Source organism: Neltuma alba, unplaced genomic scaffold, assembly GCF_004799145.2.
Source record: "Neltuma alba isolate B1F8T4 unplaced genomic scaffold, ASM479914v2 tig00011390_pilon, whole genome shotgun sequence".
Lineage (NCBI taxonomy): Eukaryota > Viridiplantae > Streptophyta > Magnoliopsida > Fabales > Fabaceae > Neltuma > Neltuma alba.
Window position 1 is genome coordinate 1 of NW_021636082.1, and position 72,089 is coordinate 72,089.

Below are 72,089 nucleotides of genomic sequence, written 5' to 3' on the forward strand. Positions count from 1 at the left end.
AAAAAGGCTTTTCACGGCGGTTAAAAGTGGCTTTTCACGGCGGTTTTGAAGGCGAAGTTGATAAAGGCGACGTTGAAAGGTAAAGAAAACACGGCGGTTCAAACCGCCGTGGAAATCGATTTTCCACGGGGTTTTCTATATAACCGCCGTGGAAAATTGATTTTCCACGGCGGTTATATAAAAAACCGCCGTGGAATATTCTTTTAACGGCGGTTATATATATAACCGCCGTTATTAAAATAATTTTTTTTAATAAAATTCTGCTTGATTTTCATTTTTACCACCCTGCAGTTTACAGTTCCAAATAAATGTAGGCAGTGCAGATCACGCAGAACAAGATCAATTAGCTAGTTGATATATACAGCATTGAAATTTCTTTTACACAATTCGAAAATAGGGAAACCGGCCAAATAATAGAACTAGGTGGTTAATTAAGACCAAGGAACACGTATTGGCTAGGTCCAACAATTCTGAAATAGAAGTAACTACTTCTCTGTACAATGGAAATCATGAACATGTACATATAAGAGGGAACCGAGAGAAAACATCTAACAATGAATTTTTTGAGAAATAACCTATCTATTTGAAAGCTAAATTTCAATTTTTTCTACCAATGTTGTTGACAAAGTGTCCCTCATCAAGTTGATGTCATCCATGAGATATGGCGCAGTATTTTGAAATATCTGTTAATAAAAAATAACATAGTAAACTTAGTCAAAAATGTGAAATGAATTGAAGAACGTCATGCAACGTAACTCATCTTTACCTCGTCTAATTTCTCAGTCGTTCCTGTCTCAATTATGTCATTCATGTAGCGGATGACATAATATCCACACTCAACATGTCCTTGTTGACAACGGTACTAAAAAAATAAGATATAAATTTGAATATTAGACATTATTGATTATAAACATTAACTTTAATTCATCCAAAAATGTTTAAAAGTTAGTTCAAAACAACATATACCTTTGGAAGAATCCATGTTGGTGCTTGTCTATTTTGTTTAATCGCCACAACATTAAAAGTATGAAAAGCCCTATCAACTTATAAGAGAAAATGATATTAGAGCATGCTTGTATAAACTTCACAAGTAATAAATATATAAATAAAAACTAACGTGTCGATGACATCTTTGGTTTCTTCGGATGGACTTCCACAGAGTGAATCGAACCAGTAAACTTTGTTGTCAAAAGGGGCACAAACAATTAGAGTCCAATGATAACTGCAAAAGGCAAACCATGTTAATTATAACCCGACACATACAACTTGTATATCTCAAATACAATAATACACTTACCCTTCCACGTAAGGTGCAAAATATATTAGCTTTCTGGTCTGAGTCATTGTGGTCATAATGTAGATTGACCTTGCTTCCACAGTATTAAATTCTTTCTGCACCCTTTGAGGACACATAAAGCCATATGTTCCTTCAAGTCCTCCGTTTCGACAGATTTGATTAAAGTGCCTGTTGTTCAAGTAAAAAACATTAGGACATGCATGAAGTATAATATGTAATAAGAAAATGATATTGTAACTTACAAAATAGCGAGCTGCATGAAAGCTATATCAAGCTCCTCAAAGTTGAGGAACTGAACGAGGTCCCTCTTGTCAATGGTGAAGTCGTATGTTATATCTGAACCCACAACCCCCAACGGCATCTTGAAAGTCACAGGCTTATCCATGTTTGGCACCATGGAATGAAGAACCTCCAAACTGGAATACATAAGCGCAACATCACAGGAAGAGGCAAGAGTACAGGATCAGATGATGCGCTCGTTGTGGCCTTCTTTGCTGCCGCCTTCTTCACCATTGGCTTTGCAATAAGTCTCTTTGGCCACAAAATGAAATGTCCTTTAGCTTGGGCCAAGAGTCGAACCTCATCAGTAGGATTGGGCACTGGTGTACCCCCTGACCACGAACAATCCTCTCCACTGTCACCCTTGCTTGATTGCTCGGAATTTTGTTGCCGTGAATCGTTGTGCCCATGAATGCTCGACCACTAGCAACATGAACAGGTGAATTTTCATAATCCACATAGAGAGAACACGGCATCCCATTGTCTTCGACAGGGTCAGGGCTAGGGTCAGGGTCAGACACTGTCAGTGGCTGTGTCTGATTATTACTGCCCTTCCGCTTTTTATCACAGGTGAACCCTGAAACATAATATGAAATTAGTTAAGAAACATAAATAAGTTTAAATGGATCAAATGAATCTTTAGAAGATTTAAAAAGATGTGTGATTATTACCTGGGAAGGTTCAGATACTCGGGGCATCTGGAATCCACTCGTACCCATCATCATCAGAGTCTGTTGAAACTTGGCATCGAATTCGTCACGTATCTTTTGCATCTCTGCCATGTGTTGTTGACTTAGTTCAGCTCGAACTCTCTCTGTTTCTTCCTGTAGTCGTTGGTCGAGCTTCTCTTTAGATACCATGTTAGCAGAGGATGATCTAGTGCTTCTTCGTGAAGCAGAGCCAAAAAATTCTTTAATACCAATCCCTTTAGGGGTCCCTCGGACTCTTCCGGGATGGTCAGCCTTTCCAATAGCAGTGGCCAAGATATCCATCCGTCCTTGAGGGATGAATGTACCTTGAAATAATTGCTCCTCAAGTGTATCCTATATCATTAAAACAACAAATTCAATTTAAGATAATTGAAAAAAACAATTAATGAAGCATAATTCTTAAATATTACTTACAATCCTCTCAGCAACAGCAGCAGACTGTGGAGTAATGTATTGACCCTTTTTAATCCTCGCCGCCTTCCATTTTTCTTGGCGAGAAGGACGCTCAATAGATGGCATGTAGCCAGTAGGATCTGAAGCAGCAGCCATCTGTGCATTCTTCAATCGTTCCTCCATCATACTTCTTTCCAACCCACCATACCCTGCACGAGACATGGTATGTGGGTATACATTCTGCTCAGATATTTGTTTGTTCTTCTGACTCAATGCCTATGACAATGAAACCAAATCGACAAAATTAGTTTAGTTAAATAAAATATGACCTGATTAAAAATTAAGTTTGAAGAAACCAAACCTGAAATGCAGGGTCTTCACGTTGCTTCACAAAATTCTCCCATGCCTCTTCACTAATAAATGAATATCGTTCCTTAGGATGCTCACCCTTTCTTTTTCCATTAATATAATGTGTTGTAAGCATGGACCTAAAATCCCTCCACCGTTCAGCAATTTGCTTCAACAGACGGTCTCTCATTTGTTTAGTGGCAGGAATATCAAATGTCAGCTGCATGCAATACAATAATAGCATAGAGTTATAAAGTAAATAAGCAACTATAATTGAAAAAGTAGAGAAAACAATGCACAATATACCAATATATCCTCCCAAAGGTTTTTCTTCAAATCTTTGTCCACCTTCTTCCAGTTAGGAATGTCAATGCTAATCTTACTGCGTGCGAGATAACCCACATAACTAGTAAATTGAGCCCCATCCTTTCCTATAGGCTTCAGATCATCATCAAACTCCACTGTAATCCTCATAGGCTGTGTGCTCTCATCACGTAAAGCTAAATGCCTCATATGGGTTGGCCCTCTACCCTTTCTCCGGCTAGTAAAAGAGTTGTCCTCACCAGAACCCTGTTGACTGGATCCGTCCATTTCCTGTTTAAAGAACAATGAATTAATAAATGTAAGAATAAAAAATATCAAGTTAATATAAAACATTATATTATTAAGTATATTTAGCAAAAAAATTATCAAAAAATTCATTTGAGGCTTACAACGATTATCCTCCCAAATTCCTTCACAATGATCATCTCTAACAGCATAGTCATCATCTACCAAATCTAATTCAACTGCTTTAGGTCGAGTAGCTGTGAAAGGCGGGGTTTCATCAAGATTAAGCTCTAAGTCACCATCATCTCCACCAACTCCTTGCCTTTTACCTTGAAGCACGATAGACAATTTCTTTTTTGCTAGATCGGGAACGAAGAACACTTGTTTTGCTTGACTTGCCAAAATAAATGGCTCGTCTCCATATCCAAACCTCTCAAGATCGACCGAAACAAATCCAAATTCTTCATCCACTTGCACAGCATTACTATTAACCCACTTACATTTGAAGACGGGAACTTTAAACTTGGTATAACTAACCTCCCATATCTCTTCTATTATTCCATAATAGGACATTGCCGCCAACATTGGGTTTCTGTCTTTAGAACTAGCAAAATGCATGGCTTCCGCTACTACCATCACCCACTATTCTGCATAGTACTCTTATCGTCTTGGGTTTTTGTGTAAAAAGAATAACCATTTATATCATATCCACCCCAACACAAAACCTCAAAGAAGGCCCTGCAGCTAGCCTCTGTATTGTCTCAGAAGGATTGCCATCTTTTAACACTTCTCGCTTGAACCACTCTGCAAATGACTTATTATGTTCATTAGCTAGTTGCATATCACTCTTTCTTGGATTCAAGTTCCTCAGCATATTCTTGTGAGCATTTAAGTAAGGCAAAACTTTATCCGTGTTGTTTAAAATGTATAGATGTGCCTGCATTACAACTTCTCTTGACATAGACCTCACTATGACACCCCGTGTTCCCTTGCTTCTTCTCCCCTGATCATGTCGAGATTGAGGAAGACCAACTGCCTTTACCCTATCAAGATATGCGTTACAAAACTCAACTGCCTCCTCAGCTACATATCTCTCAACAATTGATGCCTCAGGCCGATAAGGATTCTTAGAGTACCCTTTTAGGATTTTCATGTATCTCTCAAAAGGGTACATCCATCTTAAACACACAGGGCCACAAAGTCTTATCTCTCGTACAAGATGAGCTATCAAGTGGACCATAATATCAAAAAATGATGGAGGAAAATGCATTTCCAATTGAGAGAGGATCACATAACCTTCATTTTCTAATTCATCCAACTCAGCAGGATCAATGACTTTGCTGCAAATGGCACTAAAAAATATAAAGTCTTGTAATAGTATTTCTCACATCGGTTTTCATAATGCCTCGAATAGCAAGTGGAAGTAATTGTTGCATCAACACATGACAATCATGAGACTTCATTCCCGTTATCTTCAAATCTTGCATTGAAACAAGTTTGCTTAAATTAGAAGAATAACCTTGTGGCACCTTAATACTATTGACAAAACCACAGAAACTTCTTTTCTCTTCTTTTGATAATGTGTGCGCAGCTGGATGTAAATAAGCCCTCTTACCATCTCTTTCTTGTGGGTGAAGGACATTTCTTATTCCAATTTCGACTAAGTCTCGTCTTGTATTGATTCCATCTTTAGTCTTTCCACTTATATGCAAAAGTGTACCAACAAGGCTCTCACATACATTCTTCTCCACATGCATCACATCAAGACTATGCCTCACATCAAGACTTTGCCAATATGAAGATAAAAAAGACAGATCTTTTTTCCATATATTTCTCTCACCGGCAGTCTTCTTCTTCTTCTTCTTACCGAAGACACATTAATTCCCTCCACCCACTGATAAACTTCTTCTCCAGTTAATGGTCTTGGAGCCATTTCATATTCTTGTGAGCCATTAAATGCCTTTTTCAATCTACGGTAAGGGTGATACCGACTAAGAAACCTTCTGTGACCAAGGTATACTGTCTTCCTGCCATGTTTAAGTTGCATATAGTGGGTGCCTTCTTGCATATCGGGCATGCTTTATGCCCTTAACACTGTATCCTGACAAATTTCCATATGCTGGAAAGTCATTTATCGTGGTGAAGATCATGGCACGTAAATTGAAGGTCTCTTGTTTATATACATCAAACACATCAACACCTTCCTCCCATAATTTCTTCAGATCATCAATCAAAGGTGCCAAATACACATCGATATCGTTTCCCGGTTGTTTTGGCCCCGAGATCATCAAAGATAGCATGATATACTTTCTTTTCATACATAACCAAGGAGGCAAATTGTAAATTACGAGGAGCACTGGCCAAGCACTGTGTGTGCTACTAAGATTACCATATGGGTTAATTCCATCCGTACAAAGCCCTAACCGAAGGTTTCTTGGCTCGCCACCAAATTGAGGAAATTTTTGATCTATTGTTTTCCATTGAGGAGAATCTGCTGGGTGACGAAGCTTTCCATCACATATTTTCTCATCAAATGCCATCTCAAGTTCTTTGCATCTGTGGCATTAGCAAATAGACGCTTAAATCGTGGTATTATTGGAAGATACCACAGAACCTTTGAAGGAGAACCTTTGGTCATCTTATTAGAATCACCATCATCTTTCTTCATTTTGTATCTTGAAGTCCCACATTTAGGGCACTTATTCAACCCTTCATAATCATTTCTGAATAATATGCAGTCATTAGGACACGCATGTATCTTCTCATATTCCAAACCCATCGGACACAAAATCTTTTTTGCCTCATACATTCGTTTCGGAAGTGAATTCCCTTTGGGAAGAATATCACTCAGCAATTCAAGCAATTCCGTAAAACTAGCATCGGTCCAACCATTTTTGCCTTCAAATTCATCAGTTTCAATACGGTTGTCAATCTTGTGTAATCATCTTTGCACCCCGGGTATAAAGGTGTCTCTGCATCACTACACAAAGTTTCAAAGGTGGAAGAAAACTGTGTAGAGGATTCAGACCTTATATCACGAAACATATCCGAAATTCTATCACCAAAGTCTTCATTCACAACCTTCTCATTTGCAGACAGTGTAGTCTTTCTAATTTCTCCATGCCATATCCAATTTGTATACCTCAAATTTATCCCATCACAGATAAGATGCTCTTTTATCTCAGAAATACTCCGTCGACTATTGTTTAAACATTTGACACAAGGACAATAGTACAATCTATCTCCTTTACTAGGGGCATTTCTCTGAGCAAACTCAAGAAACTTTTCAACCCCATCCTCATATTCCTTGCTAATTCTCTTAGCTTTCATCCAACTACGATCCATTGTTCTACAGATTATTTAAACAATACTTTACTATCAATCAAAATTCATAACGAAGGAAAAAACATAAAATAACTAACAGATTATTTATCACTAAATTCTTATATTTATTACAAAAAAAATTATCAAAAATTCGAAATAAATATCAAAAAATTATAAAAAATTTAAAAACTTCACACTAATCAACTCCAAACATTTAAACATATTTCTAATACAGTATATAAAAAGGAATTAAGGTTTTCTCACATCTAATGCCTACCAATTAACACCAATCAACGGTTCAACCACATAAAAAATGCAAAATGAACAATACAAGCCAACCACAATGTAAAACTAACAACCCCATTTCATATATAATAGATTTTCATGGCTAAAACATTCAACAAACCAAGAAAAATTGAAAAGAATGAAAGAAGAGGATACTCACAGAGCAGAGAAGCTTTAAACGCGAAGTGAGGCGGCGGCGGACGGTGGTGGACAGCGGCAACGCACCGGTTTCCGGTTAGATAGTGGGGGGTAGGACCGGTTTTCAGTGGTGGACCACGGCTGAGCAAGAACAGACAGAAATGGGAGGCGGTCGACCACGGCGGACTGCGGCGCACGACGACAAGGCTCCAAGAGCTCAATGGAGGAGTTTAAACGGTGGGATAGTGGCGGGAATGGCCGGTAATGGCAGTTTTACGGTGGTGGGGCAGAGGGGGACCACGGCGCACTGAAGAAATGAGAAAGAAAGTGACCGAAGTCGAAGCGGAGAAAGGTTAAAGAGACACACTTTCCACGGAGGTTTTCTTAGAAACCGCCGTGGAAAGTCATACCCGCTTCAAATTATTTACAAAAATGCCACCGCGTTTTTTTCCACGTCGTTTTTCTGCTGAACCGCCGTTAGTTTGCAACGTTAAAAGTCTTTTTTCTAGTAGTGCCATCTTTGAATAAAATATTTGGTCAAACAAATAAGCTCATTAGACGTGGAACCTTGTTTTCATTTATTTTTATCTTTATGGCTATACAAAGCTTCAAAAAACTTTGTTCGTTGAGCTGTCCATTTTATCTTTTCAAGTTTCGCATTTACATGCAAAGTAGAGAGCAACGTTTAGAGATAAAAAGATAAAGGATTTGAGGTAGTTTAGGAATATTGAAGATAAATATGGATATAATAGTCACAACATAGCAAAATATTATCATTTCCCTTTAAATCTTGCAATTTTTGGGGAGAGGTTGAGAAGGGGAGGGAAAGAAAATTTTTAGAAAATTTTTCCTCCCCTCCTAAAATTTTTATGTTGTCAAACAAGAGAAAATTATTAAAATCTTTCTTCCTCCTTCCCCTTCCATCCAAATCCTTCATACCAAATGCAGCCTTATACCTCTTAGTCCCATATTTCTTAGTTCAAAATGGTAATTCCTCCACAAATTGGGCTTAAATTTGGCCCAAATCCATTCTTCACTTGAGGTAGTGAATTTACCTTCTTAGTACTCCTCTCTATCGGTATTTAATTGCCAATTAAATTTCAAATTAATCTCAACACGTTACAAGGATTTTCTATATTAATCAACTTCCTTAACTCATAAAATAATTAGCCTCAAACTTGAAGCTGCAAAATTAATCTTTAACTATTTTTTTAAATTTTCAGAAAAATAGGCCCTTATTTTGCAAAAATTAGTTTTAAAATTATTTAGGTCACTTTTGGATTTGGGCAATTTAACATCTTAATAATTTTATAAATACTCAAAATAATATTACATAATATTTTCCCTAATTTTCTTAGGCATTAAATAATTTTAATAATTATTTTTTCTTAACATCTTACCCGAATTAAGCTTTTTGATCATTAAAAAAATGTATGAGGCGCTCTAATTCTTAACATAATTTCTTTGAACCTCATAAGTACTTATTGACCTATTTTTTCAAAGTCTTAAAATTATTGTCGGAGATAGGAGAGGAAGCAACAAAGTCTACATTATATTCAATATCATCCTAGTGCAAAATTTGGTTGAATGTTCTGTTGAGATCATGAAAGTATGTTGCGAGCCTCTGCATGGAGCAGTCCTTGCATGTTACTGCCGTAGATTCATTTTAGAAAGTTGAGGACGGGTGCACGGAGAAGAGGGAGGAGTTTACATGCGAAAGAAAAGTTGGTGTAAGGAGTTTAAATAGAGTGGAAGTGGAGCTTTTGAACCATCACCACATTGAATGTTAGAGACATGTAGTTGCACAGCAACTAATGGTGGGATTGCTCCTAGTCCTTGGGTTCAGCTAGCAAAGGGGTCAAACTCTCTCACAACATGGAGGGGGCTCGATCTTGGAGTTAGTCGGGGCACTGGGAGAGGCATATTCGAAGTCAAAATCTCAACTCGTAACATGTGGGGATTTCCATGAAGCTCTCCTCATCCCAGTTTAAGCTATGATGCTGGGTAGGGTAGGGTCAACGATTAGTTTCCCTGCCCTTAAATCGTGGGTGAGCCTGACTCTTTTTTTAAAATTTTATTGACCGAAGAAAAAACTAATGGTGGGATTAAAAAAGTTCATTGTATGTGGGCTTTATTTGGAAAAGACGCAATGAAAAAGTTTATGAGAAAATCAAATCTAGTACTCTTGGACATCTAGCAAAGGCTAAAATCATTCTATCTAACTTTGGGGCAGCTAAGATATAAATGAATCAAGTCAAAATCCTATGTATTACATTGATGAATGATGACTGCACCTAGATGCGATGGACAGGTAGGTGTTTATCAATATTGACAGAGCTTATTCTCACAAGGATGGCATTGAGGATGTGGAGCCATGATCAAACACTATATAGAGAAAATTCGATTGAAGTTTTCATGCTTAATATGCAAAATGGAGATCCTTTAATAATGAAACTTTGGGTGTACCTTATTGGTCTTAAAAGGGCATGGGATGGGAATCATAGACGAGTCCACTTGAATAATGATTCTTTAGATGCAATTAAGCTTACCAAGGATGAAAATAACCTACTTCATGATAACTGGAATTTAATCCTAAAAGTCATGCAATGCTCAATGTGATTGGTTTGTTGATCTTCAAAATGTTGAAAGATAGAAGAACTCTGAAGCTGATATGCTGGCCAAGCCTTGTTTAGCAATGACCCCTGGATTTTCACTTGGTTCCTTTAGACATTTTTTGTCTGTTTGTTTCTTTCGTATAATGTAGAATAGTATTTACAACTTTTCGTGTTATTTTTTTAAAAAAAGCACCCGCCTAGATCACCCCTTAGCCCTAATCTATTTTGATTATTAATTATTAATATTTTTGTCAGGATATTAACTATTCATAATTAATATTAATTGTTATTAAATAGAACCCTTCGTGCATTGAAAAGAGGGGTTTGGATTTTTTTTTCCTTAAATGATGAAGAAAACATAGATGTTACATAGAAAAAAAAAATTTTTAAAAAGAGGCAAAAAAATTTATCTGCCCAGAAGGAACAGTGACAAGATTTATACTTTAGACATTAGCTGATTAGTCAGTTTTATTTTAAATTTGTTCGAATTAAGTAATTTGTTTAATTAATCATGCCACTACGAGGCCCATTATTTGATGCAGTAACAAAACAAAGGCAACCAAAAACATAAGCCGAATGGAGTTAAAAGGATCGGATATGATAATGGGAAAATTACGCACAGGTCCCACAGAAGATATTTTATTCATCTAAGATCTTACTAAATGTCAAAATTACTGACAGATCCTAAAGGACCTTAGAGTAATATATTCTATTTGTAAAATGATATTACTGCCCCTCACATTCCAAATTCACATTTGCTCTATCATTGTGATTTACAACCTCAGCAGCGATTATTAACAACCCAATGAGAAGATATTAACAACCTAAGCAGTATCCGTTAACAACTTACTTCATAGGATCACATAACCTCCACATAAGATTAAATTATAACCAAATAGTATAATACAACAACTTTAACACTAAAATGGGAAGCTTTTCGAAGCCATTAAGAACTTTAACTAAATCTACTAGGATTATAGCAAAATTTTAATGCCGAGATCCATTGACAGCTTCAACGGTAAGTATTAATAACCCAAGGACAGCTGTTGACAATCTAGACAGTGTCTGTTAACAACTGACTTTATAGGATAATATAATCTCTAACAACTATATAAGATTAACTTTAACACTATTTAGTTATAATTTAGTTAGTTATAGTTAGAGGTTATATTATCTTATAAAATCAGTTGTTAACAGACACTACTGAGGTTATTAACAGTTTTCCTTAGGTTATTAATACTCACCGTTGAGGTTGTCAATAGATCTCGGTATTAAAATTTTGCTATAATCATATTGGGTATAGTTAAAATTCTTAATGATTTCAAAAAGCTTCCCATTTTAGTGTTAAAGTTGTTGTATTATACTATTTGGTTATAATTTACTCTTATGTGGAGGTTATGTGATCCTATAAAGTAAGTTGTTAACGGATACTGTTTAGGATGTCAACAACTTCTCATTGGGTTGTTAATAGTTGCTGCTGAGGTTGTAAATCGCAATAATAGAGCAAATGTGAATTTGGAATGTGAGGGACAGTAATGTTATTTTACAAATCGAATATATTACTCTAAGGTCTCTTGGGACCTGTCTATAATTTTGATATTTTGTGGGATTTTGTGGGACCTTAGATGAATAAAATCTCTTCTGTGGGATTCTGTGGGATCTGTACGTAATTTTTCCTATGATAATAGGTTTGAAATCCAATCAGCGATTGTGAGACAACCCAAAACACGCGTCCCTCCCTACTGCCTCCGTCCCCGCTCCATGCACAATTTTCTTGCGGGCTCGAAACATGTGGGAGTCGTCCTGCACATATATTCGAATATAGAGTCCGTAAAATGAGTTAGGATCCACGGGCCAACCCACCAACCCATCATTAGGAAGCGCGTTAGGGTTTTACTAACTCATCAAGGTGCTGGCTACTTCAACCCGCATCTTGTAACCCGTAAGTGCCACAAGTGACCAACCCGCCTCACCTGCCAAACTTTTCCCCCCCTTAATTTTGTTGTTAAATATAAATATGTAATACTCTTTCAGTCTTTAATATAAAATTTATTTTTTGGTGTAAAATAAGTTGTATATTTATGATTGAAAAAGTATATTAATAGATTTATATTTATAACAGAACATAGCAAGGACCTTATTCATGTTCTTTCTTTATATATATGTGTGTCAAAAAAAAAAAAACACTAGTAACAATAGGCAATAACAAGTCAAGTAATAAAGTCTGAAAAATAAGAACAAGCATTAAGCCTATCCACATTCTTTCCTTTTAATACTTTACATGCACCCAACTCCTAGTTACTTCCATTCACCGATGTATGTATCTGATGAACATTCATATTCGGGTTTTGAGCTTTACTGGGGATCGAATAATTATTATTGCTATTATTTTACTGTTTATATCAATATGGCATTAAGTTGATTGACATTCTCTAAACAACAAGATTAAAGTCGGTGATTCAAATGTTGGCCTTTGTTAATAACCAAAATCCTTTAACAAGATTAGACTTTGAAGAATTTGATGATTTTATCACTTAATTAATGTTGAATGTTAATTATGTTTTTAGTATTTTGTATTGTAATAATATTAACTCTTTCAAGTGTGGTTAAACATGATTTAAGCTTGTGATTACATTTGAAATTTTAGATAAATATAAATGACAATCAGATTTTTTTAGAAAAATCAGATAAATATAAATAATAAATTTATTTTTTAAAAATAAAAGACAGGCAAGCAGGCCAACCCACTATGACAGGTTATGGTTAGCATTTTTTCAGCTCACTAAGATATGGGTGACTTCAACCCGTACTATATAACCTTCAGGTTGTGACTCGCCACCCGCATATCTACCTATGCAGTTTTCTTGATTGCTTTGACATCAGGTAAATTTGTTTAATTCTTTATTGTATCCGCAAAAATGTCATGTCTTTCTATAGAGAAGGGGGGCTGCCTTCTTATACTTCTACATCTAAGATCCAACTTGTATCGCCGGTGTCGTCTAATATAAGTAATGGATAAGGTAATAGACAGATACTAAGAATTATTGTTACGTCCGAAAGAGAAAGATTGCTCCTTGCCATTTTCTCCTCATTAATTGTAGTATCAGTTGGACAATAATTACTCTGAAGAGTGTATTTCCTCCATTCAAAATTATAAAGAACTTTTAGCTAATTTACATCCCAATAAGTTAGTTTTGACCTTTAAAATTACACATTCTTTCTATGCTTACCCTTATTTAATAGCAAAAGAAACTGACATAACAAGGAAATTAAATTTCCACGTTGATACTGCATCAACGCGTTGATTGAAAGTTACTTGATACATGTCTCGTTTAAAACTAACATTAAAAGTCCTTCATGACCGATGTTAAACATGTTTTCTACAGTAGTAAAAATAATTAAGCTGTAGGCTTTTTACAAAAAACGCTCACCACAAAAAAAATCACTACTGACGGAAATAGCAACAACTAAATATTTCCGTTGCTAATTTTTGACAGAAATTTTGTCGCTAAATTTAGTAATAGATTAGCAAGAATTTTTGGATTACCCACAAAATTTCATTACGTTGGTAAGTTTTTTGCGATAGAATTTTTTCATTACAAATTTTGTGGCTAAATTTTGTTATAAAATTTTCAGTGACAGAACTGTTCTATTGCCAAATTGTCTGCCACAGAATTTTTCATCACTAAGCCTGTTCTGTCATAATTCCATTGCTAATCCTACAAAAATTTATATAACATAACTAATAATATAATGAATTGAATATATTTTTAATTGAAAAATAAATTAATATATCTGTGAAGTTGCTATTAATAAAGATATCATCATTATTCATCTCATCATCAGATACTTATTGCGATAGGAAGATGATTTCTTAGAAAACTTGTTTTATGTTTCAATAGAATCGACTTCTCTTGATCATTATAATAATTTAAAAAAATAATATAAGAATATTAATAACTTTTTTATGTAAATTAATATAAGAAAGAAATAAATGTATCACACAGGATGAGTCGGTTAGGGATTACGTTGACCAGAATGGGAATTGGAACATGGGAAAGCTAAGTCACTGGTTTCCTTATGATGTTGTTGAGCGAATAACGCGTGCGCACCCACCAAAAGAAGAGAGAGGAGAGGATATATATTTTTGGAAACCGTCTACTGACGGCCAATTTTCTGTTAAGTCTGCCTATAATTTCATTACTACAAGTACACGAAGAGAGGGAGAAAATGTATGGAGACTCAAATGGAAGTGGCAGGGATCAGAGAAGAAAGATAAAGACTTTCCTTTGGCTACTTGCGCATGGAAGATTTCATACGGCCTGGTTAAGAACCCACAGAGGTTTGTTGGAAGTAGCTGCTTGCCCTTTCAATTGCCAAGAGGACGAGGATCTCATGCATGTGATCAGAGACTGCAAGAAGGCACTAGAACGATGGAGAGATGCTGTCAACCCCAACAAATGGGACCTGTTTCGAAGCCTACAGGGAGCTGACTGGATCAAGTGGAACCTCCAACATGAGGCAGGGAGGAACTAAACCAAGAAGATCCCGTGGATCCTTCTGTTCGGTTACATATGTTGGGATATATGGGTCACACGCTATGAAAAGTTGTTCAACCTAGATCAGGATCCAAAAAATCAGATGGCCAAGGACAGTTTATCTAGAGCATGCATGGACAGAGACCTGGTGCAGAAGTACAAATGGAAACATGGTGAGGTACCTATTTCAGGAATTTTAAGAACTCGGCAAGATGCTGGTTTCCACCTGGAGTCAGACGGGTCAGTTTTGAAGGACAATAGTAGCGGCTGTGGAGGAATGCTACGCTTGCAAGAAGGAGCCTGGATTTTTGGATACAGCTGTAAATTAATCTCTGTACCCCCAGCAGTTGTGGAAATCTTTGGTATCTTCTATGGCTTGCAGATGTGTTGGGACAGAGGAATCAGGGATATAGTAGTCCATTCAGATTGCCTTGAAGCCATTAATCTTTTGATTAGAGGCTACGACTTGGATCACCCTTTTAGAGACCTTATCGAAGAAACCCGCCTATTACTTCATAGGGACTGGCAAGTTTATCTGAGTTACACTCCTATAAGTAATTTGACCTTGGTCGATTTTTTAGCAAAGTCTTCCCATACAATGGAAGGCTCTTTCCGTATTCTTGACCAACCTCCTATTGTCAACAGTGGAATAGTTCACGAGTAGGACATCAAGGCTGTTGCTTTGGCGTGACCTTGTTATTTGTATTTAGTTCTGATTAAAAAAAAAAAAAAGATGTAACATATGATAAAAATTCAAAATGGACAAATGGATTTATATGAATACTTGCATTTATGATTATAGACCAAACTAATATTGAAGTGAATTTTATATTTGAATAGTGAAACAATGAAGTTTGATTATGATATAATTAATAACTCATGATATAGATTAGATTGACTTTGGTCTTTAATGCAAAAACAAATTGTTTGTATAAAGATTTTTTAATAAAGAAATTATGTGGGATATACACATATATAGGAAAAGGATACTTATTATAACTATTCAAATCATTTAATTTTTTTATATAGACCAATTAATTAGATTTTACTATAGTAATTTGTTTTTTTAATAATTAGATTTTTTACTAATTATAAATAGTTTTCCTCATACGTACAAAAAGTAAATAGATAATATGATATAATTCAACATCATGCATATATTTAATGAAATTATTTGCCTAACCAATGTTAACTAAAAATAAAAATTAATTTTAAAATAAACTATATTCATGAAAAAAATATTTATAATTTAAAATTCAAAATTTGTTTGATTTATTTTGTATACTTTGTCTCACGTCGTACGGCCGGAGCAGCAAAATAGAAATTCTCGTGCATAAGAAGAAAAGTTTTCTCGTTATTTGTGGAGGGGACGCGGAAGATCTGGGTTCGACTCCCATAGCCCCGATACGGCAAAAAAGACTGATTCAACGAGAGAGGTCATGCGATTTAAAACTTGTCGTCTTAATCACATTTTTTTAGTAGCTACACTTGTAGCGCTTTGTCATTATTTAAGTATAACGAGATGCACGTTACTAAAGCCTTTTTATGTGATAGCGAGCACCTTAATCCAAGTTCAACGCTCCAAAATTTCGAATAGCCACAAGCAACCATAACAACAACATCCAAGTACACTAACCAAAAACAAGCTCTATCTCATTAAGTCTAGAGGTGTTTTCTCATGCTTTTCTTTTCTTCTTGAACTTTCTCTCTCCAGATTCAAACTTTCCAACCATGATCCACTACCAAAATTACTTAGGAAAAATGACATTTAAAGACCTTAAAAATTATGAAATTTTAATTGTGTTCTCAAAATCACATGATGTCACATCTTGCAAAAATTAACCCTGGTAATGGATATGAAAAATTAAGTCAAAGGCCAATATGAAAAGTAGACTTGCTGACAAAGCCAGGCATTAAGTAAAATCCAGATAGAATCTGGGTTGATATTTTTGGAATTATTGATCTAGGAAGGGCAAAATGAAAAAATTAGAAACAAATTCCAAAATATTCCTGAAAAATGGTAAAAAGATAAATTAGAGAATTTGGAACCTCAATGGAAGCCCTAAATGTGAAAATGATATACAAAAAGTTATTTATAGAATTTCCTGAAAACAGAGGTTTTTGGGAAAAAATAGTGAAAAGTGAGTGAAAATAATTATTATAATTATTTAGAGGTCTCAATAAGTCTGAAAAAATATGAAATAATTATCTTAATATTTATTAAAATTTATAAAATTAGTTTTAGGCCTTGAAAATACAGGAATTAATTTTAGAGAATTTAGTCCCAAAAGTCTTACCGATAAAGCCTTATTGGGGAAAAATTCAAAATAAAAAGTTAGAGGTGGAGAAAAATTCTAGAATTTTTCAGATTGCATTCTTATATTAAAAGAGGATTTTTCATGGTGAAAAATGTAATTTTGGAGGTCTAAAAAAATTATGAAAAGTTACAAGTGAATAGGAACTGACAAGCTTAAATATTAGTTAGAATTAATATTTTATTATTGGGCTAAATTCTTGAGACTTTCCAGATCAAAATTGGACCCTCACATTGGCCCAAGAAATGCCCAAAAATTTACGCAAACCTAGCCCAATAATTAAAATGGATTTAAGTGCAATTTTCAAATGAAAATCAACAAAATATTCTTGGAATATAGACACATGGCATGGCAGCTACATGGCCATTTTTGCTGGCCAAATTTTGGCCATTGATGAGGGGAGGAGCTCAGAATTTTTGCTTTATAAATACCCCCTAATTACACTAAAATAGCCAAAAATTGACAAAAGAGGGGAGGTGCTGTCAAACTGATTTCTTAAGCTTAAAGGTGAGTTTTGGATAGTGTAATTGAAGGAGGAAACACCAAGCTTTGGTCAAGAATTCATCAAGGTATGTTTGAGCTTTGTTTTGGTTAAGATTCAAGCTTGTTTTGGTTGGAAAATTAAGTTGTAAATTAAGGTTAAATTGCTGCCCAATTTTGGTCAATAGAAGTATGTGTTAGGAAAGGATAGAAGCCTTGAACATAAGCTTGAATTTACATTTTTAAGTGATGTTTGGGTTAAATTTTAGAAGTGAGGTTCTATAGCATATATTTCTGCCACTATGGTTTCTTGGGGTAGAAATTTGTTTTGCTGTGATTTGATGATTTTAATGAGTTTAAAAGGTGTTTTTATATGGAAAAACACGTAAAGTGTTTAATTAAAATCATTGGAATCAAAAATAAAAATTTTGGAACATAATACCCCCTATTCCGCCAAGTTAAATTGAAAAAGAAAGAGTGTGATTTTGTAAAATTTGATTTGATATTTGGATTCTATATAAAAAATTATGCAAGAGTAAGCTAAGAGATTGATGGAATCAAGGGAGGAATAATTATGTCAAAAATCAAAGAAAAGGAGAAATTAAGAAGGTTTAAGGTTAAGTGTTTGTGTTTGAGCTTCAATGATTGTTAATATGGTTTGTAATTACACTTGAATTGATATGTTTTTTGAAGAAGAATCAAGGAGAGCATACACCCCTTGAGAAGGCCGAATTGGTTCAAGTGTAAGAGGTAGCATTGAATCTAATTTGATTGTTTTCTTGCTTACTCAATGTTTGTGTTGCTTGCTTTGCCTTATTATGAAATGATTGGATTTTTACTATGGTATGGAATGCCCTTTGATGTTTGATATGCTTTGGCCAAATGCATATTGATATGAAATATCAATATGTACTAATTTCCTTGATGGAATAATGTGCTATTCATGGAATTGGAATTGATTATTATGCATTGTGACATGTCACATTTTGTAAAGCATGATTAACATGATAATTCCTTTATATTCCAATATTCACCAACAAGAGGTTAGATCAAGCGAGGAGAAAGAAAAGGGATTCACTTGGAGGATGATGGAGTTTATTGTCATTGAAATGATGTTTTGTAATTATATACATTGTTATGTATAACTGTGAACTATGTTGGAATGTTGTATCAATGATTAAGGATGCTCTACCTATGAGCAATTGACCAAGGAATCATGTTTAAGTATATGCTATATGATTGGAAATGTTATATGAAAGGAAAGGAAAAGAGAAACCAAGAATCTCATGGAGAAGGGATAAAAGTTGATTTTTTAAGGGTCGAGTTTGACCAGCATGATTTTGAGCAATTGGTTGAATCTTGAGCTGAAATTTGGCATGCTTATAGATCTCACTTTTAGCTTTAAAAAAGGTGCTAATTCACTAAATTTGGCATTTTATACAAAAAGTTATGCCTTTCCAAAATTGAGCATAAATCTTGAAAAATTAAAAAAAGACCAAATGAACAGTACCACTTTGAACGAAATCTAGTATTGATGCATGAGTTCTAGATATCAATGAGTATTTTTCTATTATAACATGTCAAGAGCTTTCCAGAGAACTTTAAACCATCTCATTTTGATTTTTTTAGAATTAATTATGAATTTTTAAAATTTAGCCTTTTTAAGGATTGCAATGAATAGCAACCCAAATTTAAGAAAATTTAATGTTCAAATTTTTCTAAGCCAAGGCCATGATAAATGATTCCAAATAGTTTCAATTGATATAAAATGAAGTATAAAAGTAAGGTGTGACACATGATCTCTATGAGAGACCACAACATAGATTGAAATTATGAAATTAAAGAAAAATTACCAAATATTCTCATTCGTAAACAATTTTTGGGACAACACTTTATCTAGGAATAAGAACTCTTAATTATAAAATAACAAGTCTCGAGTCAAGAATTTTAAAAATATTTTTTAATGTTAGGAATGACATTATTTCCAAAATTGACCTAGAAATAACAAGTCCTGATTATATAATAACAAGTCTCGGGTTGAGATTTTACCCCTTTATTACAAAATTGGTATTTTGGTAATTTTGCTTGAATTTTATAATTCCAATTTAGATTTGTTCTCTCAAAATGATTATGTCATTTCTAGAACCCAAGCGAAAATTTTGCAATTTTTTGGGTCTTTAAATATCATTTCCCCGAATACTTAACCAAAAAAGAAAACACACGGAAATAATGCTTGCATGAGAAAATGTTATAAGCAAGCATAAACTAAGTAAGCATGTCACACACTTGCATCTATCTTGCATGCATAAATGGTAATGTTTGCTACTAAAATTCTTTCAAATCTTACTCTCCCTTAACTAACCATAATAGATGATAATGGTTAAGCAAAGGATCCATGAAGTGGAAGCAAGGAAAGAGGAAAAGAATTGAGAAATTTTATTGGATTACATTGTATAATTTGTATGTTAATGTATGATATGAACATGCTATTAATGTCATGTGATGATAAATAATGATGATGTCATGTATGATTGACTATAATAATATATGGGATAGTTTGTGGATTAATGGAATAGTATTATGCAAGGAAATAATTAATTATGAATTATTAATACAAGTTATGGGGATAAAGCATCCCTAAAGTAGCCATGAATTAGTGACAAAGTTGAGGTGAGGCAAACGATTGATTCTTCCGATGAAATTTGTTATGGTTAAAGTATCTGATCTTTAAAAAAAGTGGTAGATAACTTAAAATGGATGTGTGCTAAGAGTTTTGCTTGATCAAAGTTGGAGCAGAGAAACTGGAAAGTACAGTTTTTACCAAATGAATAGTAAACTTCAACGAATAAGCTATATAATTAGTAAGGATTAAGTCCAGTTTTATATTTTTTTCCTGTAGAGAATTAAAATAGTTTCAAATGAAATTTTGAATAACCTCAATATGATTTTTCTATAATTAGTTATGATTTTTCAAAGTTAGACAAAAAATATGAAATTTAACCAGTGAACAGTAACCCAAGAAACAAATGTTAAATTTTCAATCTACAGGCTTGTTTCATGAATTGCTTGGACTGTAACGCTTCCAAATGCATACTCTGAGGGGTTAAAAAAAGAATGTGACACTTCACTTTTGCTTTTTCTCAGTTTTGTTACTTTATGTTGAAATGGTTATCCCTTCACGTGAAATTGACATGCTATAAACGATCATTTTCTTGCATGAAACCTTTCCAACATTTCGTTAACAGTCTCCTGCATTACTATACTCAACTTTACATGCCAACATCATCATTCATTATTAAATAACATCAATAGGCATGTTCTTGATTACATCAATATAAGGCATTACATAACATAACATAATATATTACTTCAACTCTCCTTATTAGTCTTCTTGCTTTACTTCATGGATTCTTCCTTCATGATCCTTTATCTATTATGGTTGGTTAAGAGAGGTTGAGATTCTAAAGAATCTCAGTATACTACCTAAACATACATGGCATAACTTGTTATTTATAAAATGCTTGCAAACTCAACATTTTCATAACATAAATCAAATAGGCTTATGGTATGCTTCAAATATTATTACATATATAATACATGAGTTCATAAAATCATATAAACTTAACAAACATGCCATCCATGCAAGCAGATACCAAGCATATAAGGGTAGGATAAAGTTTGCTTCCTCAAAACTTTAGCTCCTCTTGCTTCCTTTGCTTTCCATCTTCATTGTCCAAGCTTAAAATCAACAAGATCCAACTCCTTTCTCATGAACAAGCCCTGGTTGAAACATTATAAGGTTTAGGGAAAATTTTATTTTTAATTATAATGCTTCCAAACTTACTTTCTAACTTATACATTGCACAATTGTTCATTCTAAACACATTAGAAACATTAAGATCATCAAAACCAAACTCTAACGCAAACCCTTGCTATGGCCAAAAATTACATAATGTCAAGGGAAAGTTGGATTTTTTCCAATTTCATCACAAAACCACTTAATTTTTACTCTTTTTTTTTTAATCATTAATCTAACTTCAATCAATCCTTTTTATAACTTAATCAATATTGAATAGCACCTTACCTTCCAAAACTCATAAAAAACCATAATCAAGGTTTGCAATACATAGAGCATCATAAACTACATTAAAATCTATAGTCTTACCTTATCTTAAAGCTTGGTTTGGCCTAGGACTTCATGCTTTTCCTCTTCTTTTCTCTCTCTTTTTCTTCTAGGGCAAAAATTTCACCTCCTCTCATTTATGTTAGGCGAAATCTTCGTGCAATTTGGGGGAGGGTAGGGTATTTATAATGATCTCCATTTTATTTTGCCCCTGGAATTAGAAGGATTTACAATGCCATATGTCATTTTTTCCAAACCTCTATGTAAGTCTAAATACTTTATTTTGCCCTCAAAGTTGACAAAAATTACCATTGCCATGTGTCATCATCTCTAAGCTTCCATGTGGTCTTGGAATTCAAGAAAATTCCTTTCCAATTAGCCCTTTAACAAATTCTAAAATTCCAATACTATCCCCTCATGAAAGATGGCCCCAAAATAGGAAAAAAAATTTGTCCAAAAATAACCCTAGGTTATTCCTCCATCAATTTTCTAATGTTATACTATATCGGATAATTTTTCAAGTCTTGACTTACCCAATAACACTAACATATGTTCTATTACCCTTATCTTGTAGTTATTCTCCGTTTCTCATCATAAATTGCTTTATGATGGCTTCAAATGGCACATTCATGAGGAAGCAGATGAGTTCATATTGAATTTGACTTCCTCAATTATAAAGTAATAATTTAATCTCATCAAATTGTTTTTGATGTTTCCTTGCCCTATCTACCTCATATATTCTCTTTACTCATAGGAAAATTCTCTAATTTTTCTCAGGCCAAAACTCCTCCAGCAAGTATTTCTTTTTGAATTTCCCAAACAATGCCTCTAATTAGCATAATTAGGCTTTAAATATTTTTAAAGCCAACCTTCTCATCATTTGGAAATCAAACCCATTTTATAAACTCATATAATTCTTCAAGTAATTAATCCCCATTTTTTTCTAATTATTTGAGCCATCTTTGTATTTTAAATAATTAGGCTTGTTTAGATAACTCATAATTAACCATATTTCTAAAAATCCCTTCAAACTCATTCTTAGAGTATTTTTATTATTTTTAACTTCAAATTGACCTTTATATCTCATTTTCTATTTTAGAAATTTTTTCTGAAATTTCAAGCTTATTTTTTGTATTCACCCTTTCAGTCTAAAACTTTTCAAAATTATAATTTGGTTTTTATAAGGGTTTAACTTCAAGAATCATCTCGTTGAGATCTCTACCATAATCTTTGGCCCATTATCATAATCATTCCTCATACTTGGCCTCCAAGACTTTATTGGAGTATCTATTTTCCTCTATCTCTTGATCATAGAAAACTTTCGTTTTCCAATTTGGTCTCTAATAATCTTTCTATTCTTCTAGAAAGTTCTAAGACTCTCTGTCAAAAAAGGTTTGGTAGCTTGTCTATTTTAGGCTACTTTTTGTACTTCAAGGCTCAAAATATGAGGTTGCAATGACGACTTTAATTATTGTTGTTGAAAGTTAAGCTTTTAGTGATAACTCTATAAATCATTAATGAAAGTCATTCATCAATTATCCTTTTTGTAGTGATGAAATTATAGATTAATCTTGATCATGAGCACTAAACATAAGCTAAGTGATTAGAATTGGGACAATTTTTATTCACTCTAAGAAAGTGTTTTTGCTTTAGTCTCCTCTTTCCTTTCTAGTTCGTATCTTGTTGTTTAATTTACCTTTGAGCATGGTTTTTAGCTTCTAAAAAGTTCTTAAACACAAAATTCATCTATTATAGGTGATCAAACTATTCTTTGAATGGTACGTAAATTATTATTATCACTTATTATATGAGTTTGAAACGTGTTCCCACGTTCTTTCTTTAACATTATGATGCACTTAATTAACCATTCCCTTGATTAATGAGATGCAAATATATGTGGTCTAGCTTATTTGATATGACATATCTTATTAAGTTTTATTTAAAGATATTAAAAAGATAAGTGAAAAGTTGATTTCGACTAAATGGTTGTTTTGTTGAAAGTGTATACAGTTGAAGCGCAGATTCTAACCCAAAAATTAATCGAAATTATTGATTTTCAAAGATCATGTATTTCTAGCTTCAATATGTATTTCTCCTCCCAAACTTAAAGTCCTTAACGCGTGATGATATTATTCCCTGATTCCATGATGAAAAGGAAATGGTTACATGTGTGGTCCGCACTATAAACTTCTCATATGCTCTCCAATATGTACCGTTCCTTTATGCTTTCAATTATATTTATAATTCCTTTTACAAGTATATATATTGCCTTATGCTTTTGAAATTCCTACTTCTTTTTCTGTAGTAACAAGGGGAAAAAAAAAAGGTTGTTTTTCCATATACTTTTTTTTTCTTTTCAATACTGATATAATTTATTTTTTAATTTTTTCCTAAATGTTATGTTTAGTTATTTCACTTTCATTTACTATATATTAATTTGAATTTCTCTTATCTTACATATATTTCTTCTGGATTATCGAATTAAGAGGGTGATTCGTTTCATTAACCTGGAAGTTGAGATTTTACTTATAGTTCACCTATCCATTTTCTAAACCGACTTAATTATCTTCTATTCTCTATTATTCTTCTTCTACCTAGCTAGGTTTGGCGGGACACTATAAGCTAATCTAACGGACTTACATTAGGTTTGGCCTATTTGCCCGATCAATGTTTCCAAAATTTTACTTTGAATTCTTAATACAATATCTATTTAATTAATTTGCATAGATTAAGCAAACTAATTAAATTAATTATTTGTCAAAAACATTTTTTGGTTTTTCAAAATTATGTACCCTCTTAAATCATTTGCATTAAACATACCTTTTTTTGCGAATTCGTTTAATATGTGTATGGTGACAAAATAGATTAATATGTCCTATATTCAGGACCAAACTCAGTCCTCTATTGACTATTATGTTAGGGATTAGAGGTAGTAAAAAATTATTAAAGATAATATTGGAAACATGTTTTTTTCCCCAGAAAATTGGCTCTTAATAGATGAGTCAGAGCTTAAAATTTTTCAACTATAATATAGATGTATAACCGATCAACTCAAGGAACTGGCTATACAAATAATTTTATTCTAAAATAACTTCCTTATATATAACTTACATATTATAATTATAATTATAATTATACATGCAATAGAGCTAGCTAGAGACAAGGTGTCACATTCCAAAAATTTTCACCTGGCAATAGGGAATCAAAAATTTGGATGAGGGTTAATGTAGAAACTAGATGGGGAGATGAAACAACTTTTGATGTGTAACCCTAATAAGGTCCGAGTTGGCATTTTCAGAATAATCAGTCTAGGAAGGGCAAAACGGAAAAATTTGAGAAAATTCTAGAAAAATCCCAAAAAATAGGAAAAGTATAAATAAGAGGTTTTGGAGACTCAGTTGATGCTCAAAAGGTGGAATTATGGTGAAATCAAATTATTACGGAATTTTCTGTAAACAGAGGTTCTTCGGGAAAATATTAGAAAATAAGAGAAAAATAATTATTTTATATAGTTGGATACCTCAATAAATTTGGAAGAAAGATGGATAATTCATATAAATATTTATTTAAACTTATAAATTATTTTTATGTCTTGGAAGCTCAGGAATTAATTTTAAGGAATTTATTTTCTCTTAGATTTATCGATAAAGGCCTAATCGGAGAAAATTCAAAATAAATACCTAGTGGTGGCAAAAAGTTATGAAAATTTTCAGATCATGTTCTCATATTAAAAAGTGAATTATCATTGAGAGAAATGAATTTTTGAAGGTCTGAAAAAATTATGGAACGTTACTAGTAAATAGTAACCGATAAAGTTTCAAATTAGTTTGAGATAGTGATTTGGTTTGTGAGCCATCTTTTTGGATCAGCCCAAAACCGTTTGTGGGGCCCACATTGAGCCCAATAAGCGCCTAATTTCGTGTGCAACTTCCAGGTCCCTCTATTTTTATTACATAAAATGTAAAATTAAGGGATAATTGTGTGGAAAAATCTATAAAATGAACACTTGTTTAAATCTGATCCTTCCAGCATTTGATGGCTGCCACCTATACCCTTGAGGTGTCCCAAATTTCAGCCAATTGAGGGGGAAAATGGAAAACCAATTTTTCTATAAATACCCCTTGGAAAAATACAAATAAATGCTAGAAAAATTAGAAAAACAAGGGGAAACTCTGTCATTGTAGCTCCAGCCCTATTCCTTCAAAATTTTCAAGTGTTTTAGGCAAGGAATCATCCAACTTACACCAAGAAAACATTAAGGTATATCTAAGCATCATTATCCTTAAGTTTTACATTAATTGGATTCAGATTTTGGCTTGGAAAATCATGAAAAAATGCTGTAAAATTTGGTCCAGCCATATGATACTTAGGAAAGGACAGAAACCTTAATAATAAAGTGGAATAAGCAAGATTAAATGGTGTATGGTTGGGTTTTTGGAAGAAATGGCACCTAGGGTTCTATATGTCATTTTTGGCCTAGCACTGTTCATGTTGAAGGAGATTGTTTTGGCTTGATTTGATGATTCCAATGAGTTTAAAACATGTTTTTGTGTAGGGATGTATGGTTGGGAAGTGTTTAAAATCATTAGAATCAAAAATAGAATTTTTGGAAGTTATAACCCCCTATTTGGCCAAGATGAATTCATGGGGAAGAAGTGTGAATTTAAAAAATCTGATTGCATATTTGGATTCTTCATGAAAAATTGTGTAGGAATGAGTCATGATGTTGTTGATTCAAAAGGAGGAATCATTTTGTTAAAAAATCAAAGAAAAATGGGGGAAATTATTAAGTTAAAGTTTAAGAATTGTGTTTAAGTTGTTTAGGGATTAATGTGGCTTATGTTTATGCTTTGTTAAATAGGAATTCTGAGGAGGAACTAAGAGGAAGCTTTGTTCTTGAAGTAACTAATTGGACAAGTATTAAAAAGGTAGCTTTGAATTATAATTTGATTGTTTATCTTGCTTGTTTAATGTGACTTCTTGATTGTTTGGGTTGGAGGAACTTGTGTTGTGCTTTTGGTTGATTGAATGACATTAGTTTATGCTTTGGCCAAATGCATTGTGGTATGCCAATGTCGGAAATGTTAATGTTCCTGTCCTTGCAAGTTATTGGATATGATTTCCTATGTTTGGGAATATTTTTGAATGGTATAACATGTCACATGTGAACTTGCTTGATTTACATGACAATTATAATTCATATGCTACTAAGATTTCTTTGAAATCTCACTCCACCTATGTTAAATTATGTCTCAAATAGGGAGTGATTCATTCGATGGCAAGGGCAAGGAAATGGTTTTGGGATGAAGGAGCAATAGGGAATTCATGACATTTTTAGAATGTTGTGTCATGTTTTAATGAGTTTTATGTTATTTTGTATTGGATTATGAATGATAATATGGTGTAAATTATGTTTATAAGATATGCCCTAATGTTGAAATAATGAGTGGTATATTGGCACAAGGTTAAGAATAAGGAAAAAGGGAAATAAAAATTAAAGAAAGTGGAATTAGGAGATAAAAATACCCTTAAAGAGGCCAAACTTGTGGCACATAGAATAATGAGCAATTGTTGGAATTTGGACATGAAATTTTATAAGTAAATATATCTTATTTTGACCTTTAAATCAAGTGGTAAACCATCAAATTTAGAATTTTGTGCTAAGAGTTATGTCCTTCCAAATTTAGGCCAAAATACTAGAAATTAGAAAATTGACCATATGAACAGTGCATTTTGTCGAATTTTCTGGTGCTTTTCTGGATGGACTTGAGTCCAATGAATATTTTTTCTCTATATAAATCTTGGCAAGATTCATGTGAAAATTGGAACCCCTCATTTCAATTTTTCTAGATTTAGTTATGAATTTTCAAAATTGGCCAAATTTCAGATGAACAGTGTACAAACAGAATTAAATGTGAAATTTTTAAGTTGAAATTTTTCATCTGGAAAACACTGCGAAACCCATTATAATAGTTCTAATTGATATATAATGGGATATTAAAGGAGGTGTGACATTTTTTGGTATTAAAACAAAGGTTCTGGCTCTGTTTCTGTGTACTGTGTTTACTATTATGTATTGTGCATAATGATTGATTATTGTTTAACATGTTAATATCAATTCGAAAGTCATTAAAATGTGTTGCGATATTGTTATTTTCACCTCAATTGTAAGCATTTCATGAAGACAATAGTTTTCCCCATTTTGCTAAGTCTTGATGTTGGGGGAAAAAAAAACTTGTTAATCTCATTTCAAGAATTGTTAAAATATATTACAATGTTGTTACTTTTTGCTCAATTGTAAGAAATATGTATTTGCTGATATTTAGGGTATTCCTATCATTTTCCCACATTTGTATAACGCTAATTCAGGATTTCCCTGCCTCTCTTTTATTTGCAATTGTTAGATGCCTAACTTGAAATTTAGTATTTTCAGGGAATTTTTTTGAGTGATATTCCCTTAGTTTTTTCACTTTCATTTACTATATATTAATTTAAAATTCTCGTCTTACACATATATTTCTTTTGTATTATCATAATTCGTTTTATTAGCCTATAAATTGAGATTTTCCTTTAGTTGGCCCATTCGTTCGCTAAACCAAGTCTCTTAGCTAATCCTCTCTTCTATTTTCTGTTAGGTAATCCGGCGGATTTACATATGGTTTGGCCTATTTGCCTCACCAACGTTTCCAAACCTCCAATCTGATCCTTGATATATGATATGCTTAAGTAATTTGAGTATATTAAAAAAAACTAGTTGAATTAGATATCTATTAAAAATAGGTGTTGATTTTTCTAAAATATCTTCTTGAATCATTTGCATTAAAATTACCCTAAATGCAAACTCCCTTAATATGATATATATAATCAATAGGGATAGTTTGGACAAAAACAATAAGTAATGGGAACAAAAAGAATTAAGGTCTTATATTTAGTACTAAACTAAATCCTCCCACTAACCCTTGAACTGGTGTCTCAACTGGTTCAATGATTAATCTGGTTTTTGAACTTCAATCTTTTTAAGAAAATTAGCTCTTAAAAGATGAGTCATAGCTTAAAAATTTTCAACTATAATATAGAACATAACATATCAACTCAAGGAACTGGGCAACTGGCTATAAAAATAATTTTATTACCGATATATAACATGTAAATTATAATTATACAGGCAATAAGAGCCAGCTAGAGACAACGGGAAGGTTGGTAAGTGAGGATGGAAGTTGAATAAATGAATGTGACGTAAGTGTAGAGTGAGGAGTGTGACGACATGGATGATGAAGAGAATAAGTGGGTGGCAAACATAATGTAATGTTTAGGATGGAAGAAAGATATGATGACTTTCGTTTTCATTTATAATTCTTTTCCTTTTGTCTTTATAAGCTTTCCCACTTTCTTTTTGAATGGGAAACTGGCCTTTCAACTTTTTGAACTCTTGGCATAGCAAAGCTAGCTAGTCTCTCTCACTATTGGAAATTCGGCACTTGTGGAGGGAAAATACACTTGTTTTTTTTTTTTCTCTTGATCATGCAATTACAAAGACAAACCCCATTATTGTGATGAGAAGATTATTTCTTTCTCCAATATTAGTATCAATTTCTTTTGAATCATTGTTATATTTTTGCTTGCGAAGTGCGTCCATCATATTATAGCTTTCATTATGTCTTTGAAGGACAAGACGCCTCATTATTTATTCGGGAATTAGTCCCACTTGTGGCCTTATTGGTATCAATGCATGCTTTGCTTTTCTTTTGTTTTTTTTATCCATCATGTCATGTCATTCAAGAATATTTGCTATAAAATAATTTTATAGGAAAATTAATAATATTCCGGCCCTAAATATAAAACATATTTCATAGTTTAATTTATGTTATAAAATGGGTCTTATATTTATAATCAGAGAAGTATATTAGTATTTATAGTTTTGTATAATTATTTGTCTTTGTAGTTTTTTTATCAGGTCCTCGCAATTTTCTTAATTATAGATCTCAGTCACTATATATGTTGAGCCATCAATGTAGCAAAAAGAGCACTGGCCATATGAATTTGAACTCGCCATATAAATTAGCTTTCTAGGCCAATTTTACTGTAAGAAAATAAGCGACATTTGATAAATGAGTGGGAGGTGTGAATGTACGGATAAAGTCGGTGGTGGAAGGAGAAGGATGAATGATTGGGACTTTTTGAGAAGAACAATATAAAACATAATATTCATTTTTCTGTTTCATTGATTACTGGAATCCCACACAATGTTTATAGAGACTCTATGTGGATAAGAATACACCAAAAAGGGACACGTGTCTAAGAAAATGTTTTAGAATAATCATATAGGGCTAGCTGCTCGGTCATATAATATCTATTGGATAATAACGTGCTCTTGAGTGGATTTATTTGTATTTGAGGATGATTTTTCCAATACTTATTTATTTATGCTAACAGAAATTATATATATACATGTAAGTGAGGAAACTATAGTGACTCAATAAGTGCAAAAATGCTACTGAAACCTAATTGAAAAAAAAAAATCAAATGAAATATATCTAACTCAAGTTGGATAGACAATATAATGTAATGAAACTCGAAGTCTTGATGTATCTAAGCAATATAATCAAGTAAGTGCAGGCAGAAACATCAAATATGAATGATACTTATGATGTGAAAGGTATAAAAAAAATGAATAATCAAGATCATCGAACAATTCGACTGAACTGAGGATATCTTCTAGTTAAGATATGAAGGGTAAGAAACTTGACTCAAGCTGATCTTGGATTAACTACAAGTTGAAGTAGCTTTAAGTTACACTTAAAAAGAGTAACTTGATGTGTCCAAAAGATATTATAATTGAAAGAACAATAACTTGGTGTATCCAAAAGGTATTATCAAATAGATATTGAATAGGAACGTAACACCAAGTATGAGGGACGCTATGTGGGAGTAAAAGTACAATCCATAAGATCAAGAAGCTGGTTCAACTCAGATAGATTAAAAGAATAATTTTTAGTTAAGTACAAATGACTCGAGATGCATTAAAAAGAGTATGAGAAACGAAATATGTGACTCAAGCCGGGAAAGATAAACCTCAGGTTGAGTTGAATAGATTGAAGTATTGACTTGAGAGATTAAGATCATTTGACTTGTGTTACTTGAACTGAATCGGGTTGATACAGCAAACTTTGACTCACGATGGAAGCGTTCAATAATGCAAGTTATTAGATTCATATGATGACTAAAGAAAAGGCATGAACTCAAGTTGAGTTAGACTCGACTCACTGGATGAACCCAGATATATATCACATGACGTGCAAAACTCATAATCACTTAGAGTACATAACATGATAGTACAGTAGTAACCCAAGGTACATGCATGTCTTGGGTTGATAGAGATTAACAAGTATCAAATATATTATGACATATTTAATTAGTTAATTAATGTTATCCTGGAAAATAATAATCCATTTAGTCTTTATTATAAACTTCAAATAATTAATTTGCATATAACAAGACGTTATTTAAAATTAATTAACAACAATAAATATGTTAAAAGTATACTTTTGTTTTCAAATATGCCTTTATATAATAAAGGAGTAAAAAAGATAAAATAGAATGTATGCAAAATGTGACAAGAGAGAGTGTAGCAAACAAGAGAGAATAAATAAGAAAGAGTGTGGCAAATGAGATAGAATAAATAATTAAGAAAAAAAATTAAGTATTAAGACAAAATCAAAATAAAACTTATAAAACGGACCACGATTCTCTTCAAATTTAAAGCTTATAAATAGAATCAGATGGAGTACTTCTCTCATTTAGTTATCATCAAAACATTTAGTCTATTATTAATAACTTGAATTTTAAAGTAAATCATTTTAACCAGGTTTATTAAAGATAATGACATCATATCACTATTTATGTACACAAGTGGTCCCCATATGTTGAATTTTAATTCAAATATGGTGGCCGTAATTATTGAATTCTGTTGATGAATTTTAATTCAAATATGGTGGCCGTAATCATTGAATTCTGTTGATGGAAATTTCGTAGCAAGCATTGGGTCCATATATTCTTTTTTTCGGAAGTCTAAAAAGCACTTATATTAGACAAAGAACGAAAATACCCAAAAATATGAACACGATCAAGTGCTATATTGGGTTGGAAGTTCATTGGGAGAGAGAGGCAGATAAAAACTGAATATTATTATTGCTACATGTAAAGAAAACAAGGGGCATTTTTTTATTTGAATCACAAATTTAAATTGAATTTTATACAAGGTATTGTATTAAGAACCGATATGTAGGCTCTTATGTATGGGGTTGGGAAAAGTACCTTGTATATGTTCAAGAGTTAAAGTGCAAATTTGTCCTAAAAATTTTCACTTAAGAGTACTAGATATCCTTAACTTTTTTTTTGTGTGTAAATTTATCTTGAAAGCTAAAATTATAGCAATTTTGTTATCTACCATTAGAAAACTAATGTTAATCGTTAAAATAATAACATGGATCATAAACAATTTAAACACTAAGGGGTAACATTACTACAATTTTAAATTTTTGGGATAAATTTACACTTTATAGCCTATGTTTAATATTTATCTAGAATGTAAAATCTTCGGATGCTGGTTAAATATAGACTTCTCATATAATAACAATATAAAAATCTACAGAAGTTTTCCAAAGACTTCCTATAAATTGAGGCACCAACATGCCCCTTTTTCCTCAACCCAATTCAAATTAAACAAAAGGAAATATGCATTCTCTTCCACTAGTCTTTTTCTTATCGCTATCATCTATTCCGATTCTAACCAATGCCTTAAGCCTTGATTTCGACCTTATTCACCGTGACTCGCCATTGTCGCCATATTACAATTCTTCAAGCACCCTATCAGAACTCACTCAACAAGTTATGCTTCGATCCATGGCTCGCTATAAACGACGTCGTCCTCCTCAAACTGATATCCTTCCCCCAATTTTCTTTGAAGGTGAAGGTGAGTACCTTATGAGAATCTATATTGGTTCTCCACCAGTTCAAACATGGGCTATCCCAGACACAGGAAGTGACCTCATTTGGATCCAATGCTTGCCATGTCACGCTTGTTTTCCTCAAAACACACCAATCTTTAATCCCTTGGCTTCTTCTACATATAAGATCGTCTCTTGCCACTCAAAACCTTGTAGGTCATTCTTTGATAAGGGCGGCTCAGGATGTGGTGGTTCAACACAGTGTGTGTACGGATATGGTTATGCGGATGGATCAACTACGTCTGGGGAGCTGGCAAGAGATTTGTTTAGTCTTGGGGGAAAATCTGATGATTCATTTAAGAAACCTTTGCTTTTAGGATGCGGGCATAACAATAGGGGGCAATTCTCACGCAAAGGTTCAGGACTTGTAGGGCTTGGTGGGGGGCCTTTGTCTTTAGTTTCACAGTTGGGTCGTGAGATAGATCGCACATTCTCTTACTGTTTAGTTCCTTTCTTTTCAAAATCCAGAGGTAAACTGAAATTGGGTAAGGATTCAAAGATATCTGGATCACGTGGGGCTGTTTCTACTCCATTTGTGACTGACGATTCTTTCAAAACAAATTACTACCTCACTCTTGAAGGTATAGTAGTACTGCTACAAGTTATGATAAAAATTTTCATGAGCTATTATCATCTTCAGGTTGCATAGGTTTTTCCATTTTGAAACTTTTTATCATAAAAAAAGAATTGAGTGGCATCTAACATCCTGATATTATTTCTCAATTGTATCCAGCATCCTAATCTTATTTATGGTGTAATCAAGACCTCGGGGTCTATTTGGTATGAGGGAAATGGAGGCAACGGGAAGGGAAGGAAAATTTTAGCAAGTTAGGTTTAAAAAGATGAAAAAAATTGAGTTAAAAACGTTTAATTAATTTTTCTTACTATTTTATCTTGCAGATTATCTATATTAAAATTTTATAACCCCACTTCTCTAATTTTTTAAATGGCACTCATTAAAATTTTGCCTCCCCTTACCTTCCCTTCATTTAATTTCTATTATACCAAACATAGGGTTAATATTATTTTTCTATTGCTTTAAGCACCCTGGTGTTATTTATAGTGCATTCAGAACCTTAAACCATAAATAAGATTAGGATACTGCACGTAACTAAAAAGTAGCATTACAAAGTGTTAGATGCATATGAAAAATAACATTAGGATGCTAAATGCTACTTTACTCTTAAAAAATAGTTAATTTTTATCAAGTTATGAATGTATGTACCTTGATCTTCTTATTAGTTTTAACTTGAAATAATATTAGTAATTAGTAATTGGGATTGAATTCGATTTTTACATGCGAGATCTGCTTATTATTATGTGTACTTCCTTGACCTTTAAGGTATCACCATTGGCAACAAGACATTGAAGACTGGTCCCAAAAGAAAGGGGAACACTCTTATTGATTCTGGGGCGACATATTTTTTAATGGAAACGAGGTTTTACACAAAGGTGGAGGCTTTGATAAACAAAGCCGTTAGGATTAAAGAAGTAAGAAATCCTCCTGACCCATTCACCTTGTGTTACCCAAATAAGTATTCCGAAACTATCAAGAAGAGATTTCCAAAATTTGTGGTTCATTTTGAGGGTGCCGACATAGCCTTGAAGCCAGATCAAAACATATTCTTTCGGCTAGATAATTTGCTCTGTTTAGCCATACTCCCAAGCGATCAGTTTGACTATGGAAGTTTGCCCCAAATTAATTTTCAAGTGGAATATAACCTTAAAGCCAAAAAGATTTCTTTTGCTCATGCTGATTGTGGCGAGAATTAGAAGAGATGTATAATTATATATGTTATAAACAAAATAAATAAATGCGCGCGCACATATATGGTTTGAGAAATCATATTTGATCTTATATTAGTAAATTATGGACCCTAATATATAAGGGTCATTTGTAATGGATTAGCCTGATCATCTTATGAGTCATCCCAATGAGTAGTACATGGGATATCATCATCATCTATTGTCTTTGTTATATATCGTGTATTTGACTATGAGTTAATGAAGAACAACTTCATTTGTGTGTTTAATTATTGAGTGCCATAAGATTGGTTTATTGCTTATTGAGAAGGGCCTAAATAAATAACAAAATTTTAACCTGGCACTATAGCTTAGGTTACACACACACATGTGCCATCAAGATCAGTGGCAAATTACAAATAATCAACCTATAGTTATTAAGTTTTGCTTTCTTGGGTTTTTCTTGATCATTCATATACTTGCTAAAGACCACCGATTTTCATGTATCTTTCATGGCCATTAAGATCCCTGCCAATGAAAATTTCCCAATCTTCCAAAAACTTTTAATTTTGTGCTTCCATTATTACTTGAGGGCCCTAAGAGTTATGATGTTGACATCGCACCCAACAATTATTCTAAAGATAATATCTTATATATCACTGGTTATTTGTACTCCCAGCACATTTTTCATCCAATTATTGTCTAGAGTGCCCAAAAAGACTTGGACTACCTTGAAGTTAAGAAAATGAGGAGAATTCATTCATTGAGAGAGAAACGGAAAGATGGGGAAAAAACTATAGATATAAATTAGTCAAAATAGTTTTATTGGTAATTTTTAGTCAAATAATTTTGTCTTATAAAGAGTAATCACTAAAAAAAAAAATACTTTCAGCAGCAATCTTATTAACAGTGAACTTTTGTCACAAAAAGTCACACTTTCATCAACAATTTTCATTATCATTGCATGAATTTTAGCAGCGACTTTTTAGATTTAGAGTAATAGATACATGGGCACTAAAAGCTTTTTTTGTTTTTTGTTTTAACTGAACAGAGGGGGAATAATATACTACAAATTTCGAGATGCTCACAAGAACAATATACTAGATAGTAAAATTTGAGGGAAATTACGTATATCAATATTTTTAATGTTTTTGACACTTCTTCTTCTCACGTTCATGTTAAAAAGAAACTCTGTAGTTAAATATCTTTTATGACGAATCAAGTGGAGAAAGGAGTTAAAGACTAGAAAAGAAACCTTAACACAAATTGAGGCTAATAATAAGAGGAAGATTGAGGCTATATGCATTACCATATACTACCTCATGTCTTTAATATAAGAGCTAATTTTACATTCAATTTGGTATTAAATATAGGATCCTAATCTATTTTGCCTCTTATATTTATCCATTTTCTCCAAAGTTGCATATGTTAAAGGTTTTGTCAAATAGTAATTCTAACTAATATACATGATTAGCAAGAGTATTTCAGGAAATGCAACATCTATTTATTACAAATAACTAAGTTCCAGCTCTTATATTAACAACCAGAGGTAATATTATATAGGATAAAAGGGACAATGAATAGTTCATGAGGGGTCGAGTCAAACATCCTTCCATTTACCCATTTTAGCATGTGTTCAGAAGTGTTACGATTCAAATTGATCATAAAATAAGCTCATAGATTGAAAATTTAAAATTTGCTTCATGGGTTACTATTCACTGGTAAATTTCATATTTTTGGTTTAATTTTAAAAATTTATAACTAATTATAGAAAAATCGTATTAAGGTGACTTAAGTGTCCATTTAAAGCTCTTTCCATTCTCTACAGGAAAATATATATATAAATATGCACTTAAATCTTCTCAATTCATACAATTAATTTGTCAAAATTTACTATTTATTTGCTCAAATAATACATTTCTAGATTCTCTGTCCTAAATTTGAACAATCAAATCTCTTAGCACATACATCCATTTTAAGCGATTTACCATTTGTTTTAAAGCTTAGAATATGTACAAACTGCTTATCAAATTTTATGGGCAGATTCATTCATTTACCATACTTTTGCTTTGTCTCAAATTCATTGCTCATTAGCATGCTACATGCATGCAACCATTCTCATATTTTATACGTTATTCTCATACATCTACATGCTCAATTTTACATGTTATTCTCTTTATTTATCATTACATAACATCAACGGCATTCTTCTAATCATACATCACATAAAGGGATACATAACATAACACAACATAATATTTTTCTCAAATTCTCTCTTCTTTCTTGATCTTCCTCATGCATTCCTCTTCCCTTTCACACCATGCCTATTATGGTTAGTTAATGAAGGATGAGATTTGGGAGAATTTCAGTAACAAATAATAACTATCGAAACATACATGGCAAGCTTGGTATTCATAACATGCTTGCAACTTGACATCTTTATAACATAATGATATGTTTGGAAATTATCATGCATTTATCATAAAACACATAGGCCCATAGCATATTCTAAACATATCCACATTCACATTACATGAGTTCATAAAATTGCATAAACATAAAACATGCCACACATGCAAGCAATACCAAGCACATAAGAGTAGGGTAAAATTTGCTACCTTTAGCCTTTTACATTCAATCTTTCCTCTTGATCCTTTTGCTTCCAACCATCAAGGTTGCTTGATCAACCTTTCCCATTTATCTTCATTGATTTCACATGGCCCTAATCACATTAACACATCATTACAATTCATTTATTAGAGTCATGGAATCAATTATATTTATATTTTGCTCTTTAACATATTTTAACCTCTAACTTTTGAGCTTTGATTCTAATCTTTTTAAAATTAATTTCACATACTATTCTCACATGATTTTTTTTTATGAAAAATCCATTTCTAAGCTCAAATTTAAAAAAAAATCCAACTCTTTTCCCATAAACAAGCATTGGCCGAACACTAGGATCTTAGGGTTCAAAGTTTCTGTTTTCAATTCCAGTGCTTCCAAACTTGCTTTATCACTTTTACCCCACACAATTTTTCATTCTAAGAACATTGAAGCATCAAAATTATCAAATTCTAACCATAACATACACCCTAGGTATGGCCAAATTTACACAAAGGTTAAGGGGAAGTTGGATTCTTTCCAATTTCATTACAAAATGACTTGATTCTTATTCTTTTCTAGCATTTACACATGACTCCATCATCAATCAATCTTTTTCATGGCTTAATCAATATTGGACAGCATAAACACTTAGGGTTTTATGCTTACAAATCTCAACAAAAATCATAACTAAGTTCTGCAAGACATAGAGTATCATAAACTACTTCCACGATCTTATCTTGTCTTGAAGCTTGGATTTTCTTAGAACTTGAAACTCTTCTTCTTCTTCTTTTTCTCTTTAAAATTTCATGCTCCCTTGCTTTTCCTCTGTTGGCCATCCAAACACACAAATGGGAGCGATAAATGGGCATTTATAAGGCTCTAGTTATTATTTACCTTAGGTTAATCTAAGTTACTTTTACCATTTTACCATAACACATATCTCTTGATTAAACTATGTATTCCATTATCTTGCCAAATGTCCAATTACCATGTCATGTGTCCCTCTTCTAATTTTCCTATGTGTTCTTAATCAAATTGGAGAGTAGTTTGAAATCCAAGGTAATTCCTTTCCAATTTTGCCCTTAACAAATTGTATAAATTCTTCCATGTCCCCTCATCAAATTAACATTAAAATAGGGAGAAAATTAGAGAGAAATTTGTGCTTCCTCTCACCCTTGACTATTCCTCCATGTATTTTATACTTTTACTCCGCATCAGGCACTTTTTCGATCCTAACTTACCCAGTAACACTAAGACATGTTCTGGCACCCTTTTTTCATGATAAATAATTTCACATGGCATTATATATGCATGTACATAGAGAAATAAATATTTTTCCTTTTATCTCCCATTAAACATTTAATAATATTTATTTCAAAGTAAACTTGATTGAATTTTTGCTATCAGTCCATGACTCCAAATGTAACGTCTTGAGTTTTTATCGGGTTTTAATAGCTTCTTTTGGTTGATTTTGAGGATAGATTAGTGATTTAATCTTGATCTTGGTGTTTGGGTTGGATTTGAGGTATGTTGGAGGAATAGGTGAACGTACCCCTCTCATGGTATGTTCGCCGCGGCGAAGTTCACTTCGCCACAGCGCACCGGGAGTTCCAGGGGAGAGTATCCTTTCGGGAATGTCTCGCCGCGGCGAAGGTGAGGGCATGCCACGACGAAGTTTTTTTAGGCGAGCGACAGTTTCCTTTCAGGAAGCTTTCGCCGCGGTGAAGATTGGAGTTCGCCGCGGTGAAGTCGGGTTTTCAGGCGAGTAATCCCTGTCGGGATTAGTTCGCCTCGGCGAAGTTATGGGTTCGCTGTGGCGAAGGAGTCCGAATCTATATAGTCGCAGGAGGGGTTCAGTGTGTGAAAATTAGAAAAATCTGAGGTAGAGAGAGAGGCTCTGCTAAGGTTTCGAATTTCTGGCTTGGAGGGGGCATTTCTAAGGATCCATTACCTCAAGTAAGTGATTTTAACCTCTAATCTACTTTCTTTCTTGGAATTTCTAAGGATTTATGGTGGAACCCTAGGATTTTCTAGGTTGTGATGGAATTGAGGTTTTTGACCGATTGTTTTGAGTTTAATTGATTGTTTTGGGTTAGTCTAAGTATTTAATCAGTGTAGTTTTCTTGGATTTAAAGAACTTGGAGTTTTGGAAGTTAGGGTTTATGAGATTGGGAGGTTTGTGACTGAGGATGACAATGTGGATATTGATTTTGAGTTTTGTGATTTGGGTTATGTTAAGGAGGGTTAAATTGGATGTTTAATCGGTTTAGAATGTTGTTAAGACTTCAATTATTCAAATGGGATATTTGGGTGTTGAATTCTTATAGTGAGTCCTTGAGGTTTGAATCCTAAATTGATATTGGGAGAGGAATTAAGGTTTTAATGAACTTTTATGACTTTAGAGTGTTGTTTTGGATGGTTATATCCTTTGAGTTTGGTAGAGTTTTGGTTGGAGCTAGGAATTGTGTCCCCAAATATTGTTTTGGCCACATTATTAGTTTGAAAGCTAATACATGATGGTTGTGTGTTTGTGTGCTTGTGTAGACCGGTTGTGAGTCTTGTTGGTGCACGGGGCCACATTGTTGGTTTGTTATTCCTTGCTCAGGCGAGAGGTAACCACTTTCCAATCCTTAGTACTTGCTTCTGTGGTATTGTGAGTAGATTTACGTTTTGTGCTCTGAGTAACAATTATATTCAAATTGTATGTTGTATATATATAAAAAGGAAAACCGTCTTGTGGGGTTTCAATTGATGATGAATGAATCTTGAAATTGTGAAAGATATGCCACTGAATAAAGTTAATTATGAAATGTTCAATTACTATCTGATTATGGTTTGAGCATGATGCATGAATAGGGAATTGGTGAGAGTTTTTGATAGTTACTATCACGTGGTAAGGCCTCCATTAATGCATGATGGTTGGCTCAGTACGTCCCCCATAGTGAGGGATAGGCCTTTTGGCTCCCTACGTCCCCCAGAGTGAGGGATAGGCCTTTTATGGCTCCTTACGTCCCCCGTAGTAAGGGATAGGCCAGGTTTGACTCTTGAAAATCCCCCAAAGTGAGGGATATGGTTGATGGGATTGCATCATTGCACCTGCATTATTTGTTGTGGCTATCATTTATTATATTACTTGCGAACTGCCCCACTTGACACCTCATAAGCACATATTTAGTAGTACCTTGAATTGGAAAGGTTGGTTACTGGGACGTTTGTCTCATCCCGTGGTTTACAATGTTTTCAGGTGAAGGTTCTAGGCGTGCGCCTTCGGGAAGAGACGCAGAGGCTTGAGCTTGGTTAGCTTTAGGCCTCTAGCCTTTGTTTATGTATGACCAGTTGTATATTGCCACAGTAGGGTCCTCTGAAATATTTTGATTGCCCGGCTTTATTGTAAACCGGAGGAAGTGTATCTTCTCACTTTTAATTGGCCGGAGGCCCTTTTTATTGTTTGTGGAACTTTGATTTACGTTGTTGGAAACCATTTGGATGGGCTGTTTATGATGTATGTTGTTACCCGGGCCGGAGGCTCGAGGCCCAGTAAATGTTAATGAATGATTTTAGTTGCATGCAACGGAGTTTGGGTTGGACCCGAGTTTGAAAGTCAATTTCTTAAAATATGCAAGTTTCTTCCTACTATGGTAATTCATTTAACAGATTTCCTTTTCTACCATAGTAGTGAATTTTATGATTTTAAGGTTAAGGGTTTTACACCAAAAATCCATCTTTGGGTAGCATTAATTCCTTTTTATCACAGAAAATTTCTCTGACATTCCTCAAGTCAAACTTTGACCTATAAGTGGTCTATTTTGACTTTTCCCAAATACCTCCCTTTCTGTAAAATTTTGCTTTAAATTATTCTAAAGTTGACCTTTTTACTTTCAAGGGTCAAGGATAATTTTAAAATCTTACATAATTCTTAAAATAATTAATCCTTATTTTTTCTGATTATTTGAGGCATCCTTACAATTTAAATAATCAATTTTGACTAATTTTTTCTCAATTAGCCGAAATTCCCACAATTAGTTAATTTACTAAAAGCTCCTTGAAATTCATTTTGGAGTGTTTTCATTATTTTTAACCTCAAATGGGCCTTTATACCTCATTTCCTATTTTTTTGGTTTTTACTGGAATTTCAGGCATACTATCTATCATTACCATTTTTGACCTAAAACTTTTTAAAATTACAGTTTGGATTTTACTAGGGTTTAACCTTAAGAATCATCTCTTTGAGGGCTCTAGAACCTTTGGCCCATATTTACCCTCATTTATCATACTAGGCTTTTGAGACTTCACCGGAGTCTATCTTTCTCATTTTCTCGGTTCTAAAAAACTCTTACTCTGTAATTTAGTTTATAAGAATTCTCTCGCTCTTCCAGGGAATTTCTAAAACTTTTACCAAAAGAAATCTGGCAGCCTATCCATTTTAGACTATTTCTTATACTTTTAGACCCAAAATTCTGGATGTTACATCAAGAAAGTTAGTGGGGTTAACTACCGGCACGTGTTTCTCTGCTAAGACCCATTTATCCCACAACTCATGATTTATTATCAAAATTCAACTAATCATGATACTGATTTACAATGGACTAGATGATTCAACTGTTAGAATATTATTTTGATATATTTAAATACTACTCCACTTAATTGTAAATGTAAGAATTTACTCTATTTTTAAATATAGAATCTCAATTTAGTTACTGTCTCTCAAATTTATAATTTTTTCCTAATACTCTCCCTAACTGCGCACATGTGAGTAGTTTTTTTTTTTTAATTAATGGAGTAGTTTTCAATACAAATAATTCAAAGTAATACTTTAATTTAAGGAAACCAACACATTTTTCTATAAATAATTAACTATTTTTTTTAATATTTGTAAATATTAATTATCTTGTTCTTATAATTAGAACTAGTAGGTGGAGTATATAATTTGGAAGTTAAGAGACGCTTTCCTTTTTGGTAACAATGTATTTTCATGCCCTTAATATTATTATCAAAGTGAGGTGATAAGTTATTGGAAAACTTTGGTAAAAAATTCCTGTTTGAAAACTTAATTGGCTAAAAAGAGTTAAACAACTATGATTCATGAGTACAACTTTTCTTCTATTGTGTGTAACATATCTTTCGCTGTGTGCAAAATAACTTCTATATTAATGATTATTGAATATCATTGATGATATATTACACACAGCGGAAAAAAAGTTGAGCTCAAGATCATAGTTACACCTACTCAAATTTAGGTCTTTTTAGCCCATTAAGTTTTCAGCAACTTTTAGTCAAATTTTCCTAAGTTATTTTGTAATCTTCTAAAGCTGAGATTGGTCGCATACATCCGGTATTTTTACATAGCAATTAAACAAGAAAAATTAAACATAATATGACGTGTATGGGCTAATTAAGAGTAAAGCAAGAAAAGTCCAAGTAATGTTATGGAAAAAAAAAAGGGAAAAAGGTTAATGGGCCAAAAGTTATAATTATGAAAAGATTAGGCCCAAAAGTGTAAATAAAAGAAAATATTAGGTAAAAATAAATGTGTAGTCACGGAGAAATGCCTAGAAATTTGGGGGGGGGGGTGTCTTGAATGGCAGAAGAAGATTCCTAAAACAAATTTGAGCCCCATATAGCTAGTGCCTCAAAAATGAAATTGTTAGCTTAGAAAGTACATTCATGTGAAATTTAAAGAAATAAACAGAAAAATAATTATTAGAATGATTTAAGGGCTCATAAAATTAAGGAAATATTATGAAATATTATTTTGAGGATCTAAAAAATTTATGAAGAGGTTTAATTCTAAAAAAGTGGCCTAAATTAAATAACCTTAAAGCTTAGTTAATTTTTGGGAATTACGGGCTTATCTCCAAAAAAATTCAATAATAAAATAGTTAGAGGTTGTAGTTTGATCTAAAAGTTTTAGAAAATTTATTTTATAAAATAAAAAAGACAATTAAAGCAGAAAATCCTTATAAACTATTAAGGATTAAAAAAATTTACCTGGCAATTTCAGTATCTACAACAGGGGCAAAATTGTAAGTTAGCCCAAGCCCAAAAATGGACTCCGGCCTCAACTTAGCCCAAAATTAGAAGCCCAAAACGTGTGACCCATGATCACAAGAATGAGGATCAGATATCTAAGTTAGGGACCCAGTAAGTAAATGGGAAAAATTAGGCTCAATTACATGCGTGCGTGTGTGTGTGTTTGGGTATGTGTGTATGATAAGCTTTATTAGAGTGCCTGTGACTAAGGAAAAAATGAAGTAATTTCACTCTTCGCTTAATCTTCAGCGGCCGCGCCTCCCACAGTCCTCATCCACACCTTGAAAACACAGAGGGCGAGAAACCGAAGAGGAAATGAGGAAAGCGGAGAAGAGAGAGGAAGCGAGTGTGGAAGCTCACAAGCAACCAGATAGCTAAGCCAATAAGTAGTATCTTTTCATTTAGTAGGAATTGCAATCAGGTCCAAGAAAATGATTTAATTACTTTAAAATCCATTCACAATTTAGAAACATACAATGACAAGTTCCAGACAATGCAAATGGTTTATGATCCTCACCAAGGTTAAAAAACTAGACCGGTAATTAAACCTGTTGAGGAAATAGTTTAAAGGTCAGTGATTCAACTTGGAGTTAACCTGGCATCAGACCAGTCATAATTAAAATAATATATTTTAAATAAACATTGATTATTTTTTTGCCAACAAATATACATTGATTATTTTAGATTGTAATAATAAATATATAAAGATAAATATAATAAATAATAAATTTAAATGATGGATAGAGTTTGAAAAATATTTCAAGAAATAATATATGAGAAAGGATACTTATTTATTTATATTGATTGTTTTTTGATAAAAATTAGTAAAGTTTGCGTTTTACAATTCCTTTTCAATCTTATTAGTTATCGCATCCCACTAATAATTTTCTTTCACAAAAAGTAGTATAAAATCTCTAGGTATTCAACGCCCTTTCAGACTTTCTACAAGAGGTGTGGTTATCGAAAAAAGACTAGCTTGAATAACTATTCTAGCACTTTCTTTCAAGTTTGGGCATCGGTTACCATAAGAGTTGACGAGAGATTGAAATTGAACAGTGATGATAAGAGAAGTAAATACTGCAGCCATTTTGAATCAAACTAGTTGATAGTTGATGAGCATCTTTCCTTTCACTTGTCCCTTGTTTTCACTCGTCCCTAGTTCTTCCCCTTTATACCATTCACTCTTTTCTCTGCATCATTTCGATCATTCCCTCTCATCCCTGTATCTCACTGCAGCATGCAACATATGATGCTTCAAGACAAGTTTTTGTAGCTTTTATTTGATGCTTCTATGTTCATGTCTATTGCTTATCTCAACTTCTGATGCATATTTTTCCAAAAAAGAATAAACCGAGCAATCCACCTGACTTAGCAATTCGTTCGATTTCATCGGTTTCTTACCAATTTGTACCTATTTTTTCTGGGTTGATTGTGCGCTGGTTTATGTACTAAACCGGATAGGACAAATAAACTGATTTTTGGTTTGAACCGGCTGGTCCGATCTGATTTTTGGTGTCATGATCTTTACTTGTAATTAAGATTTTTGGTAATTAAATTCTTTTTATGAGACCTCATAGTAATTGTCTCTATCGTTTATTGATTCACTTGCCCTCTCTTTTTATTATTTATTTTACCAAGTGCACAAGAGTTTTTTATTGCATTTAGTTGATCATCCAATTTACCCCTTCCCCTGTTTGGTACCGACGAATAGGAAGCATTGAAAATAAGGATAGAGATTGAGATTGCAATTGAAAAAGATCATTAAAATAATATTTAGCATGAGTAATTACTTGCTATGTGGATTAGCCAAACCCATAGAAGTGGGATATTGGGGAATACCACTTCCCCCATGATATTTCCCAATCCCACATACATGAATTTGGCTAATCCTATATAATAAGCAATCTTTTATGCTAAAAACTTTTTAATAGATTTTTTTAATTTCAATCCCAATCCTTATCCTTAATTTTCAATGCTTCCTGCCAAACATAACCTAAGAGTCATCCAATTTAATAGTAACCGAAAATATATTAAGATACAATATTAGAGTTTATATTTCATGAGAGTAACTTAGGACATGAAAAAATTGACTTCCCTGGAACATTAACACTTTAGAAATTTTGAAGCATGTCAAGTTTTTCCTCATGCAGTGAATAGTTAATATTCTAACAAAAAGAATATATTACACAGTTAAAAAATATATTAATATCAATTAAAAGTAATAAATATGTAAGAAATCATTTTTTTAAAGAATGCCTTTATTTATAAGATGGCAAGTGAGAGGAGAAATAATGAGAAAAATGTGAAAAATGTATTGAAAAAAAAAGATGACACAATTGATTAAGAATAAAATTGATAAAAATATATTTGATTTCAAGACAAACGAAAAAGCAATCTTATAAAAAGGATATGATAAATTCAAATTTTGGAATTTTATATGAACAAACCAGCTATAGTAATTCTCTTGATATTTAACTATCCACCATGAGGGATGCCACAAAAAATTGAGTCACACATTAAGTTTATACTTTTTATACTAGTTTGTAAAATGGAGGAGTTGTATTGCTGAATCGCAATCTACAATTCACTGATTTGCCCAAAAATAGGTCAACATCTTGACCGGGAACATCTGGCAATGTCAGAATCTACCTCATATTCACGTTCTCTGACCTTACGAAATTGCGATATAATAATTAGGGAAAATCACTAACAGATCCCACAGAAGGCAATTTATTACTATGAGGTCCCATGAAATGTCAAAATCACTGACAGGTCCTAAGGGACCTCAGAGTAATATTTTCGTTTTGTAAAATGACATTACTGCCCCTCATATTCTAGATTCACATTTGCTCTGTCATTACGATTTACAACCTCAGCAGCGACTATTAACAACCTAATGAGAGGGCGTTAACAACCCTAGCAGTATCCGTTAACAACTTACTTTATAGAATTATATAACCTCTACATAGAGTAAATTATAACCAAATAATATAATACAACAACTTTAACACTAAAATGGAAAGCTTTTGATATCATTAAGAATTTTAACTAGATCCAATAGGATTATAGTAATATTTTAATGCGAATATCCATTTACAATCTCAACAGCGATTGTTAACAACTGAATGAGAGGGCATTAACAAACCTAAGCAGTAGTCGTTAACAACTTACTTTATAGAATTATATAACCTCTGCATAAGAGTAAATTATAACCAAATAGTATAATACAACAACTTTAACATTAAAATGGGAAGCTTTTTGATATCATTAAGAATTTTAACTAAATCCAATAGGATTATAGTAATATTTTAATGCGAAGATCCATTTACAACCTCAATAGCGACTATTAACAACCGAATGAGAAGGCATTAACAACCTAAGCAGTATCGGTTAACAACTTACTTTATAGAATTATATAACCTCCGCGTAAGAGTAAATTATAACCAAATAGTATAATACAACAACTTTAACACTAAAATGGGAAGCTTTTGATATCATTAAGAATTTTAACCAAACCCAATAGGATTATAGCAACATTTTAATGCGAAAATCCATTTACAACCTCAACAGTAAGTATTAATAACATAAGGAGAATTGTTAACAACCTTAGCAGTGTCTGTTAACAACTAACTTTATCGGATAATATAACTTCTAGCTATAACTAACTAAACTATAAATAAATAGTCTTAAAGTTAATCTTATATAGTTGTTAGAGGTTATATTATCCTATAAAGTCAATTGTTAATAGATACTGCCTAGATTGTCAACAGCTCTCTTTGGGTTATTAATACTCACCATTGAGGTTGTAAATGGATCTTCGCATTAAAATGTTACTATAATCCTACTGGGTTTGGTTAAAATTCTTAATGATATAAAAAAGCTTCCCATTTTAGTATTAAAGTTGTTGTATTATACTATTTGGTTATAATTTACTCTTATGCGGAGGTTATATATTCTATAAAGTAAGTTGTTAACGGATACTGCTAGGGTTGTTAACGCCCTCTCATTAGGTTGTTAATAGTCGCTGCTGAGGTTGTAAATCGTAATGATAGAGTAAATGTGAATCTGAAATATGAGGGGCAGTAATGTCATTTTACAAAACGAAAATATTACTATGAGGTCCCTTGGGACTTGTCAGTGATTTTGACATTTCATGAGACCTCAAAGTAATAAATTGCCTTTTGTGGGACCTGTTAGTGATTTTCCCTAATAATTATAATAACAACATTTATAGTACACCGCTCGTTTCTGCTCTCCAAGAACCATCCCAAGTTTCAGGGTCGGTGATGTCTCGTATCATCATCTTCTTCAATTCCAGGGGCTTAATTAATGAGGTAGACCACGCGACCACACATGTATTCTTTCCCCATTCACTCATTTGCATTTCATAATTACCCATTTCGTTTACGTTTGAATTTGTAGACATGTACTTTTCTTCTTCCCACTGTGCTTCGCCGTGAAATTCGTCAATTCTCAATCTATTTATTGCTTGAATTAATCCCAGATTTTTAGCAGTATAATTGGATGATTGCATGTCTGATTTTATTTCATTATGTTGATCTGAATTAATTTGGGAGGAGTATTTGAGGGAATTGGTTTTTGTTATGGATTTGGAGAGTGAAGGTTCAGCCCTAGAATCTGTGGAAGAAAATGAGGTGAACCTAGAAAAATCACCCCACGATGATGAGAATGGGACTAAGAATAACGGCTCTTTTGCTAATGAGATTGATTATGAATTCGGTGGCCATGGACATTCTGATGCTAACACATCAACATCAGATCAACTCGGAAGTACTGTTGAAGCAGTTGGTGAAGAGGTTACGCATCGAAGAGGCAAAGTTCATGCTGAGGATTCATCTCCTGCGTCAAAGGGTTCTGGGTTGAAGAAATGGAGGAGAATTAGGAGGGAGATTGTGAAGGATCCAAATGTAAGTGTAGAGAGTAAAACATTGAAGCGAGGTTTACCTGACCCTGCCAATTTAAGTAACAGCCAACCTCTTGCGCATGATATTAAGCAAAGTAGTGAGGACTCTGTTATATCCTCAAACATAGATAATAATGTTGGGTTGATTGATGCCTCTACTATCCTCGGATCTGGCTCTGATTCTGATTTTAGATATGTTCTTGGGGCTGCCTTCGCTATTGGCACAGATTCTGAGAATAGTGAAGATAGGAGTAACAAGTGTTCCTCAGCAACTAGTACACCAAAGTTTAGACATGACATGTCTCCTGTATCAGGGCTTGCTCAGGAGAAAAGACGGGTTAAGAATATGAGTTCAAAAAATTTAGCCAGCTCAACCCAGCGGGTTCAACTGGGGAGGGAACGCACAGAAATCAGCAAGAAACCTAAAGGCGAAAAAATCAAGATGGAGAAGGAAAATTCTCATTCCAGCCCTTCTTTAAGAAGTTCCAACTTTAACCAAGGTGTCTTTGAAGCAAATGAGAACGGAAAGCATGACAGAAGGTCAATTATTTATGACAAAATTGACAGCGGTGAGGTTCAAACTGATGAAAAGTCCCATGGGGAAGTTCAAGCTGGTTATTGCAATGAAACTGAGGATCATCTACAGGGGAATTTGCCTGCAAATTTGTCTTCAGATGTTATAGAAGAAAAAGGTGTGAACAATCACTATTCAGAAGTAGGGGATCCACTTATGGAGTGCATGCGTAACCTTCAATCTGTGCAGGAGGCACTTGAAGAAGGTATGTACATGTATTTTTTATTTTCTTCTTTTTCTTTCTGGTAATACTTGATTTTCTGACATGCGTTGACGTATTTTGCCAATCCATGACTAGGATTTGTGGATCTAGTGTAAAAATTTCTTATATGTTAATACTTGTTTTACTTTACTATTCCCTAATCATTCGAAGTTGTCAAACAATTTCTTGTCAAGTATATTCTATTGACAAAATTCTTCATGAGCAAATTTTACAAAGGAATATGTAAATTCAGAGTCATCTATTGGTTGTCTAGAGTCTAAACTCACTATGACTGTGAAAATAAGTTGGAGGAATTTATCGGAAAATAATTTGGTATGTGAAATGGTTCTCTTTATTGTGTTATGTGAGGTGGTGGGAAGTTTCTTATCTTTTGCTAGATGTCTGTTCATGTTCCATCAATCCTTTTCCCACTTTAATTTTCCCCTCTTTGCTTCATCTTCTTCTTGTTTATTCAAACTTCGAAAGGTAGTAAAATATCAATGTTGTCCGTAAATTGGATATTATCATTAATCGGTATTTTCTTTGATTACTTATTTTCAGTCCTTCATAGGAGATGTAGTGCTGTTGTTCCAGATATGTAATAGCTTGCTTTAGGGTTTTCCATCTAATTTAAGTTGTGAAGATTGTACTTTTCATACAAGGTCCACAGCCTACTAGACAAAGATTTTGTTTATGCTTAGTATTGAAGAATGACAAGTGTAAGCTGATTTGATTTTTTTCTGGGTCTTTAGTAAGGTACCCGTTGAAATCTTAATAACTCATGGGATGACCTAGCTTTAACTGCAATTCTAACGCGTATAACATTATGCTTTGGCAGCGACTCTTTCTTTTGTAATCATGCATGTTGTACCCTTTTGAGAAGACTACTGAAAAACATGACTTAAAGTTGGTTTGGCTGGTTTCTTATTGCTATTGTATCATACGCGAGAAGAAATCCAATTTTCTATATGACGTTCCTTGTTTGGAGTGCATGATTAGTCTTTAATGAAAGTATTAAGTATTGCATGTGTCTCTTCATACTGTAAAATCTAAAATCTGATTCATATGTACTATTGCAGAAATCAAGAAATTTGGGGAGATTAGGAATGAACCCCTCTCATCAGATTATGACTCGATCAAGTCAAGCAATGTAATGGCTGATATTACTGCTCTAGATCCTGGACTCCGTGAATCATGCTTATCTGGTCAATCTGATGCAGAAGGAACCAAACCAACATATTCAAGTTCCTTAGAACTTCAGATTCTGATCCTGACACAGAAAGCGAATGTGCTGGAAAGCAAGTTAAATGAATTACAGGGTATGCTTGCTTTGAGGGATTCCAGGATTCATGAACTTGCAACAGTCCTGGGAAGTCATGAACTTCCTACCGAAGAATCAGGTAGCACCGTTAACTTATTGGCAGAGAAATTTAAACTGGAATCTGAACTTGAGGGCTTCTTCAGGCAAAAGATAGAAGCAGAGATTGAATACCTGATAATCACAAAAATGATGCAGAATTTTAAGGTTGCAGAAGCTTATCAACACAGAGTCTTGGAAGAACTGGAAACATCATCCAAAAGGCAAGCACAGGTTCTGAACAAGCTTGGAATAGCAGAAAGCAAGGCAGCAATGCTCAAGAACAAAGCAGATGAGCTGGGAAACTACTGTAGTGATATTTTAGGAGTTGAGGAGACAATTACGGTGCAGAAAAGACTATATAAGGTGACACTATGCTTTTTAGTACAGTTCATGTTGTTAGTTATGGTCTTCAGGTTTTTTGTTTCACAGTTGTTACCCACTTCTGGGGTGGTTGTTATCCCCACATAAGCCTGCAAAGTTTAGTTTCTTTAGTTGTTTTATGAAATGATCCTTTACTGTTAAGGTCTCTCGATTTTCTTACCATTTTGTGCACAATTGTAAATTTATCTGACTTTTGGCTTAAAGAGATTAATGATATCAATGTCGGAGCATTTCAAGTAAGCATTATGTCGTAGAATCGCTAGTAGTATTGTAAAAGTATGATGTCAATCTAGGGCACAAATTCCTTCATACTCCTGTTCATATTATAAGGCTGTTTTCTACAAGTTTTTTAAAAATTCAGTCCATATTTTTTTTATTTAATATTTCCTAACTAGTAAATAAATGTTCTCACTACCTAATTATTCTCTATTTGAAGAACTTTATTGAGCGTTATCAAAAAATTTTAAAAGCATTAATAAATTTAATCGAGAGTTTTTCTTATTTAGGTAAAGTTGTTGTCATTTTTTCTGGTGAACGCATTTTTATTATCGTTCTTTTTTAATTATAAAAAGCATTAGTATGGTGTATCTTTCTTGTCTCTTAAATTATAATAATCCTCTTTTTTTATCCTTTAGCTCCTTAATATTTTCTTCAAAGTTTAGGTTGCTCATCAATTTAAAATTTATACTTTATAGTTTTATTCCTATTCCTTTTTAATCTAAAATAATTGTTACACATAACAAATATATTAATGAAATTACAACAAGGTTAAATCACAATCCAGGTAATGAACATTGAACCTATACCGCTCTGTGACGTATTTACTACTTACTATTTTGACGATTTAATTGAAAAATTATTAAATGAAAAAAAAAAAGAATTTCGTGCACACTATTTCGGCTACACTGATTTCATGCAGTTATCTAGCATGTTGAATAAGGATATAATTATCCTACGAATCGCAGTACATCTCTGATCTGAATTTTCTTCTACTTTGGGTTATGGAAATAAATAAATAACTAAATCGATAAGTAAATAAATTCCCATAAAATAACCGCAGTAGAACTTTTCCACACCACAGCCTTTAGAATGATTTTATTCTAGTTTAAAACTGTAAAATATCTTTAATTTATTGTCATTACGTGTAGTTTTATTGAAAATATTTAAATCATAGAATTTTTTGACCCGGTAATTCCTAGAATGAATGAAGACACGCGTTAAGAGATTATGGATCCTAACAGAAGTGAGTCATAATGGAATAAGCCTGAAATAAATATTAGTGAGTCATAATGGAATAAGCCTGAAATAAATATTTTCCAAATTTTTGGGAAAATTAATTTGATGGTCCTCATAGTTTCACTAAATTAAGTCTCTTTTTTTATCCCATGCTTATTGTTCCTCTATTATCAGTCCTGGTCATTTTGTTATAAATATCATTAGTTTAGGTTGATCAGGGCTGACATGGCGCTGAAAAATACCCGAGTAAGCACATCATCTCGTCAAAGTTACCTCCTACTCCCTCAGATTCTCTCTCTCTCTCTCCCTACTCCACATAGTTCCCTTCAAAACAACACCATTATCTCTCTCTTTCTCCACCACCATCATCATCATCTTTATCTCCTCTTGCAGAAGCCTCACTCTGTTTCAGATTCATCACTTCCTTCTCGCAACTGTAATTGTACCCTCCTTGTTGCCACCTCCCATGGCAATCGATCTCTCTGCAGTAACAGAGCTCGAGTCGACTGAGAGTAAGTAGCAAGGTTCGATGAGATCGTGGTGCTCCGCTAGCTGTCGCGACTCAGCTTTGGCTCTTGCGGCAACATGGAGATTCCACAAACATTCCATCTTCGGATCCAATGACCAGACGGCATGGGGTCGAGGGAATGAGAGGTGCCTGCTCTTTGGGATATATTAACACTAGAGTAGATTGGTCCTGGTACAACAGATAGAACATGGTGGCACCTAGTGGAAGCAGCAAGCACTTTCACCTCCACCAACACTTCTTTCTCTTCAACACAAATGAAGATGTTGATGAATACTTAGAAGAAGAATCTGAAACATGGAAGAGGAGAACGAGGAGGAGAAGAAAAGAAAAGGCCATAGAAATTCTTTCCAACTTTGCGTTCTTCTCTAATCCAAGAAATGTCATCATTCTCCTAGCCCAATGACCACTAGTATAGAAAATCTTGGCAAGAATTTGATGAGCTGTAATAGCTTGAGTAGCAACGTCATTCTATAGCACTAGTGTTTTTTTTTTTTTTTGGGGGGGGGGGGGAATCTGAGGGAGGAGGAGGTGCCTATGGGAAAGATGGCGTGTATTCAGCACCATGTCAGCCCCTAGTAAAGCTAAATTGACAGCATTTATAACAGGACCAAGACTGATAACTGAGGAAACAATAAGGATGGGATAAAATTGAAAAAGACTATAAGGATGTAATTCAAAATTCAGAGAAACAATAAGGACCCTCAAATTAATTTTATCTAAATTTTTTACTAAATATTCCACAACTGAAATTTTATTTTCAGAATTAAATTTTTTCTTTATATGCATGGATGTAAACATGCATAACACATGTTTCCTTGCATCCATGCAATCACACTACTGACAGCAAAGGATATCGGTTTAATTTAAACCCCTGATAGATTCTCTAGTTGAAGTAAAATCAACTTGAGATATCGGATGCCCTACAGCCCTTAAAAAATATTTTAAAAAAAAAAGGAAAAATGGATTCTTCTTCTCCTTCTTTACCGATTATTTTTCCTTTGTTGTGGGGTCAAATCAAAAGCTAGGCCTTATGACCAATCCAAGATGAAAATGAAAGAACAAGCCTACCAACAAGTGATAATTCTAGTAAAAGGGACTTTTGACTGTTTAAACATAGGTTACATTTGGTACAAAGCATTGAAAATGAGAGATAAGAACCAAGATTACAATTGGAAAAAAAAATCATTAAAATAATTTTTAGCATGAGTAATTACTTATTACATGGGATTAGACAAACCCATAGAAATCGGATTGGAGAATATCACTTCCTCTTATGGTATTTCTCAATCCCACATACATAAATTTCTTTAATCCCATGTAATAAGCAATCTCTTATGCTAAATACTCTTTTAATAGATTATCCCAATCTCAATTCCAATCTCTTATTTTTAATACTTCGTACCAAATGGTACCACAGGATCTCAAGTTAGAGTCTGCGTGAATGCAGAAAACTTCCTGACAGAGCTACTCCCATTTAAACCCAACAATAATCAAATGTGACCCAGTCAACTAGCTGTGCATATATATATATATATATATATATATATTAAAAAAAAAAACATGAAGAAAGAAAGAGATAGAAGGGAAGAATGGAGAACAAGTCCAGGGAATAAATAATGAAGCATCGAGAGCTGAACAAGAGACCCTTGCTTCTACTATGAATTATCCCTAAAAGAGATACAAATACAACCAGTTTCACAAACCCTACCATCATAACTCCCACCAGTATGATCCCAAAGTTGTTCCTTGGGATTCTCCTTACTGAAAAAGAAAAAACAAGCACAAAACTGAAGTAATTCAATATAGCAATTGGAGGCTACTACTGAGGAGTCAAATTATTGGAGGCTTTGTATTCCTCCATCTCAGTCCTGTATCTCTCCTTATCTCTCCTTCCTTTCTCCTGGTAAATCTGGCATTAGAGCAGCGTATGAATTGTATGAGAACATCATTCATAAATAAAATAATAAAATAATATTGCATGCTGAAAGTAGGAGCAATTTTCACATCCCTGCTCCTTTCATGGCAAGCAAGTGTATGCAGGCACCAAGCATTTCTAAGATTCTATTATGGGCTTCGGCTCATGCTCACCATGGCAATTTGACGAACACGGATAGGTATATTTTAATTTAATTCTATATATATATATATAGCCACCTAGCTGAAAGTGTTAAAATCAGACAGCAGAAAATTTAGTGACGTAAAATGCGATTTGAATCTTTACCAAACCAAATAACATCTCAGTTAACTATATATCTCCAAATGGACACCAACAGACTTGCAAGTCAGGATAAAATATCCAGGCACGATAATGACTAGAACATTTGGCATGCCAGACATTTAGTGTACCTGTCTTTCTGCTTCAGTGAGATGGTTCCATAAAAACCCAATCTTCTTACTAATTGCCCTCTCTTGCCCATAGTATGAAGGCTTTAGCCTGGCATAGTGTTCAGCAAAGAAGAAATTGTAGCCACTCCTGTTTGATTTGGGCCGAGATGGATCATGCAAGCCCAACCTTGATCTCTTTCGATTCTGAGAAGCAGGGATGGATGCAGAACTCTGGGATCCATTGAGAGGAACATGATACAACACACCTTTCAACTGGTCAGAACCCAGATTCACAGTGACTACATATCCACCATCAAACTTCAAATCAATGGTACCAGGCACCAAAGAGCCAAGCTGCTGCTCGAACGTACTAGCTGCATATAAGATAACAAAATCCACATCAAAGATAGACTAAAGCAGTTATTCATTTGTTTTATCATTTTCCGTGAGTTAAGAGACAATTGACGATACAATTTATCTAGGAAAACAATTCGTAATTCAAGGGAAAAAGTTCATAGTTTCATACACCGGGCTCATGTTCTACAACTTAGCTTCCTATCATTAACAATTGAAGTTTAGGCCATACATTAGTGTAATGTCAACATTACAGAAATAATGAAAGGCAGGAGATTTTCTTTTTACAATTTTTTATTATAATTTCTTTTTTATTAAGTTCAGGCTTCATTTTTTAGACCTCTACACATTTCCATAGGAGATGTGGTCTATAGGGCCAAGCCTCACGAGCTAACTGTTGCAGTGTGAATCTCCAAAATGTTCCCATCAAAATCATCATATAGGATTTTATTTTTTCTGCCTTCCCTCCTACTAATTCCCCACAACCACTCTTCCTTGTTTCACATCTTCCCTAATTCTACCTCAACAGGTTTGGCATTAATTTGGCATCAGAGTCCATTTTGATGCTTCCACACAACCACCACTAACATCAAAATCTAAGCCCTCTACACATCTCCAAATGCATGCCATCTGTTATCCATGTTTCTATGAATTCTACAGCGTATTTGAGCTTAAGAAGTTAAAATTTACTTGCCACAGCAGCAGCTGCAGAAACAGACAGCCATCAGCATCTGTTCGATGCTGTTAAATTTTCTGCTGCTGCAGAGCTGTTAGACATCATAATCTAAGAAGCTGCTTAGGCAGCCAAAAGATTCAGAACACAACCAAAACCACATCAGCGTTCAACAATCATTGAAGTTCGATTATATTTAAAAGATACAGAAGAAATTAGGAGTCCAAGAGGACGGTATGATGGACACCTCTTTTTAGTCCTCAGAATTATCAGCCAATGATGCGCCCAGCATTCAAAAAGGCCAAGAATACAAGAGAAGGCGTTCCCAAAACCAAAACTGATTTTGACAGACATCAATAGGAATTGGGTCCAAGGGGGGTTTTGACAGACAGCAGGAGCAGCTTGTTGGGAGAGCCTCTTACCTCTTGAAAGTAGGGGAAGTTACTTTTTGCTTGTTGTTCTGTTCTTTCCTTATTCCAGCACTAAGACTAGGATTTGGTAGTCATTTTTCGCTTTTATTCCTCTTCCATTACCCATTAAAGAGGGCTGTGCTGACTACTCTTAGTTAAACAGAAATAATACAACTCAGTTCCATCGGCCTTTAAAAAATTTTAGAATTCCATGAAACAATACTTAGAGATGGGAAAAAAAAAAGGCTGAAGATAAAAAGAAAGGAAAGCAGAATAATAGTTTTCCCTAGTTTTGAGTTGCTAGAGTCACTCTGTTATATTAAAAATATAAGAAGTAGTTAGTTACAGTTAGTTAGTTTAGTTAGTTGATTCCAGGTAGTTTAATGAACTAGCCGTTGGGAGCTAACCTATATAAAGGGGTTCCTAAATCAATTGTATGTTATGATGTTTGTTTTCAGTGAATATCCAATCTCTTCAGTATTCTCAGTACCTCTCTTTCTCTCGTCCCTCTGTTTCTCCTACTCTTCTCCCTCTCTTTCCTTTCTTTTTTCAAATATCATAACAATTGGTATCAGAGCCTTCGATTCTCGGCCTACCCACTGCGACTCCACACCGTATGCCAATAACGAGAACAATGGTAAACAACAAAGCATTAGACGAACGCTTACAAGTGATCGAAGATCAACTGGGCTCCGTCTCGACGCTACAGGAAACGGTTAATGGAGTCACCGATCAACTTCAGGTTCTGGCGCGAAGTATGGAGGACGTTCTACTGTTGGTGGCGACCCAGAATGAAAACCGCGAGCAACCCAGAATCTTGAACCGAAACCAAGAAATGCGAAATCACGATGCGGCGCGACCTCGGCAGATGCAGTTCACTCGAATGGAATTTCCGAAATTCTCTCGTCAAGACGTCGTCGCCTGGGTCTTGCGCTGTGAACGGTATTTCGAATTGGATAATACGCCCGAGGATGCGAAAGTGAAAATGGCGAGCTTACACCTTGATGAAGACGCGTTCCGATGGCATATTGCGTGCGAACGGCGATGGCGAGGGGCTCTGCCAGCTTGGGAAGATTACGTCGCAGAATTAAAGGATTGCTTCGGTCCTACATATGAGTCTCCGATGGGCGACCTTCTCCGTCTGCGACAACTGGGGACTCTGGCCGACTTTAATTCTGAGTTCGATCTTTGTTCTTCTAAATTTGACTTGGCCGAAGACTTGCTGGTTGATGCGTATCTTTCTTTGATTCGGGAAGAAATATCTGGGCCCGTTAGAATGTTCAGGCCCAGAACCATTAGAGAGGCTAAGAGCCTTGCCCGGATGCAGGAGATAACCAACGACAGAATTAGAGAAAAGAAAACAGGGGAAAGGGGAACTAGATATGTAGCCCCTGGTTCATTAGTGTCGTCCATGTCTCTTGCAACATCAACCCCATACAAGAATGCATTGCTTAATGGCAGCACCCAGAACAAAGATAAGCTTGCCATTACTGTCCAGAAAAACACAAACGGTGCCTTCAAGAACTTTAACAAGAATTCCAAGATTCTTACGGCCGAAGAAGAAGCTGAGCATAGGGCCAAGAACCTATGCTTCTACTGCCATGAGAAATTCTCAAGGGACCATAAGTGTCCTCAGCGACAGAAAACGCAGCTCCATTTCATTGAAATGGAAGAACCAATGGAGATCAGTGGTTGTGAGGAAAATGAACCAGAGGAAGCTGAAGATTCTATGCCACTCATATCCCTTCATGCAATTAAAGGGATTGACAGCACGGATGCCATGAGGATTCAAGGATTTGTGGGCAAAAGGAGTATTCAAGTTCTAATTGATAATGGAAGTACTCATGATTTCCTAGATTTTAACCTTGCTCAAAAATTAGGATGGAAGGATAGTGGTACTGATTTTTCTTTTGTTCAGGTTGCAGGAGGTAGAAGATTGAAGGTGCATGGAATTTGGCATGGTTTTAGATGGCGTATGCAGGGCATGGACTTTACATGTGATTTGAGAATCATAGAACTACAGACCTATGATATTGTTTTGGGTCTAAAGTGGCTCAAAACTATTAAGAGTGCTTTTTGGGAGTATGAGACCCTCACTATGCATTTCCGGTACAAGGGGCAGCTGTGTAAACTTCAAGCTACCCCTCCTAATTCAATGATGATAGTGCCACCTAAGAAGCTGGGTTACAAGAGAGATCAAGAGCAGCAAATGTTCTTGATTCACTTGCTGCAACCACAAGGGCAGCAATTGCAGCAGTGTCTTTCAATTCAAGAAGTAGAAGAAAGGGTCCCACAGGAAGTACAAGAGGCTCTAAATGATTTTGCTGACCTATTTGAGGAGCCAAAAGGTCTTCCCCCATTGAGAAAGGGTCATAACCACCCCATTGTTTTGCAGAAAGGAGCTGACCCTATAAGCTTAAAACCTTATAGATACCCTTCAGCTCAAAAAGATGTCATTGAAAAATTAGTTGGGGAATTGTTGCAGAATGGGGTTATACAAGACAGCTCCTCACCATTTTCAGCACCCATTGTTTTGGTTAAGAAAAAGGATGGCACATGGAGAATGTGCATTGACTATAGGGAGCTGAACAAGAAAACTATAAAAAATCAGTACCCAATTCCTCTCATTGAGGATTTACTTGATGAATTACAGGCTGCCAAGTGGTTCACTAAACTGGATCTAAGAGCTGGATACCACCAAATCAGAATGGTACCTGAAGATGTAGATAAAACTGCATTTAAAACTCATGCAGGGCATTATGAGTGGCTAGTAATGCCATTTGGATTGACTAATGCCCCTGCAACTTTTCAGGGAGCTATGAACAGTATTTTTAAACCATTTTTAAGAAAGTTTATTTTGGTTTTCTTTGATGATATACTGATTTATAGTTCTTCCTTGACAGATCATGTGGAGCACCTGATTCAAGCTTTCAAAATTCTAAGGGAACACCACTATTTTGTGAAGAAATCCAAGTGCACTTTTGCTGCCAAGAATGTCGAGTACTTGGGACACATTATAAGCAATGGAAGAGTTTCTACTGACCCTAAAAAAATTCAAGCAGTTGCTGATTGGCCTATTCCTCAGTCTCTTAAGCACCTAAGGGCTTTCCTAGGCTTGGCTGGCTATTATAGGCGATTTATTAAAGGGTATGGAGGGTTGGCTAAGCCCCTAACTCAACTTCTCAAGAAAAATGGGTTTAAGTGGGATGATTCTGCCACTACAGCTTTCAGCAAGCTGAAGAATGCCCTAGTTACAGCACCTGTTCTTGCTCTACCAGATTTTTCTAAGCAATTTATTGTGGAAACCGATGCATGTGGCTTGGGTATAGGCGCTGTTCTTATGCAACAAGGCCAACCGATAGCTTTTTTCAGCAAAGCTTTGGCTCCCAAGCATCTGAATCTTTCTATCTATGAGAAGGAATTGCTGGCGGTGGTGCAAGCAGTGGAACATTGGCACCAATATCTAGAAAGAACTAGATTTGTAATCAGAACAGACCAGCAAAGCCTTAAATATTTGCTTGGACAGAAGCTAAAGACCCCTTTTCAAATGTATTGGATAGCTAAATTGATGGGGTATGATTATGAGATTCAGTATAAGAAGGGAAATGATAATTCAGTAGCTGATGCCTTGTCAAGACTACCTAGTTCACAGCTGTTACAGATGTCCCTTGACACTACTTCTCCAGAATTAATGAATCAGATTCAGGAAAGTTGGAAGAATGATGCTGATTTGGCTGCCATTATTTCTGAAATTGAAAGGAAGGGGTCTGCTCTTGGAAAATACACGTGGGATGGCACTTACTTAAGGAGGAAAGACAAACTTCCAGTGGGAAATGATGCTTCATTAAGGCAGAAATATTGGAGTGGCTTCATGCTAGTCCACAAGGGGGTCATTCAGGAATTCAAGCCACCTATCAACGAGTTAAGGGACTGTTTTGGTGGAAACATCTGCATAGGGATGTGCAGGACTTTGTTAAGGGTTGTGATACTTGTGCTCGCTGTAAATATGAGACTACTGCATCTCCAGGTTTATTGCAGCCCCTACCTGTCCCTAGCAAGGTTTGGGAAAGTGTTTCAATGGATTTCATTGAGGGTCTACCCAAATCTGGAAATAAGGAAGTTATTTGGGTTATAGTGGACAGAATGACTAAATATGCCCATTTTATTCCCCTCTCTCATCCCTATACAGCATCTACTCTTGCTCAATGTTTCCTAGACCAAGTGTATAAGTTACATGGAGCCCCGGTTGAAATCATAAGTGATAGGGATCCAATCTTCATCAGCAACTTTTGGAAAGAATTCCTTAAGGTCCTAAAGGTGGAACAAAAGCTTGCATCGGCTTACCATCCTCAAAGTGATGGTCAAACAGAGGTCTTAAACCGATGCTTAGAGGCCTACTTACGTTGTATGTGTTGGGAAAGCCCTAAGGAGTGGAGTTCTTGGGTGTCTCTAGCAGAATGGTGGTACAACACTAATTTTCACACTTCTACTAAAATTACACCTCATGAGTTGTTGTATGGGCAGAAACCTCCAATATATGTTCCCTACATCCCTAGATCTGCTGTGGTTGAAGCTATTGACAGAAGTTTTGAAGCTAGGGAAAGAATGGTAGCTGTCCTAAAGCATCATCTACACAAGGCTGCTAATACTATGAAGCAAAGGGCAGATTTAAAGCGTTCAGATAGGGAGTTTCAAGAAGGCCAATGGGTTTTCCTTAAATTGCAACCTTATAGGCAGATTTCAGCTGCAACTAGAAGCTCTCAAAAGCTGGCTCCTAGATTCTTTGGTCCCTACAGAATTCTAAAGAAGGTTGGTGCTGTTGCTTACCGTCTGGAATTACCCTCTGAATCCAGAATTCATCCTACATTCCATGTCTCAATGCTTAAACTCTGTCCAGACCCAAGTGTTAAGCAGAGACATCCACCTATTGACTGGCCAGCAGTCCCTACCACTCTATATCCAGAAAAAATATTAAACCAGAGGGTTGGCAGAAAGAAAAGAAGGATTATTACAGAGGTTCTGGTTCAATGGAAGGGACTTCCTGATGAAGAGGCGACTTGGGTATCATTATTCAGTTTACAGAACCAATTTCCAGATTTTCAGATTATTGATCCTTGAGGGCAAGGATCTTCTGAGGGGGGGGCATTGTTATATTAAAAATATAAGAAGTAGTTAGTTACAGTTAGTTAGTTTAGTTAGTTGATTCCAGGTAGTTTAATGAACTAGCCGTTGGGAGCTAACCTATATAAAGGGGTTCCTAAATCAATTGTATGTTATGATGTTTGTTTTCAGTGAATATCCAATCTCTTCAGTATTCTCAGTACCTCTCTTTCTCTCGTCCCTCTGTTTCTCCTACTCTTCTCCCTCTCTTTCCTTTCTTTTTTCAAATATCATAACACACTCCCTAATGTAATCTGAATAATACTTGGCCAGTGTGGAATTTTACACGTCTTTATTAAATGGGAGGATGAAAACCCACATTATCACAGCCAATGTGAATTTTACACGTCTTTATTAAATGGGAAGATGAAAACCCACATTATCGCAGCCCACTCTTATTTACCTTAATATAAACCAAGCCCACTTTCTCATTGGGTCCATTACACACAAAACCAGATTGAAATATTCCTTTAACCTCCTACTTAGCTCCCCAGTTCATATCTATCATACTGTTTTCTTTTGCCTCACTACCCTCCTCACTCAATCCATGGAGCATGTAATAGTAATTAGGCTTAGAGATGCCTAACTTGAGACGCCTTAACACTACTATCACGAAGCTACCTGCCCCCCTTCCTCCTTCCCCTCAAGTCATTTTTTTTTTCATGGGAAAAAAATCTTCTCCAGTCTTGGTCCAACAGATACGGTTCCATCAATTCTAGCCCCAACAAATTTCATCTTGCCTTCAAGGTGAACATAGAGAGCTACACACTAGCTTTAAAGATTTCCCATGCTTCGAATTTTGGGTGATCCCCTTCCTTCGGTTAGATCCTCACACTGTCATGTACTTGAAGCTCCATTTCTTCTGTAGACTATCATTTATGTTGACTAATGTTGAATTAGAAGATAGTAGTCGATAATAACAAGCTGTTGGTTGAGATAGTAAGCGGTCTCACCCCCGTAAGGAGAAGAACACAAGTTCGAATCCCCGGAAAAGCGCTTGTTGTGAGGGCTTTAGCCTTAACACTCCCGACCCAACAGAGATTAGTCTCAAACCCAAAATGACTTGAAAATACTGAGTTATATCAAAAAATGAAGATAGTAGTCGATCGTCTTTATGTAAATATTGTTAGATGGTAGTTGAGTGCATTGATTCTAACAGGTCACGGAGCCTCATATCTTCATTCTTTAGTAACATGAAATATAAAGAAAACTACTGCCACAACAGATAGAGTTACAGCTATGGATAACAAGTAAAAAAATATAGAAAACTAAGGAAAACAGTCACAGCTTATACTTTCAAGAGGTAGGACACTCTCCACTAGAAAAACTTCTTTTCTTAAGCCTTCTCTCTCCTTTCTACACTTGTTTCCAGTACAACCCTGAATCCCATTTTCCTCTCTAGTTTTCTCTCCCCTCAAGCCACACAACCCATATGGGTCTATTCTCATCAAAACCACCAGCAGTTATATTACTACAACCTAGGAGTATGTGTCATCTAATTTACGTATGATCTTATATTATTGAGTAAAAACATCAAACTACATGTATTCCTAAGAATTCCACAAATCCCTAGACATAGTGAGCATACAACATTCACTCAAACTAGACATAGTTTCAACAGCTACGGTTTCAATTTTTAAAATTATCTTAGGAGAACTATAATCATTTAAATTGCCTTGTCTCCAACTGGGAGAGAGCATTGTTGATCGAAAACATCAGTATTTCCCTCAATTGTTATCTTCTTGCATTTATTTTTTGCTGTTGCATTCATATTTTGAGCAGAGCTCTGTTAAATCATATCATTGCTTCGATATCATTGGTAGGAATTAAGAATAAATATAGAAATTATAAAATTATAACAATTGGTTTAATTTCGACTTTAATTATACTTTTAGTCATCATCCTCTTTATTTCTTTTTTGTTCATTTTGTCATATGGCACATTTCTCCTAAGCTCTCCATGAACCCGCATTAATTAGGGTTAGTTCAGCATTCATATTGACTACTGTCGAAATTTTGTGTAAATTTTTCCTCTAAACTTAGTAGATGGCAGGGGTGCTACTTTTATGAAAAAACAAAAAGAGATTTCAAAACTATCAAGTAAATATGTCAAAGACTATATAAAACTCATTTTTCTGCATGTTGAAATAGGATGATTATCATGGCCTAATTAAAACAAAATATTTAAACTAATCATAACACAAAGAAATGTTAACCAGTGTTAAAATGTAAACAATCTTCAGTTGAAAATGTTTTGGGGATCGATTTGAGGGGCTTTCCAGTAAAAGGACCAAAATGAAAGGAGTAATCTTCTAAGGACAAAGTTAATAATTAATCTAATAAATTTAATACAATAGTGCCCAAACAAACAAAGATATAGGCCCAGCACCAAAGGCAGAAGAAACAAAATCTACTATTTATACTTGATGCTAGAGATTTCATCTCTGCGTGACTGGACATAGATCCAATTTTAAAATTTTTTGGATTGCATAGAATATATAACTACTGGCAAATCAATAACACATCAACGCAGTAAACCTATCACACTTATGGTAGGTCGATAACACTGACCTGGTAAATCACTCAAAGCAGCCCCTTCCTTTGAGGTCAATATGCTCCTGCTACCAGAATCTGATGGTATGAAACAATCAATCTGTCAATGGAGTAAAATCTGATAAATCATAATTAGAGAAGAGAAATAACAAACGTTGTTTCTTACCAGGTTTTGAAAAAGAAGGAACTTGCTTCCGGAAATAATAAACCTGCTCAAAGTCATAAAGCAATGATTGATAGTATTTACGCAATGCAAATGATGCGCTTGTTACAGTGTTCGGGAATTTGAAGATTGTAACCACTTCCTTCCATTTATGATCTCCAATTACCTGTTAGTACAAGAACATGCCCAAAAGGAGAATCAAAATAATCTATTCAACAAAATATTTAAGACAACTGAGCAGAGTCACATTTAAGTTACAAACTTAAGAATCTCTAAAACAAGCATCTTATCAACTGGAATGAAAAATGTCCTTTTTCACTTATCTTTGTAACTAACTCAAGTTGACCAATATCTTATCAGAAAAGGAACATACAATTTATAATATATGAGAAAAGAATATTTGGATTTTCTTGTAACATTTCTTGAAGAATAAATTTTTTATGCCTAAGAAAAATCAATAGATACCTTTTCAAGCCCACCACGAGAAGTGACTTCAATAAAAAGGCGGTATAGATCTAGTTGCTTTCCTCCTATAGTAGGAACTCTACGCAAACATAAAGGGAAAAAGAATGTCAGCTTTGTTAACCTATTGTATGAGCAACTTGCTATTCATGCCACGCTTTCAGACATGACTTAACACAAAGATAAAGAAGAGAAAAGCACAGGCTGCAACTTATTAAGCTGTGTAGAGCCAATCAGAAGGAAGCATCAACTTACTTGAGCATAAGCCCAAATTGATCAAAGAAAGGTAAAACCTCAACTTGATTCAATTGTATAAAGTTGCATATTAAGAGTTTCTTTCCCACCTTTAGAAGGTCCAATTGCAAGATAAGTTTCACTCACCTAACCATTTGCTTCACTAAAAAAAATTAGAATATCATGCTTAAATTCATCGCAAAGTCATGAGTTCCCAGTGATGGTAACATTTGTTTCCAAAAGATATCCTCTGAGAAATTGAGAAGTTATATTTGTGATCGTTATTGTACAAACGTAGTAGAAGAGAAAGATATTGGCACATCATCATCCCACCAATGGTGTAAAAAGCATGAATAATCAGGCTTTCGTTATCATTCTAGCAGTCTGAATTGACTTTTCCAGATTCCCAACTATTTGGATGGAGTTTGAGATAAAAAACATGGGTTTGAAATAAATAAGAGAGCTAGTGTCACAGAAGCGAATTCCTGGGATTCCAAAAAATGCACCAAGGATTACGTTAAAATCAAGCAAAAAGAAGTCCACGACCAAATCAAGGATAAACACAAAGAAAGAACGGAACAGAAACGAATAATCCAAAACTAATAATCAAGAAAATCAGCAACCAAGAAGGTCCTTAGCCAATAAAACCCCATGATTACAAATTATACTGCACAGAAATCCACTCAAGGGCGAAAAGTGAAAGAAAAATTGTTGCCCCGCATCAATGGGCATTCAATGACTGCAATAACTCCAACGAACGCCACAAATGATCAGTGAAAAGCATAATTAACACACTAGAAATCCCACTCACTTTAAGCTGGCGCCCAAGGATTTGTGGAAGTCCTGAAGGTTTTTCCAGAAAAGGTCCGAACTGTTAGCGAGGTCCTCATAGAGAGCGTTTGCGGGCGGGTAAGACTTCGTGCTTCTGATTGAGGACTGTCCATCTGATTCCGCAACATTCGCAGTGTGATACCGAAGGGACGAATCGACCACACTGGCAGTCAGAGACTCACGCTGATGCTTAGGATTCGACATTTTTTTTTTTTTTTGGTTGAACGGGAAAAATATAAAAAGATACTTCATATGCCTCTCCGACACTATACCACCGCCGGGACATAGAGGCGTATTATTATTATTAATATGAAATATGAAATGCATATGTAACGCTTTTCATCCTCTTTATTTTTTTATGTTTTTTTTTTTTTTAACTTTATCTATGGTTCATTCTATCAGTATCACCTGCTGGTCAAAAAAAAAATTCTATCAGTATCACCATTATACACTTGTTATTCATGCCCTATTTTATGGTAACCTAAATGTCTTCATCTTTTAGGAAGATTTCAAGGATGTTTAGGATTTCGGATTGGATTTCTTTTACAAAAACTAAATATATATTAAGAAAACCTTTTGAGGTGATGTGTCATGTCCCTATTTATTATATTTTACTATTTTTATTTCCTTTTAATATTTTTAATATACACAGCATACTTACTTCTATATTATTTTTTGTTGTTATTTTATTTTATTTTATTTTGTTATATGTTATAGGGAAAACTAAAATAAAATGCAAGTCTTTATATTTATACCTCATTTTAAATTAGGTCCTTAAAGTTAGTTCCTTTTTAATTAGATTCTCATGGTTCCTGCGGTTTCATCCGTTCTTTTTTTTTTTTTTGGATAAAACAGTAAGCTTCGTTGAAACAACAAGACAAAAATATTACTCATCTGGTCTTAAATATAAAACATATTTTATAATATAAATTACATCACAAACTGAGTCTTATATTTAGAATCGAAGGTAGTACAGTCGTTCATCCAAAATTAAGATGACTATGTTTTTTTTCGCCCAATAGTTGTGTTTTTGTTTTTTTTTTCTTTTCTAATTTTTATTTGTCGCTCTTGACTTTTCACATTTCCTAAGTTGATATTGGTTTCTTTTTTTTTTCCCTTCAAAATTTTGGTTTCTAAATATCGTTTATCCTCTTCTAAAGTTTAATCAACTCCTTTTCAGTATTTTCACATTTCCTATGTTTTTATCCTTGCCATTGCCAATTTTGCTGCTTCTCCATCATAGTATGTCACAATCATTGCCTCTCATCCTCTCAATTCAAGGCTAGTTTGAAATGATGACTTGAGCTTTTAAAAGCAGTTTGTAATCATGATTTGCGATGTACAAAACAAATACTACCTCCAGTCCTTAATATAAAACCCTGTTTAATTTTTATTTTAGTCCTAAATGTAAGACCCTAATCCACTTTATCTCTCGTATTTATACATTTTTTTCCAAAGTAGCCCTTCTAACAATAATAGTTCTAGTCAATACACTTGATTAGTAAGGATATTTTAGGAAAAATAACACTTATTTAGGACAAATAACTAACTCAACTTACTTTCTTAATCTCCTCAAATTAGTCAACTGGATCTTATAATTAGGACCGGAGGTAGTATATGAGAAACATTTTGTCTCAATTTACATAGATGTAATTATGATAAGTAGCTCCAAATAAGTACTTCATTAAATTTGACTCGTCCATTAAGACGTCTAATAGAAAGCAATGGGTTGTTTGAAACAGTGACATTCTTTGCCAGTATCTTTTAGAATTGGACCACTGTGAGCATCACCACCATTGATCGGCATATTTTCTCTTTGATCCGTCGATCAATTCACCTCATCATATTCTTCAACAATGTTTAACGCCAACCTAAAATTTTTTAAGCTAAAGGATGATAGATAAAACAGTTGGAACAATTATTGTATAAAGAAAAAGAAAGTAACTTTAAAGATTTGATTCAAAATGAGGAAAAAGTATAAGCACTTGCATATTAGTTTTTCCTACGTTATAAATAAGCAATAAAATGTTCTTCTGTAAGAGGAAAAACAATTATTCATTTGTCGTTTAGTATGCTTAAGCATGTACGTTATTGGGAAAAAGACAAAAAAATACCTTTGATATATAAAATTCCAAATCAGTGTTAGTGAAAAGCAAAATCTCACATCAGGATAGGGGTACTGATTTGACATTTTCAAATGTTGACAAAAGACAAGCTTGCCCTTGATAAATTAACAAAAAGAAAAGATAATGTAGAAAATAAGTTAGTGTAGTCCATTTATATAAACGTGTTGTCAGTTAATTTGAAAGCATTGTCAACACACCTAACAATGAGACAATATCTGATTTGCCTAAGTTTCTCAATTGGGTTGGCCTGTAATAAATTTTGTTGATTACTTATTATCAATATATATAAAATTGTTGTTAATATATTTGGAAGAGTTGTTAGCGGCCTTAACCAGTTAGCAACATGCTTAGTTGTTGTTAATCTATATAAAAGTGTTGTTAATCTATTTGAAAAAGTTGACAACACGTCTAACAAAATTGTAATGAATTTTTCTGATTAGTTATTGTTAATACATATAAAAGTGTTGTTGATCCATTTGAAAGAGTTGTTAATGCACCTAACAAAGTTGTAATGCATTTTCTTGATTATTTGTTTTTAATACATATAAGAGTGTTGCAAATCTATTTAAAAAAATCATCAACTCGCCTAACAAAGTTGTTAATATATTTATGTGATAGCACTTAGCGTGCCCTGCTATAAATTTTTCACATTATTTATAATGAATACATATGCAAGTGTTATTAACCAATAAATATTATATATAATTCAAATGGCGTCTTTCATATACAAATAACCACCAAATGTTACACAGTTACCAAAAAGTTTGATGAAGTAGTGAACTCCTAATTCATACACTGTCATCACATAAATCCAACTAGCAATAACATTGCTCACTATTTGGACAAGTGCTACCGCTTTATTGTCTCTCTTTTTTTCTTGTTCAAACAGTTTCAAAGCTTCAGTCTTTTTTTTTTTTTGTCACAAAAAATGAGTCAAAGTCTCCATCAATCAAACTACACCATCTTCAACAAGGCATTCATATTTGTGCACTCACTTTCTTCTATCTATATTATATATATGTATTTCTTCATCATCCTAATGATTCATTAGGGCACAACTCAGGCCAACCTAGAAACAATAACGACCAGTTAATCTTTATAGAGATTAGGCGCTCCTTCCCATTTCTTAATATTTGGATGATTATTCGTATTTCCACAACTTGCATTTTGAGATAGATTCCAGTTCTAGGATGAACAACTAAAGGGATATTTTTAGTTCGTTAATTTTATCGGATGACAGAGATGATAAGAAGCAACCGAAGAAGAAGAAAGCCATGGATTTTGACTGAAACGATGCCATGTTTGAGAGTAACCATAAGTAGCAAGCTCAAGCTATGATTGACTATTATATGCAGCTTCAAGACCCTTACATCGATATGAATGAGATCCAACATTTGGGAGCCAAAAGAGCTCATCATCGTTCTACTTCTGCCTTCATTTTCGATAATATGGGCTTTGAAGTTCCGATGCTAATGAGGTCTAGATCGTCTTCTTCAGATCTGCACCATTACCGGCTATGGGTGAAGGAACGACAAAAGGAAGGTGAGAAAAGGACAGAGAAAGAGTGAGGAGGGGAGAGAGTTAATTTGGTGGGTATAAAGCTGATGGTGAGGTTGTTGTGGGGAAGGGAGAGAGAAAGAGTGAGGAGGGGAGAGAGAAATCTGCAAAAGAACTGGAAGGAAAAGGATTAATTAGAGGGCACAGTGTCTTTCTTTTTGTTAATTTATTAAGGGCAAGCTTGTCTTTTGTCAACATCTGAAAATGCCAAATCAGTACCGAGGTACTGATGTGAGATTTTGCTTTTCACGAACACTGATTTGGAATTTTATATATTTGAGGGTATTTTTTGTCTTTTTCCCTACAATATTCACCACAAAAATTTTTGCACTTATATTAATGGAAAAACTCACTGTATATTTATAAATGGATCATATTTAATCACTTTAAAATTAACGTCAAAATAAAATGTCTTTTAAGTTTGCAAAAGTACGCAACCAAATTTGATATTAAGTGATTTCAATTACAATAATTTGTCTGAGATATCTATATTGAAAATACTCATGGATCCTCCTTTAATAGATAAGTCCAAACTCCATTACAAGGGGTACGTATAGCAAATAAGTAAAAGCATGACTTTGCGAGGGTAATTTGCCCTTTAATGAAACAAGTACAATCTCTAAACTCCCTCATTCGTGACCCGATATATATATATATATATATTCTAAAAGCAGGACCCGGCATCAGGTCAAAGAGGTTGGGGGTTATGGTTCAAACGGGAATTATTCCATTGAAGCGAGGACATAATAATTAAATAAAATAAAATAAAATTAATTTTTTAATCTTTATAGTTTTTACACGTTTATAACTCAGTTCTTTTACTTTAACTTGATGCAACTCAATCCTTATAGTTTTGATTCAAGTGTAACTCAATTCCTGAAATTTAACTTGTTGCAATTCGATTACCATAATTTTATTCATTTTATAATTTAGTTCTTGTGTTTTTTGAAAAATAAAATTATATATCTAATAAAAGGAAGGACTAAATTATAAAAAGGTTAAAAGTATAAGGACCGAGTTGTAGCGAGTCAAATTTTAGGGACTGAGTTACAATCGAGTCAAAACTATAGGGAATGAGTTGCATCTAGTCAAAGTATGAGTTGAGTTACAAACGAGTAAAAACTATCAGGAGCAAAAGATTAATTTTTCTAATAAAATAATAAATTTATGTAAACAAATGAAACCAAGGGTCTTCTTAAATGTTTTTTAAAAATAAAGTTGTAATTTTAAATTCTGTATCTAATATATAACATGTGCGTGAGTTATGGAAAAAAAAAGTTTTATATAAAAACAATAAATATAAACAGAAAGATTAAATTTTCAATTACCTAATAATAATATATATAAATTATATTTTACGAAGTGAGAATTAATTTTCCAACAATATTCCAATAATGTGTATTTTTTGTCGAGTTCTTACTCAATTATCATTAAAAGAAAAAATATTAAAAAAATATATTCACATTGGACAAGGGGCAAGTCACACCTGGAAACAAGAAACGAAGGGACCCTTAGTTCTTTCATCCCATGGGTAGTAATACAGTGCACTCTTTTATTCATTGGTCAGTAGATAGTGAAGTGCCTCTGCTTTCTCAAAATATCTTCCATCTTTTACTTTCATCTTTGGCCTTCACTTTACACATTCTTCTCTTTCTTCTTTCTCTCATTTTTTGTCAAGTTCTTACTCAATTATTATTAAAAGAAAAAATATTAAAAAAATATATTCACATTGGACGAGGGGCAAGTTACACCTGGAAACAAGAAACGAAGGGACCCTTATTTCTTTTATCCCATGGGTAGTAATACAGTGCGCTCTTTTATTCATTGGTCAGTAGATAATGAAGTGCCTCTCCTTTCTCAAAATATCTTCCATCTTCTACTTCCATCTTTGGCCTTCACTTTACATATTCTTTTCTTTCTTCTTTCTCTCATGTCACAATTTCACTTCTTCTTCTTCATCTGAGTTTCCTACAATACACTATTACGATATTTTCATCATTTAATTCAAAACTTCTTATGATTTCAGTATGTATTTTAAATTTGCATATTTCATCCTTTTTTTAACTGTTACTTCTATGTTCAAAACATCAACTTAGTTCACAAGTTAACAATGGCTACTAGCTAAAAACAATCCAAAATGGTTGAATGTTCTAAACAGTTGAATCCACTAAAATAGCCCGATAGACCTCCAATTGACAGTTTGAACTGTCAGACTATCTGATCCGATTCGAGTCTTCAACCATCGCCTAATATAAACAATGTAGGGAAGTCAATTTTGCATTGTAAAGAAAAAACTCTCAATCTTAGTTTTGGTGATGCACTCTTCCTCTTTGCAAACTATACCAGTGTAAAAATTGTTTTTTAAATTGATTAGAAATCATTTTTAGAGTGATTTAGAATCAGTTTAGATAAGACTAATCTAAAATGTATGACATTTTCTGTATCGGTTCCAAATGGTTGTCAGTTGATAATAACAACTAAGAGAAGATTCATTTATTAAGTTATAGCAAAGAACCAAAGTCAGATACATAAAATATCTGTGATAAAAATCGCGTCAACCAGAAGTTAATAATCCTCTATATGCTTATCATGATAGATAACCCAAGTCATACACTCGAGTTATATTTTCTATGAGTCTATCTTGAAAAGTAACTTGTATTAACTTACTTCAATTTTTATTAAGGAGAATTATAGTGAAGTCTCAATAAAAAAGAATAATTACTAATAAGTCCTAATAACAAATGAATAGTTGTCATTTACTACTTTAAAACTTTTCATTGCAAGCTACTTTATTTTTACTAGAACTTTTTAGTAATTACGTTTCTTATTTGAGACCTCATAGCAATTCTCTCTTTTTATTTTACATTAGTACAAAAATAAAATTATAGATAGATCAAAAATAGCTTTCTAGAGTATATTTTGAACTGGTCTTGATAAGAGAAGTTTAGAATGTCAAGAACTTTCTAGACTACATGAACAAATGATCTAAAAAAAAATTTTTAATAGTAAGACCAGTCTTAAAACCAAAATAAAAAATATTTAGATTTGAGAATTTTGAAGAAGCTAATAACAAATCTAGATCTTATAGTAGTTTAGACAATAAGAATATATTCATTAGCTTTAGAGTTGAAAATTAATCACTAAACAAACAAAGAGATAAAAAAAAATGATACACAATCTAGGAAGCAAATTTGGTTGGCAACAAAGATGAACATGAATATGGGTGAAGATGAGCAAGGATTTGGGTGACAATGTG

General features: G+C 33.9%; 3 protein-coding genes and 1 long non-coding RNA gene across 7 annotated transcripts; 2 read left to right on the forward strand and 2 right to left on the reverse strand.

The window, feature by feature from the left end:
• Positions 1-3,472: 3,472 nt before the first annotated feature.
• On the reverse strand, positions 3,473-32,440 carry LOC114712679 (uncharacterized). The gene is made up of 5 exons (XR_003737261.1): positions 32,332-32,440; positions 24,211-24,214; positions 5,767-5,780; positions 4,523-4,529; positions 3,473-3,483 (listed from the first exon to the last, which is right to left on the reverse strand). It is a non-coding gene; the product is annotated as an uncharacterized LOC114712679 (long non-coding RNA).
• LOC114712678 (aspartic proteinase CDR1-like) lies at positions 32,135-34,420 on the forward strand. The gene is made up of 2 exons (XM_028897229.1): positions 32,135-32,981; positions 33,743-34,420. The coding sequence occupies exons 1-2, from the start codon at positions 32,285-32,287 to the stop codon at positions 34,171-34,173; spliced, it is 1,128 nt and encodes a 375-aa protein (XP_028753062.1). The 5' UTR covers positions 32,135-32,284; the 3' UTR covers positions 34,174-34,420.
• Positions 34,421-47,025: 12,605 nt separating this feature from the next.
• LOC114712669 (WPP domain-interacting protein 1) lies at positions 47,026-50,461 on the forward strand. Of its 4 annotated transcripts, none has more exons than XM_028897218.1 (3): positions 47,026-47,114; positions 47,522-48,483; positions 49,560-50,461. In XM_028897218.1, exons 1-3 carry the CDS (start codon positions 47,110-47,112, stop codon positions 50,306-50,308), a joined length of 1,716 nt encoding a protein of 571 aa, XP_028753051.1. In that variant the 5' UTR covers positions 47,026-47,109; the 3' UTR covers positions 50,309-50,461. The 4 variants fall into 4 exon arrangements, with proteins under 4 accessions (XP_028753051.1, XP_028753049.1, XP_028753050.1 ...); XM_028897216.1 differs by having other exon boundaries at positions 47,031-47,114; positions 47,203-48,483; XM_028897217.1 differs by lacking the exon at positions 47,026-47,114 and adding an exon at positions 47,122-47,435.
• Positions 50,462-53,576: 3,115 nt separating this feature from the next.
• Positions 53,577-65,369, reverse strand: LOC114712677 (high mobility group B protein 10-like). Its single transcript, XM_028897228.1, has 6 exons — positions 65,131-65,369; positions 64,089-64,167; positions 63,627-63,789; positions 63,479-63,538; positions 54,333-54,685; positions 53,577-53,895 (listed from the first exon to the last, which is right to left on the reverse strand). Exons 1-6 carry the CDS (start codon positions 65,352-65,354, stop codon positions 53,806-53,808), a joined length of 969 nt encoding a protein of 322 aa, XP_028753061.1. The 5' UTR covers positions 65,355-65,369; the 3' UTR covers positions 53,577-53,805.
• Between the last annotated feature and the right edge of the window lie 6,720 nt (positions 65,370-72,089).

Bases quoted from the DNA above. Each gene is read 5' to 3' on its own strand.
- LOC114712677 (XM_028897228.1), bottom strand. From the start codon at position 65,354: ATGTCGAATCCTAAGCATCAGCGTGAGTCTCTGACTGCCAGTGTGGTC. The intron at 64,168-65,130 runs GTGAGTGGGATT...ATGTTTGCGTAG, and splicing joins TCCTTGGGCGCCAGCTTAAA to AGTTCCTACTATAGGAGGAA. The intron at 54,686-63,478 runs GTCAGTGTTATC...TCTTATATGCAG, and splicing joins TGCTTTGAGTGATTTACCAG to CTAGTACGTTCGAGCAGCAG.
- LOC114712678 (XM_028897229.1), top strand. From the start codon at position 32,285: ATGCTTCGATCCATGGCTCGCTATAAACGACGTCGTCCTCCTCAAACT. The intron at 32,982-33,742 runs GTATAGTAGTAC...TTGACCTTTAAG, and splicing joins TTACTACCTCACTCTTGAAG to GTATCACCATTGGCAACAAG.
- LOC114712669 (XM_028897216.1), top strand. From the start codon at position 47,385: ATGGATTTGGAGAGTGAAGGTTCAGCCCTAGAATCTGTGGAAGAAAAT. The intron at 48,484-49,559 runs GTATGTACATGT...GTACTATTGCAG, and splicing joins GCAGGAGGCACTTGAAGAAG to AAATCAAGAAATTTGGGGAG.